Genomic DNA, 71,651 nt, shown 5'->3' with positions numbered 1-71,651 from the left:
TGTGGTCAAGGCATAAGGTGAGTAGTGATCAGGAATAGAGGGCAACTTCCTTAGCCCGATACAATCCGTCTTGGAAAACCCCACAGCTAACATTATATTTAATGGTAAAAGACGGGTAAAATTTTACTCCTAAGACCAGGAACAAAGTAAAGGTGTCTACTCTCACACTTTCATTCAACCTTTTACTGGAGGTTCTAGCTGGGCAACTAGGCAAGAAAATGGAAATATAAGGCATCCAGATTGAGAAGGAAGAGGTAATATATATGGGCATGATCCTATATATAAAAAAATCCTCAAAGAATCTACAAAAAAATTGCTAGCTAATGGCTGAATTCAGCAGTTATAAGAAATAAATTCAAGGGCCTCTCCTGGTGGCGCAGCGGTTGAACACTGGGCTGCGAAGCTGCCCGCAGCCTCTGCAGCGCCAGTTCGATCCCCGGCCACCGGGTGAGGGTTCCACATGGCGTGCAGACCTCTCCTGCTGCCCGCTGCTCCCCTCAGCAGTGTACTTCGTCAGTCTGCCTGTTCTGCTCTCCGCTCTGTCTCTGGTGAATCCTCTCACCCTCCCATGCTTCTGACTGTACCCAGTGCTTGTATAAATAAATAAATCTTTAAAAAAAAAATGAGTTAAAAAAAGAAATTCAAAACACAAAAACCAGCTTTATTTCTATATACTATAAATGAATAATTCAAAAATGAAATTAAGAAAATACTAAAATTAAAAAAAGGAATACATTTAACAAAAAAGTGCAAGACTTGAACACTGAAAATGACAAACAGCGTTGAAGACACTAAAGACCTAAACGAAAAGACCTCCCATGTTCATGAGCTGGAAGGATTATTGTTGCTAAGAGGGCAATAGTCCTGAAAGCAGTCACTACCAGGGTGAACGGTGAGGAGTGAAAGGAAATGAAGATGGAGACAGGCTGTTGTGAAACTGTGCAAGGCCTTATATGAAACACCAAGGAGTCTGGTATTTGTACTATAGATAATATAAGGGGGCAATAAAGCTTTTAAAGTAGGAGAGGAATATCATCAGCCATTTTAAAGACAGTAGCTCTGTGAGCATTATAAGAGATGGTTTGAAGGGGGAGTGACTGTGAAGGTCTAGGAAAGAGGTGATGACGGTCTGCCTGGGGCCTCAGAACAAAGGCCAGATTTGAGAGAGATTACTGAAGTCAAATCAAGAGCTGTGAACAGAAGGGTGGGGTGAGGGAGAAGCTGAGGATATCTTCAGAGTTTTTAGCTAGGAAAATAAATGGATTGTGTAGGGTAAGTATCAGGCTTTTCTGCCCTCCCACCATTAGGATTGATGATAGATCCTTGTGGTCCTGAATGCATGCTTGATGGCAGGCACCTGGAGTGGGGTGTGGGCATGCGTAAGTGGGTACACCTGGGCTGAGATACTGAGCTTATAAGGGCGGCATCATGGGGACGCCAGCAGAAGCACAACCATGAGAGAAGCAGAGACCACCAGAAAGCCCAGATAGAGTGAAGGCTTGCTGGGGGCTGGGAAGCCTGCCAGCCTCCTGGCCCCCCAGCATTCCTGCCTGCTGTGTACCTGATAAATCCCAATAAAAGCCTGAAAAGCCACAGAGGGCTCCAGGACTTCTCTTTACCCCGTCTGCTGGAATCATAGAAAACCTCCCCTGTGCCATTCCTGCCGCTACAACTGAATTCGGTAAATTGTCCCGGGGAAGACAAAGGTGGGTTTAGGTTTGCTTGTGTTAAGGTGGAAACGTTGCAGGATATGGAGGCAGATTTGTCTGGAAAGGATTTTGAAACATAGGCCTGAGTTTTTGCTTACTTGTTGACATTACGTTTCAGGGTCTCTAGCTGCTGGCGTTCAGGGGCTGTGATCATCTCCTCTATTTCTTGCAGCTGTGCCTCTTCCGCACCGGTGGCCTGCATAGATGCGATGATGGCCTCTACCCTCTGAGACTTTTCTAGCAGACGCCTGTCAGAAACACACGATTCTGAGGCATGCTCCTAGCCGAGGAGATCCTCTTACCCGTTAGCCTGAGGCCAGACTCCCTCTTTTACAGTTTCTAGTCAAAATGTGGATGATGTCACTCTTTAAGGATGCTTTTTACAATCTATATTTTTTTCCATTTCTATCGGAAATTTCCCCTCAAGTTTTTGACCTTGAAAGATGTAATTATTCATCTGAAAATACTCACTTGTTCTCTTTGGTTTCAAATTGTCTCCTTTCTATCAAGTTGGCTATGCTCTGAGGGGAGAGAAGAAAAATAGGAAATGCACACAATTCTATTTAACTCAGGTAAAATGGCTAAAGAGGACATGGGTGTGAGATCTGTCTGTGGGCAATGGGGAGACGGTCTAGAAGTTACCTTGTAGCACCTGTGCAGCAACATGCGGGCAGCTGCCAAGATGTTCACAGTATATAAATAGAAGGTCCTGGATGGGGCATGGTCTGGTGTTTTGGGAATTTCCTACTTGTCCATAGAAAGAGAAAGAAAAGAAATTATACTGATCTTCACAACTGGCAAGGCGCACACCTGTCCCATCGGGGCTACTCAGCCCTCTCTCATATGGTCACTCGCATCTGTGTTTATGGCATAGTCACCACACGGAGAGCTGGGCTGAGCGGCTCTCAGGTGCCAGGTAGGTTGTACTTGGTCTTTACGGAGAGCCATGTTATTCTTTCACCTTTACAACAAACCATCCATCACCGTTTCAAAGACAGAAAAATGGGTAAGTTGCTCAATGTCACTGTGTTAAGAAGCAGAGTTGTGATTCTGACTCCAAACCCTGTGTCCTGTTTTCTCCTGGGGTCTGTACTACGTGGCTCTGCGGAGTGAGACCCCAACAGATGTTTTGATGGGCTTACTCTATAGTCAGCCTAAGGCTTGAGGAAAGGACGAATCACAGGGGGGAAAAAAGGACAGGGTGATTTCTTGGCCATGCCTCTTTTTAAAAGGTCAGTTAAGGGCCTCCCTGGTGGCACAGGTGTTTGAGCGCCTCAGTGAGGCTGTCTGTAGCCTCTGCAGCGCAGGTTTGATCCTGGCGGGCCAGTGAGAATCCCACATGGCGCAGCAGACCTCTCCTGTCTTGCCTGCTGCTTCCCTCAGCAGTATATTTCAGTCAATCTGCCTGTTCTTTCCCCACTCTGTCTCCAGTGAATCCTCTTACCCCCCGCACATCTGGCCTGTACCCCGGTTCTTGTATAAAAAAATAAATAAATCTTTAAAAAAAAAAAGGTCAGTTAAAGCTCCACAATCATCTTTCAAGTGCTTGTTATGTCTTTGTTACAATCACTTTTTTGCTTCAGAGCTAGATATAGAGTTTGCTTGGGGTTCAGGACATCTGCCTTGGGAGTTTCTCCACCCTAGGCCAGTCTGCTGGCTGGTGATTATCACACCATTGGTTACCTGGAGTGATATAAAATTTTCTGAGAGCATCTTATAAAGCATATCCTTTGCCTCCTTTGCTGGAATCATTGCAAAGTCTTCCACCTGTTTCTGCTCCAGGTGCTTCTTTTGCAAAACTAGACGGAATATTCTGGCACAGCGAGACCCAAATCTGGAAAGGAAGGAAGAAAGTAAATGCACACCAACATGGACTACCTTGAACTCCTAGTCCTAGATGGTGGTGGCTCTATTTCTGGGGGAGGAGCTAGCACCAGAGAGGAGCAGTGATGTGCGAATTTCTATGGCTCCATAGAGTGATGGTGGCACCACCGATCGCTCGCCAGGCAGTCCCCAACCTTGACCCACCTGAGCGCCTCAGTTCCTACATTTGTGAGCAAAGACTTTACAAAGGGTAGTTAATTGGCATCACTGAGAGTCATGCAGTAGGGTATTCAGGGTTAAGAGTAAGGGACCCATAGCCATTCAGTGGAAAAATGAGGCAAGATATGCCATTACTTGTTGCTTAATGATCAAATTACTTGTTCAAATAAGGTATGGAAAGGAAGTATTTGACCCCCAGACAAGTCAGGGTGCCCCCCTTACCTCTCCTGTACGACAGACTCCAATGCGGCTGTGGCTAGGGACGTTAAAGCTTTGTGCAGGTCTTTGTGTAGAGGGTTAAGGTCACACAGTCTGTGTTTTGGCCTGGCCACTGTGACTTAGTTTTATTTAAAGCCTATAATTTGTAATTAAAATTTAAATGCTATTTTGTTTTGCACATTGGTTTCATTTGTGGTATTTCAAAACCTTACTTAACTAGGGTGGTTAAATAAGGGTTTTGCTTAACTAAAATTTGGCTAAAAGTCCTTTTTACTTCTTTATCGATGTATTTGTGAAATTTTCTAACTTATTCAACACACTGAATATTACCCAATCTTTTCTTTCACTAGTCGACATTGTGTTCTAGAGTTCTGACTGCCTGACTGTAAGGAAATAACTGGCAAGGATACTGATGACATACATTCCTCCACCGCTGTCGCCAGACTTTCCAACAAACTCTAGCTATTAAAAGAAGAGAGAGAGTGTTAACTGAATGGAAAGTCCTGTGATTTTATTCCCAAGGGAGCAAATCTGGTCAAGTGTCTATAGCAGGTAGCTCTTCCTATCAGATGATGGTGGGGAAATTGTTTCATCTGGCTGGGTAGAGAATGAGGCCACAGGAGAATGATGCCAGGTACCACTGGCAGAAATGAATTGTAAATAGAGCAGAAATAAGAAAAAAAAACACACTTACTGGATCATCTGCGAGCAGAGTGAGATACTGATCAAGGATTTGTTTAGAGATATTATAGCCAACAGGCAGGGATCTGAAGATCTATGGAGCAAAAAGAGAAACTGAAAATGTCAAAATTGCTGATATTACTAAAATAAAGAAGTTTTAATTTTAGATATCATAAGCATAAAAATGTCCAAAAATATTCACAGCAGTATTGTTTCTAAGAGTAAAAAACTAGAAACAATCCAAATGTGCAATAATAGGGAATTAATTAAAATAAAGCACAGCATGGCTATTAAGTAGAATCTGACATGGCCATTAAAAAGAATGAGACAGAACTATAAACATCGACATGAAAAGGTTTCATATACTGTCATATGAAAAAAGCATATTAGAACAGTATGTAGTATATAATCCCATTTTAGGGGTTAAGAATATAGCTATAAAGCTATATATATTAGACTATACCTGGAATAAAAGATCTGAGTAAAGATATACACTAAATTATAAATAAAGATCTCTGCAGCTGGGGTTATGTAAAGCTATATAAATATTTTGAGTTGAAATACATGTTATATACAATAAGCAGCACAGATCTTAATGGTTGAGTATGATGAGTGCCGACAATTGTACACACCCATGTAGCCACCTCCCACAACAAGACACAGAACATGTCCACCATTCCTGAAAGTACGGGGAATTCTAACTTTTTAAAAATTGTTAATTTCTCTGCTGCTTGAATATAGGTCATGTGATTACTCTGTCACACAAAAAAGCTTTTATTTGAAATTTTTTAGTAAGTTAAAAAAATTTTAAATAATATGAAATAAAAAGAGTAACTATATTTCATATGGATAAATATTATAAAAGTAATAAAAATAAGCATTTAATATATTAAATATTAGTATGTTAAGAAGACAATCTATTAAAAACAATTTTAAGGGGCCTCCCCAGTGGCGCAGTGGTTGAGCGCTGGGTTGCGAAGCTGCCTGCAGCCTCTGCAACGCTAGTTCGATTCCCGGCTGCTCCCCGGCCACTGGAGGAGGGTCCCACATGGCGCGCAGACCTCTCCTGCTGCCCGCTGCTCCCCTCAGCAGTGTCCTTCGGTCCTTCTGCCTGCTCTGCTCCCCGCTCTGGCTCTGGTGAATTCTCTCACCCTCCCGCGCTTCTGACTGTACCCAGTGCTTGTATAAATAAATAAGTAAATCTTTAAAAAAAAAACAAATTTAAGATATACAAAATTAATACACTGAAAAGAACCAAATGTAAGGGGTTAGATAGTGGATTCTCTGAACAATTATGAATACCTTACTCTTAGACCAAGAGAATGTACAGGCTTTTATAGGTTGTACTGACTCCCTGAAGCCAATCCCTATTCCACTTTGAACAACAAATATTCTTTCTTCCAAGACTCAGACCTCAACCTAATCCCAGGCTCCACATGTAATAATTACAATATCCAAGAGTCTATCAGAAAACTCGCAGCAGGAGCTGCAGCTCACCTCATTGGAAGCCAGCGGCTGGGTGAAGGGGGCACTAGAGGGCGTGGTGATCTCACTCATGCGGAGCATTGTTCGCACAATCTCGCTGCTGGTCTGGGTTTGAAAAGTGAACTGGAATTCAGAATTTATGCAATTGTGCTGGCTCTGGCTACATGCCAATGGTCATATCTGACAAATAAGTGACTGTCCCTGGTGGCCACTGACTCAGCCATTTAGATATCACCTGGTCCATCCTGTTGGCAACAGCGCTGACAATGGCTTGGTCCCGGAAGTGCTGGTGGAACCTGTCAAGGTTAGCCTGCCAATAAATCCCATCATCTGGAATGGGCTGAGGAAAAAAACGGTTAGAAAAAACATTTAGATAGAGTGAAGAGTTTTCTGAAGAGAAGCCTGGATTTAACTATTACTACTTCTTTTCCTAGCCAGTAGCAACTATGTTGGCAGGCAGAAAATCATATTGTGTTGATTAGTGTCTTCACAGTAACAAATCCACTGGCCCCAACTTGAAACAACTTCTCTAAGCTCACTGCCAACTTTCTATTTTAAATCTTTTCCATTATCCTCTAATCTCACATTTTCCCCTCCTTTCACACTCTTAGCAGATGACCTTGCTCTTCTTTCACAGAGAAAATAGAAACCATTTAGGCCAGAAGTCACACAAGTGTGTCCATACATCTGGCCCTTATTTAGAGAAGAATGCTGGTAGATCATTTAGGAGGGTATTGGCATAGTACTGACAAGAGAATGGCTTGGGCTAGGATGGTAGCAATGGAAGTGGTGAGAAATTGTTGGATTTTAGGTCATTTTGGTAACTAGGCTAACAGATTTTACTGTGAGACTGGATGGTTCCTAGGATTTCAGTCAAGGCAAATGGTGTACTAGGTGGTTGTCTTGGGGGTGGTGACCTTTACTAAGACGAGAAAGCTTAGGAGGGAGCCAATCCTTGGGAGTGGGATACTTAATTTTTGTCCTGGCATACTTATTTTGAGATGCTTAATAGACATAGGGGTGATGAGGAAGAATCTGAATGTAAGAGATAGGCCTATATATCTTTCAGCAGATTATTGAAGCTGATTTCTTTTTTCCTTTTTTTTAAGATTTATTTATTTTTATACAATAACTGTGGTACAGGCCAGAGGCGTGGGAGGGTGAGAGACAGAGTGGGGAGTGAACAGACAGATGGACCAAATACACTGCTGAGGGGAGCAGCGGGTGAGACAGGAGAGGTCTGCCTCGCCATGTGGGAATCTCCCTGGCTGGTTGGGGATCGAACAGCGCTGCAGAGGCTGCGGACAGCTTCACAGCGCTGCGCTCAAACCGCTGCGCCACTGGGGATTTCTTATCACTGGCCCACACGGGTCTGGATCTTTCTTTTCCAGCCATACCAAACAACAGGTATGAACAACAGACCTCTTTTTGCATAACCTGTTTATCTCTGTTCAATGACTGAAATAAGTTAAGTCTCAGAAGGGAGAATGCAGTAGAATTCACTCTTTGTTAGACTCTCCTGGCCGACATTTAACGAAATTCAAAACTGTGCTGCTCCTCAGCCCAGGAACCTTTACGCTCTCCCGGGGCTTATTATCTTGGGGCGCATCTGGCTTGAGTCAGGGTGAGGATTCCTAATCAAGAAGCCCCATTACCTCTTTGTTATCTGGAGTATGTTTTGGTCTCTTGGCCTTGGGCTCCCCAGCAGCATCTTCGTCAGAAGATCTCCTCCTTTTACCTTTCCCTGCCAAATAAAAACAGTGAACAGTTGGCTACATCTCATGTGATGCCAAGAAATGACCCAACACAAGAGCATGTATCTCTCTACCCTGAAGGCATCTGTAGCTACCTCTAGGTTACAGTTGCTGAGGAGACTGAAGTGCAATAGACTACATTTAAGCGTGAAGTTATCCCCAACTCAATATGATCAAAAGGAAACTTGTGATCTCTCCCCCTCAGACTGCTCTGCTCCAATGCTTCCTTTCACTGGAGCACCGTCATGCTCCTATACGTGCAAGTCAGGTGTACTGATGTCGATCTCTTTCTCATCTCCGCGATAATCTAAATTTTCACTGGTTTGTCTCCATTAAATTTTACCCCATTCTTTCTGCAGACAGGGAAATCTCTAAAATGCAAATCAGGTCATGCCACTTTCCTGCTTAAAATCTTTTAGTGATTTTCCTCTGCTCTTCTATTAAAAAAAGATGCTTTATAAGGTCTTACGTGATCTAGCCCCTGCCTCTCTCTCTAATCTTATCTCATGGCTCTCTTTCCTTTGTTTACTGGGCTTTGAACTATACTGACCATCTTTTACACTAGTCCCTTGGCAAAATGCTTATCCTTTGTACCCCTTCATACCTTTTCTTACTGGTTGGCTGCTACTTCAGCTGTAAGTCTTAGCTCAAATGCTACTTTCTCGAAGAAGCATGTGCCCTAAACTACCAGATAAATCAAGTCCCCTGTTATATATTTTCGTAACACCTTATACTTTTCTTTCACAGTATTTATCACAGTTTGTTATATACCTATGTGGTTGATTAATGTAAGACTCCTATACTAATGTCCCATAAGGCAGGGACATGACAGTTTTTCATCATTTTACCATAGAATCTCGCACATAATAAAGCCTTGGTATCTGCTCAATTGATTCATTTTTAAAACAATTCATTGAAAAAGAAGCCACAGTCAGGGCAATTCCTGGAACTCCAGGGATCAAAAGTCCTTACCTATTAAGCTTAGTTTAGGAACCAGGTACATATCCTTTTCATTGGTGACAAGAGTGGGGGCAGGTGGTGGTGGCCCAGGGTCTGCATTCTCAGTAGCAGGCACCAGCGGGCAGCGCTGCACAAAGTGTGTGTCTGCTAGTCGCACAAATGTGTTTGAGACCTCAGCATAGTCCATGGTTTTGCCATCTGTACAACAGGAGGAGAGAGGAAGGTGAGATGGGCTATGATAGCTGAGGGTCCACGCGCCGTGTCTGTGACAGTTGTGGATGTAGTACTGACCCTCCATGGTCTCTGTGAGCCGGTCTGCCACTTTCTTCACAACAGCTGACATTGTCATCTTGCCATTCAAGAGCAGCTCCTCAACAATCAGCTCCCCCGTGTCACTGTACAGTGTCTTGGCAGTATATATGTACCGGGGGTACCGAAGCATTCGCAGCACCCGGCTGCACTGGGCCTCATACTCTACCACGCCACGTTTGTGCACTTGATAGAGCACCAGATTATGTTGGATGAGGACACAAAGGGCTTTCTTCACCTAGAAAGGATCCAAAAGAAAGAGGGAAGAGCTGAGGATCTAACACATTACTGCTGGCAATTTTTGGCCAACCGTTTACTAAGCTTCAGGATCTCTGGGCACAAATCTGTGCTGCTTTCCTCCGTCTACTGGAGAGGCTAATGAAAATCACATGTTAGTGGAAGACATCAGGAAGATGCCTTGCTATGCTTTGATGGTCAACTGATTCTTACCTGCCACAGCATAACTTACTTCCCTTCTAATATTCTCATTCCTTACAGGTTACACTGGATGAGTGGACCGGAGTAAGTGAGGAGCGGCAGAGGATGAGCAAAGACTTGCTGAAGAGGCAAGAATGAGCTAAGAACACTTTGAGAAGCAAAACTTTGGGGCTTACGTCTCATCTTCTTTCCTCCCTCTATGTAACACTGTTGTGATACAGGGGCAGGCTTTCTCCCCTTTCCATTTGGGGAGTAACCATATTTAAGGTGGGCAAAAGGAACTGATGAAAGGAAAGCAAATTAATGTCATCCAAACATACCTGATCCAGGGATGTTCCTGTGTCATGGGCAATTACTCTCAGTGGCTGGCTGCCTGTTCTGATTAGGTGGACTCCAATTTTCTCTACAATCTCTCCAAAATGTTCTTGCAGCAACAAAGAACACAGCTTAATTTCTGCTTGAGTCATTGTACTGGGGAATCTCAGAGCTAGAAAATAAAAAGGCTTTACAATAGAAAGTTTTTCTTTTATAGTAGGAATAGACGTGTTGAGTGTAAATTCATGTACATTCTGGAGGACAATTTAACATTACATATCAAAAGCCTTAAAATATGCATGCCTTTGACCTAACAATTATGTTCCATCTAACAATAAGGGATTAATTTGATAAGTTATGACATACCCACATAATGGAATACCATGCCAAGATTTAAAATGATTAAGTATAATCTGCATTAACATAGAAAATGAAAGAATGGAATCGACAAATGTTGGAGAAATTGTAGTAAAAAAGGAACTATCACCCAGTATTGGTGGGAATGCAAGTTGGCGCAGTCCCTGTGGAAAATGGTATGGAGGTTTCTTAAGAAAATAAAAATGAAAATTCCCTATGATCCTGGAATACCTCTACTAGGTATTTATCCAAATAACATGAAAATTCTAATACAAAAAAGTTTATGTCAATGTACATAGCAGCACTGTCCACAATTACCAAGTCATGGAACCAGCCTCAATGCTCTTCAACAGACAAATGGATAAAGAAATTACGGGATATGTATGCAATGGAATACAACACAGCTGTGCAAAAGATGAAATAGTGGCAGTTGGGGCAAAATGGATGGAACTCAAGGTGATTATGTTAAGTGTCAAGTGAAAAAGTGAAAGGCAGATATTGGATGGTTTCAATCATGTGTGGAATCATAAGTAATCAGAAAGCATACGCAGGCAAAATGTAGCAGAAATAAATCTTGAACTCAGTAAAAGAAAAAAAAATGTTTATGTTGTATTAAGTGAAAGAGGAAGGTTATAGGGCCTCCCCGGTGGTGCAGCCATTGAGCGCTGGGTTGCGAAGCTGCCCGTGGCCTCTGCGGTGCAGGTTCGATCCCCGGCTGCTCCCCGGCCACTGGAGGAGGGTCCCCCATGGCGCGCAGACCTCTCCGGTCGCCTGCTGCTCCCCTCAGCAGTATAACTCGGTCTTTCTGCCTGCTCTGCTCCCCGCTCTGGCTCCCGCGCTTCTGACTGTACCCAGTGCTTGTATAAATAAATAAATCTTAAAAAAAAAAAAAAGACTAAAGACTAAATTCCATTAAAAAAAAAGAGGGAGGTTATAAAGCAAAATGTAGAGTAAAATTTAATATTTGTCAAAAAAAGTGCATACAAAAAAACCCCATCACTGTTAGAACGTACATCCAATTTATCTTTATGGGATTATTTGTGATTCTAATTTTCTTTAAAGATTAGGGGTAGATGGTTTTGCGATCTGTCACAGAACGAGATTTTATACTTCATTGGAAAAATCAAGGTTACTGTTCACTGGGAGTGAACAGGCAGTGTCTCTCCAAGCCCATAAAGGAAATGCCAACTTGGAAAGATAAATTTAGAGTAAATGGAGAGCTTCTCAACCGGGTGCTTCAAACAGGAGATGAAGTATGTCGATTGCAGGGTGGTTTAATTCTGAAATTCCTATTTTTTTTTAAAAAAGATTTGATTTCTTTATGCATACAAGAACTGGAGTGCAGGCCAGTGGTGGTGTTAGGGGGGAAAAGGCTGTCCCAAAGCTAATTCCATACAGGCTTTGTGGACTCCACCCCCACCCCAGGTCAAAGCCAAAGACACTGGGAACTCCAAATCCCATCCCCACCAAAGGGAAGGTGGCTGGGACCTGAGGGTGGGGTTAAGCAGCCAGGTTGGTATAAAGCCAGACACGTGGGCTTTGGAGGGGTCCTCCATTTTTGGCTCTCCGCCAGCTCGCAGCAACCGGCCAGCTGGAGAGTGCCTTTGGGTTTCCAGGTCGGCGGATGGGGTAGGTGGCATTAAAGACTTTATTTCCCTATTTTCTCCCTGAGTTGTACATTTTCCTTATTTCCTTTTCTCTTGTAAATAAACCTTTTATTAACCTTTTGTGTGTGTCTGTAGTAGAGTATTCATAAGTCCCTTTAAAGCGCGCGGGTGAGGACCCACAGCCAGGAACCCGTTTAATATCGGGGTTGCTCTATAACAGTGGGGGTGTGTGTGAGAGGAGTCTCCAGAGACAGAGTGGGGACCCCAACAGGCGGATCCTCTGAAACACACTGCTGCGGGGGGCAGCGGGGAGCCAGGCGAGGTCTGCCGCGCCATGTGGGTAGCTCCCTGACCCTCGCGCAGCAGCGGCTGGCGACTTAACCCCTGCGCCCCCAGGGAGGCCCCTGAAATGCCTATTTCTTGACAAAGTAGACATAAACAAAACAGACTGTTTCTTATGATCACAAACCGCTGCCCAAAACTGCTTTGTCCACTTACTCTCCCGAGTCCTCAGAAGCCGCCCCGGCCGCTCAGCCCCCGTCCCCCCACTCCCGCGGTGAAGCACCCCAGACCCTCCGCCGTCCCCGGAAGGCCTCCCCCAGACGCGAGGCCCCTCGCAGGCCCCGCTCCCGAGCCGGCCCCTCGGCCGGGCCCAGAGCCCCCTGGGCCCGCGCCGCCCACTGACCTCAGCCGACGCGGCCGCAGGCTCGCGGCGCAGGCGACGGGGCCCGCGAAGGACCCGGCCGGGACGCGCGCGCCGCTCTACCCCGCGCGTCGGTGGTTTCCGGGGACGCTCTGGCCGCGCTCTCGCTGGCAGGCTGGAGGACCGGCGGGGGCCGCGGCGACGGGCGCTGCTTCCTGCGCGGCTCAGGGGCCGGGGCGGGCCGGGGTCACCGTCCGCGTCGCCGCGGCTCCGGCCGGCGCCTCACGTGACCGACGCGGTTCCGGCGCGGCCGGCGCAGCGAGGAGGCGGCGGGCGGGCGGGGGCGGCGACCGCAGCCGGGAGGGAGCGGCCTGGCGGGGACGGGAGCGCTGCCCTCTCGGACGCCGCGGCGGCGCAGGAAGATGGCGGAGGCCTCGGCGGCCGGGGCGGGCGCGGGCGCGGCGATGGCGGCGCACCGCTTCTTCTGCCACTTCTGCAAGGGCGAGGTCAGCCCCAAACTACCGGTAAGCGCCGCGTCCTCTGCGCGCGGGTCGGCGCCGCCCTCGCCCCGGGGGCCGGGAGGGACCTGGGGGTCCCCCGCCCCCGAGGCCCCGGACACGGCCCCCCGCGGTCCCGCGGGCTGTGCCGGCCCCGAGCCCCGCGCGTCGGCGGGCCCGGGCTCCGACCCCCCGGCCCCGCGGAGGCCGCCGCCCGCCCTCGGCCCCCGGCCCCCCGCACCCCGGCCCGCGGGCCCCGCGGGGTGCTGTCCCCCTCTGCGAGTGCCCGACGGCTCGCCCCGGTTTGCTCGCGCCCGCCCCACCTCGCCCCTTCCGCGGGCGACCTCGCCTCCCCCCTGCGGCTCCTCGCCTTCCTGTTCCTCGTCCGCCCGCAGCGCACCCCTTCCCCGCCCGGGGACGCGGAATAGCGGGGCGCCGCGGGCCCCCCCTCGCGAGTGTCCGGGGACGGGCGCCGGAGGCCCGGAGAGGGAGGCCAGGGAGGGGATGGCGGGGAGACGGTCGCCCCGGCCGCCCCGGCGCCGGGGAAGGTGAGGGCGCGGGCGCTGGAGCATGACTTGCACGGCCTGCGGCCCCGGCGCTGGGGGAAGGCTTCGGGGGGACGCGGGGCGGCCTTTCAGCCGGGTGGATTCTGGTGGTCCTGCTGCCGGTGTCGTCAGCACCACCCCCGAGCGCCCCGGCCCCATTTCGCCCACTTCATCAAAAGATCCAGGACAGAAAATTGGTTGTGGCGGTGCCTGTCGGTTTGTGCGCCCCGGAGGCAGCCGAGAGCTGTCCCTGCAGCGTGTCGCCCGCTCCCCTGTGCCGGGCTGGGGTTCTGACTGCCGCAGGGTGAGTGGCCATCCGCCTCTTTTGAGAAGTACTTGTGGGTGTTCTTTTTCTTTCGAGTAGCCAGGTCCAGCCTTAGACAGCGCGGCTCCATAACAACTTATATAATTTATAGGGTCTCAGATAGCGTCCCTGAGAAAGCCTGCTGGAGAAAGTCTGTGTGTCTTAGTTTCGAGAAGCACAAATGGAGTTCAGTAAGTAAAAGCCTAAAGGGTATTTTAGCTTTTTCACCCCCAAGTTGTGCTTTGCAGCCTGTGGGGGTGTTTTCCTTTCTCCCTGTTTTTTTTTTTTTTTTTTTTAAGCTTTGCTTTCTGATTTAGCTGTGTGTGTGTTCCTGCTTCTTGCCATATTCCTGTGCTGGGAAGGGCAGATGCCTTCTTTTTTGTTATTGGACATCAGAGCCTCCAGAACAATCTTACCGCAGCGAGGGAGTCTGGAATTCAGCCAATGCATGTGACCGTGTTGAATGTGAACTCTTTTAACTCTTCGAATCTTTATACTGCTGCTCACTATTTGCCTTTAAGAGTGAGAAGCGTCTAACTTTCTATAACTTCTATCTTCTTACCTCCCCACATCATTTATTTCAAAGTGCTTTTTGAAAAGGTATACTTTTGAAAGACTTTTAAGGTGTTTTTCTAAACCTTAGTTTGGCCCAGAGAAGTTATTGATCTTTAGTTTGATTCATAATCTGTGTATAATTTGGGGTCCAACACAATTAAAATGTGTGCTATTCTTTCTGAACACCTGAGGCAGAGTATTGTTTGACATTAGCTTTTTTTAATGTTCATGCTTATTTTTAACTGAAGTGTGACATATATACAGCATGCAGATTCTAAGTGTCCAGCTCAATTCATTTTTTATATATATACCATGCCCTCAAATCTCTCATCAGAGGTTTTACATTAGCTTTGAGTGAGCTACTGCTAGGTATTTTTCTTCACCAGTCAGGGGGAAGGCTGCTTCACAGCCATCTCATCTCTTGCCATTTTATTCACTACACAGGAGTTATAATTGTGTTCAGAGGGACAAGATTGGAAGTTTTTTGACTCTTTATTTTTCTCCCTCTCCCAAACTCAAGGAAATAAGACTCCTTGATACATTTGGAATTATGTGTAGTCAATAGCAATAGCGTACCCCATGTTTGGCCCTGTAATTATCCTTAGGTTATTTTTAATATTTATTTATTTTTCAGTTCTACTACTCTGGAAGATCTTGGGCAAAGCTAACTTTAACGTCTATATTGAAATAAATATTTTTGGTTGTAACTTCTGAGAGAGATTGGAGTCTGCATAATGTCTTTACTACTAGTACTGATCTATCCATGTTAACTTTTGTTTCTTTGGTTTGGATCCTCCCTTTCATTTAGAAAGAAGGTATTAGGAAATGAGGGGAGGTCATGAAGGCAATATTACAATGAAAATATATTCATTACTGTTACAGGTTTCAAAAAAGAGTCATCATTTAAAGGTGAACATTGAGGGCCTCCCTCGGTGGTGCAGCGGTTGAGCGCTGGGTTGCGAGGCTGCCTGCAGCCTCTGCAGCGCTGGTTTTGTAACAGGGTGGTCCCCAGGAAAGGGGGAGGTTCCCTGTCCTATAACAGTTTGATCCCCGGCCACCAGCGAGGGCCCCACCAAAAAAAAAAAAAAAAAAAAAAAGTGAACATTGATAGGATTTCCTCTTATTAAGAGTGTTTTCCTTTTTAAAGTGAAAATAATTTTGGTAAAACTACTATTTGGGGGGCCTCCCCAGTGGCGCAGCGGTTGAGCGCTGGGTTGCGAAGCTGCCCGCAGCCTCCGCGGCGCCGGTTCGATCCCCGGCTGCTCCCCGGCCACTGGAGGAGGGTCCCACATGGCGCGCAGACCTCTCCTGCCGTCCGTTGCTCCCCTCAGCAGTGTACTTCGGTCCTTCTGCCTGCTCTGCTCCCCGCTCTGGCTCTGGTGAATTCTCTCACCCTCCCGCGCTTCTGACTGTACCCAGTGCATGTATAAAACAAACAAACAAACAAACAAATAAATAATAAATAAAAAACATGCCTCTTTAAAAAAAAAAAACTACTATTTGGTTTTAAAAATAAGAGATTTTTGGTAATATGGTTTGAATCCCTAGGGTTTCATGTTTATATATGATTGGGTAAAGTGACATTATATAATTTTTGGTCATCAAATGCTAGAAGAAATAATTAACTTAAAATTATTTTCAAACACAGCAGAAGCTTCCACCTGACCTATCCTATTAAGAGACAGTGTGAAACCAAGACAGTGGAGCTACTGCGCTAGGTAGAAGGATGACTGGCTAGTACAGCACAGGGCTGTGTCATGGAGTGTAAAGGTGTCACTCTGTCTGCACGCTGCCCTCCCTTCCTTTTAAGTAAAAGTCAGGGAATATTACCTTTTGAGGTTGAAAGGTTCGGCGCGGTAAAGAAAAGGAGAGCCAGGCTACATTTCTCAAAGGGAGGGAAAGTTTATTGCGCCCCGGGCAGACCTCACAGACCCAAGGCGGGGGTCAGTGAAGCCGCGCACGTTGTTAGGGGGAAGCAGGGTTTTATAGGGCGAGGAGAGGTCAGGTGGGTAGTTGGGCTCGTATGGCGGGAAAAGTTTGTAGGGCAGGTAGAGGTTCTTTGTCTGAGATGAGACTCGTAGGGGGAGGGGGGAGGCTCATTGTCTGAGTCCTCCAGGCAGGTATCCGCATTCCTGCCCCCCAGGTGGGCTTCCTGGTTGGCTCCTGCATTCTGGCTTCCTGCATGGACCTTTCATAGGCTAAATCTGGTAGAGTCATTAAACAGGATAAGGTAAATCATATTAGGAGTGAACTCTGTTGGTACTGATGAGACTAGGATGGGTCTTCAGTGCTATTGTTATAGGACAGGGAGAGGGGCAGCTCAAACCCCGCAAACCTGCCTATTCTAAATGGGTTCTGCCATCCGCCGCATCAACACAAAACACATGAGACTTTAATGGGAAGGAACTTTAATAAAACTAGGAAACAATACAGGTAAGGCAAAGAGTCTAGTTTCTAAATGAAGCACCCAAAGTTACCCGTCCCCTCGTGGGTAAAACTCCATCCATATGGGATCGGCCCAGAACAAGGCCCCAAAGCCTGCTACAAGTCTAAAGCATCTTCCAGTGGGGACCCACAGAAAAGGGTCACAAACAACCGGACAAGCCCGGAAGGAAAAGAGCAAAATCAACATCAAGATAAAAGCTGCCATTGTCACCTCCCCACGGGTCTCACCCACATCTGTGTCACCCAGTCCACGACCAAAAGACAAGCACAGTTTCTTTACGTGTCTCTAGGCTCCATGCGCCTCCTCCAGGTCTCCTTCTGGCTCCATCCTGCTCCTTCCTTCCTCAGTCTCTTCTTCAGCTTCTCTTCTTCCTGCTCAGCTCCACCCTCCCTTGGGTGGGGCAGGGAACCTCCCCCTTTCCTGGGGACCACCCTGTTATACTATGGAGATTGGGGCATCCAAATCCGGACAAGACACCAGCCTAAGTAAGGACTTCTGGTGAGCCGCTCCTCTCTGAGGCTCTTCCTGAAGGACTGTGGGTCTGCTAGACTTAAGTGGCCTGCTTAGCCACCTTTATGGTTACCTGCAGTTCTGCATTCCTATAGAAAGGTCCTGCCGCGGACCAGCACAGCAGTAGACGATGTGGCCACCTCAGGGTTGAGAGAAGCGTGCAGGGTGGTCAGGGCGTCGGTGAAAGAAATGACAAACAGACACACTTCAAGAGTGAAAATCTGAGTGTAATTTTTTTTTGAGTTTGTGACCAATATATATATATGTTTTCCAAAAGCACAGGGACAATGAATATCAATGAAATCAGCTTGCTCATGGGCTCAGCCTATCACCATCAGGGAGGTGATCTACATAACAAGCAATGACTTTTATAGAAGAAAGAAGGAAGTTTAGAAAGACAAATAAGGGATTAAAGTTTGTAGTTCTAGAAAGACGGGATAAGATTTTTAGCATTTTTGTGGTGGTTCCTGGTGGTCGTTATCTTTTGATAGCTTCTGTCTTTTCAGGGAACTTCCACTGTACTTCCTATGTTTCAGGGTGTTATGCTGTTCTCTCCCTGTGCGCCCAGCCGGACCTAGGGACCGTGGCGAAAGCCATTCCTAAAGGTCACTGCAGGGGGAGGTGCAGCAGGTATGTAGGGTTTTGCTGTTCTCCCCCTGCGCGCTGGTTGCCCAGCCGGACCTAGGGACGGTTAACCCTAAAGGTCACTTCCGGGGGAGGTGCAGCAAGGTCCGAACTGTCCAGTCACAGTCATATGAGCCAAACCTTTCAAGGTGCCTTTCACATCAATCAAGAGCAGAAAGCTTGATCACTCTGGGAAGGGTATGCATCAAGAGGTATGACCCGGAATGCCCAGGGGGCTGAGGACGGATGCATGAACTCACTGCCGACTCATACATCATGAGGTATGACCGGCAACACCTGGGGGGCTGAGGACTGATGTATGACAAGGGACCCCAGAAGCTGATCAGTGGAATGCCTTATTGATAAGATTAGGACCGTGGCCAGGGGTCTGGGGTCTAGTTTCGATGACAACACTTGGTCATCAAGCTGATACATGGCCAGCAGACTCGTGTCCCCAAGCCCTCGATAACATTCCTGAGTTTCACCATCCTTTTCTCCTTGTCCTCCTAACGCACGTAGCTGATGCTCTATGATTATTTTGTCAATAAAAGCGGCCAGGATCTTGCTCTCAGCAGCATCCTGCCTTGTGCAGCCTGCTCCACGTGTCTTTGTCAGTGTGGTGTTGCCTGACACAATAGAGGACCTTCTCTCCCTCTCACATCACCTTCTTTGATCTAATGAAGGCCATTGTAATCACTAAGTAACCTTACCTAAAGCTGTACAAGTCATTATCACTGTGTTCCACTTGTGGTGACTCCAACACAGGAACACTCCCTACCACATCGTAATAAGAGTAGCTAAAAAGTAGATTTCTTGAAGACTTTGTGACTCCTAAAAATTTAAGTTCACTGATCTTGCTTTTTAAGTTGCATGATTCTTAGAAAGATCGCAGGCAGTCTAAGTAATGTTAGTAGTGCAGTTGAAGCATATGAAGGAATTTAGTGACTTGGACTAGGTTTGAGGGTTTTTCATAATTAGATGTCTTAAATTATGCTATTGGTGACTTACTAGTTAACAAAGCTGCCTGACTAGTATCTAGTCTGGTGTTACATAACCTTTGCATAGTTAATATTTCTTTTTTTTTTTTAAAGATTTATTTATTTATGCATACAAGAACTGGGGTACAGGCCAGAGGTGCAGGGGGGGAGCAGAACAGGTGGATTGACCGAAACACACTGCTGAGGGGAGTAGTGGGCGAGACAGGAGAGGTCTGCTGCGCCATGTGGGCCACCTCTCTGGCGGGTATCAATTTTGTGCTGCAGTGGCTTCGGATTGCTTCATAGCGCTGCGACTTAACCCTTTGTGCCACCAGGGAGGCCCCAAATATTTCTTGACATAAATGAATAAATGATCTGATGAGTTGAAAACTCAATGGTTGTGAGATCTTTATCTAAAAGGCTTCAGTGTAGAAAATGCAGGTGCAACCATGCGAAGTTGGAACATACATTGTCAGTAACTAATCTCTGCAGGCACCTAGAGACAAGATGCAGTTATCTATATGGGGAGAAAGCTGCTTTAGTCTTGAAATTCTAATGAGTAGATGCATATTTGGGGAACTCTGGGGGACTTTTTCAGTATGAGGAAGAACAAAGATCATAGAATTTAACTCACTGCAGAGAAATTCCCTGTGCTTTTGGTGAGGTACTGATTGCTGTTGGCGCTTTGTGTTTCTTTATGCTTACTTGTATTTTATGGCCTTTGCTGATGCTCAGGGAGGGAGTGCTGATGTCTTCCCGATGGCCATCTTACTAAAGGGGGAAAAAAGGTGTGGATTGGTTCCCCCCACCCCAAAGATTTATTTATTTATACAAGCACTGGGTACAGTTAGAAGCGCAGGAGGGTGAGAGAATTCACCAGAGCCAGAGCGGGGAGTAGAGCAGGCAGAAGGACCGAAGTACACTGCTGAGGGGAGCAGCGGGCGGGCGGCAGGAGAGGTCTGTGGGCCATGTGGGACCCTCACCCACGGCAGGAGATCGAACCGGCGCTGCAGAGGCTGCGGGCAGCTTCACAACCCAGCGCTCAACCGCTGAGCCACCAGGGAGGCCCTGGATTGGTTTTTAATCTCTGCATTCAAATTAGAGGGGGGTCTAAGAGTATGAAGTCTGGGGGCCCTGGCTGCTTTGCATCTCTCCGCAGCCCGACCAGGAGCAGTGAAGGACATGGCGTAGTACTTGCTCTACGGGGGTGACGGGGGTGTGCTTGCTCGAGGGAGGGCACCTGATGATGTCCATTGGACATTTTTCATTGTCACAAGTGTGGGAGGGGGAAGGATTTTTGGCATTTGGTGGATCGAGGCTCGGGGTGCTACTAAACATGAAACGGCGCACAGCAAAGAATTATTGGGCCCAAAACGTTAAGTGTGCTGAGGTAGAGGAAGCCTGGGGTAAGGGATCGAGGGCCAACATTTATCCTCTTGTATCAGTGAGCTGAAGGTTTTGCTTTGATAGAACTTTAATTCCTAATTTTGGGATCCAGATGGGAATTTTCAGTAAGATAGTTGGGACCATAATAGAATTTTTGCCAAAGCCCTGATAGACGGGACTGTCTTGGGTGGCAGCTAGTGGCTGCCATTCCTGTTATAGCCTCTGTTGGGGCCACTTTCCCTCCTGTAAGACCAGAGGAACTGGATCCCCTCTCTCAAGTTACCCACTCTAGATTAGAAGTTACAGTTTAGGAGTTAGAAGTTACAACTTCTAAGTGAAAAGTATCCAAATTTTTGTCAGCTGGAACTGACAAAGGCCTGACAAATGAAGGCTGCAACACTACATGTAACTTAGTAAGAGAGCTGGCTGTTCCGGTTTAAAAACAAAAATAGACAGCAAGCCTAACTTTTAGTTTTTCTATAGCTCATCATAGCGTTAGTCACATTTTACTTTCTCTTATAGCTCTTAGACATTTCATGAGCATAGGCGATTTTGTGCTTAAGCTTTTAATTTCTTTAAACTGTGGTGGAGAAGAGAAATTGAAGTTATTGTTACTTTTTCTATTGCTAATTCTTTATGAGACTGGAGCTGAATCATCTGACCCTCTCAGTTTACCTCAATATATCCTGCCGTAAAATGATACTGAGCTGCATCTCTTGGAAGCTTGACTGAGCATTCAGAGAAATGGAACTATGTGATCTTTGATTGAAAGGCAGGTAGAATGAACAATCCTTATTTTAGAGGAATAGGATCTGTGCCATATAGAAACAGCTTAGGTTTCCTTACAGTTTCACATACAGGCATTTAGATTAGATTTTAAGTTCAAGTGTTAGCAGGTCCTTAGAGGTCTCCAAATGCCTGTGGATCAAATAGAGGTGAGTTGGCTCTGGTGATCTTAAACCAGGCCCACTTTTCATGTATGTTAAGTAGACTGTCCAGTCTCTTCCCAGGTTAGTTTTGTTTTACATAAAGATGTGTTAAGATAGCTGGCCCCTCTTGTTTTCAACAGGTTTCATAGGAAACTTCTCAGAGAAGGTATCCTATATTCTCCCCCTTGCCATTCACTCTGACATGCAAATTTGAATAGACCTTAAACATGGAGAATGTTCTTCCAGTACAGGCTTCAGTATGTTTACTTTTCTTCCTTATTCTGAATTTGTTTTCTGGAAAGTAAGAAAAAACCCCCATGGTTACGTGCCCTTTTCTGCCTTTTTCTGGATTAACCTGCAGGTATTCTATAATGATGTTGACCTTCTCGCCAGGTGAATCACAAGCCCATCAGACCTAGTGCCCTCTTATTATAATTTTTTGAAGTATTCCTTTTAATGAAATGATTTTTATAGGTAATACAACTTTCCTGTATATGCAGCTTTTTTAAAATTTATTTTTATTTTTAAAGATTTATTTTATTTATACAAGAGCCGAGGTACAGTCCAGATGCATGGGAGGGTGAGAGGACTCACCAGAGACAGAGCGGGGAACAGAACAGGCAGACTGACTGAAATGCACTGCTGAGGGGGGCAGCGGGCAAGACAGGAGAGGTCTGCTCGCCATATGGGTTGCTCCACGGCCGGTGAGGTTTGAACCAGCACTGCAGAGGTTGCAGACAGCTTCATAGCGCTGCACTCAACTGCCCGTGCCACCAGGGAGGCCCCTACAGCTTTTTTAAAAAATGATTCTCTATAAAATAAAGAAGTAAAAATAAAATAATCCATGATAAAATTATATACATTCAATCTCTAAAGAATTGGTTGCCCATAATAGGAAGATACTGGTAGATATTGGGGCCAAATGTCAACAAAACATCTACCGAAGTGGACTGTTAGAAATGAATTTGCAACCTCAATACCATGAGAGGCAACCACCAGAATGGTGCACAATACTTGGTGAAGGTTAAAATAAAGTACAGTTGTCTTTGCCTTTTTCCAGTAATTGCTTTTTGGGACACTTAGTGTACATTAAAATTATTCAAAAAGACTTGGTATTTATATGTAGAATGGAGTTATGTCCTCAGCTTGATAATTACAATATAAAGATTTTTTTTCAAAATCTGGAGGGGCCTCCCTGGTCGCACAAACAGTTAACGTCAGCACTGTGAAGCTATCTGTAGCTACTGCAGCACGTGTTCCATCCCTGGCCAGGGAAGTGACCCACATGGCGCAGCAGACCTGTCCTGTCTCCCGGCAGCTCCCCTCAGCAGTGTATTTCAGTCAGTCTGCCTGTTCTGCTCCTCACTCTGTCTCTGGTGAATCCTCTTACTCCGCACCTCTGGCCTGTACCCCAGTTCTTGTATGCACAAATAAATCTTTAAAAAAAATAAATAGCTATCCACATGCAGTTTGAGAATAGAGACATTTCTTTGTGCTGGCTTTCTTTTTTTAAAAAAAAGATTTTTTTTTTAATTTTCAATGAAATGCCATTATTTTACATCCTTGCTAATTTTTGGACAGTTTAGGATTTCTCCTCTAGTCACGTGGCTCCCCTATCACCGAAGCACCCACAGTCCTCCACCGGAGCCCACTGTGCTCACCTCCCCCTTCTTCCACCTCTTCTCTCATGGCTGCCTCAGGTCTGTGATCAGCTTTCCAGGGTTGTTTTAAAGTTGGTCTTTGTCTGACCCTTTGTTTGGTTTCTCTATATTCCACCTCTAAGTGAAACCATCTGGTATTTATCTTTCTCCTCGGACTTATTTCACACACCATAATCCCTTCCAGCTCCATCCAAGTTGTCACAGATGGCATGCGTTTGTCTTGATCGCTGAGTGGTGTTCCATTGTGTGTACAGACCCCATCTTCTTGTTCCACTTATCTGTTTTTGGACATTTAGGTTGTTTCCATATCTTGGCAATTGTAAATAATGCTGCAGTAAACACAGGAGTGCAGATTTCCTTTTGAATTAGTGTTTTTGTGTCCTTTGGATAGATACCTAGGAGTGGAATTGCAGGTCATATGGCAGATCTATTTTTAGTCTTTTGAGAAACCTCCACGTTTCTTTCCATAGAGGCTGGACCAGTCTGCATTCCCATCAGCAGTGTAAAGGGTTCCTTTTTCTCTTTCTTGTGCTTTCCTGGCTCTGCCCATTAAATGTCTGTGACATTTCTTAATTATTGTGACAACCAAAAATCACTTCCATGGTTGTCCAGAATGTCCCTTCAGTGAGCAAGTTGTCCTCCTTGAGAGAGCCATGTTATCATTTACTTTCTCTTGCTTGCTGTTCAGTACTTAAGGGTAGTACTTTTCACATATTGCAAGATTGTTTTTGTCCTTTATGCTTGATTTAATTGTCCTTTAGGCAATTCCTCTGATATGCCTTTAAATTTCTCATTTACTCACCACTCTTATTATTGCTACTTCCTTTTTCACTAGTGATTAGAACAGTGCCTGGTATTGATTCAGTATTTGTTGCATGAAGGAATTGTAATTGAAAGCTATTTTCTTGCCAGTTTCTGATTTTTATACATGTTGAATATCATGGTAGTACTACTAGTGTTCATAAAATCACCTTAAAACAAAGCACCAACCTGCAGATTAATGAGTAAACAGTTGGCTCAGAGCAGTGGACTGATGAACCACTTGTCATTAGTAAGTGACACGTGGAGTTGAGCCTCGTTTTGAGTATGGCTTTGTTTCTGCCTATGTGTGTTGTAAAGCAGGAGGCTTCCCCTAGTTACCTGCCCTCCAGGCGGACATCTGATTGGCTTTTTTTTTTTTAATAGAGGCATGTTTTATTTTTTGTTTGTTTGTTTGTTTTGTTTATACAAGCACTGGGTATCAGAAGCGCGGAGGGTGAGAGAATTCACCAGAGCCAGAGCGGGGAGCAGAGCAGGCAGACCGACGAAGTACACTGCTGAGGGGAGCAGCGGGTGGCAGGAGAGGTCTGAGCACCATGTGGGACCCTCAGGTGGCCGGGAGCAGCCGGGGATCAAACCGGCGCTGCAGAGGCTGCGGGCAGCTTCGCAACCCAGCACTCAACCGCTGAGCCACCCGGGAGGCCCCTAAAGCAGAGTTGTCTTAATAATCATTTGCAGCTGAAATTGTCAAATGGAAATTAGCTGCTTATAGATTTTCGATAAATTAGGTGATTGTGTGAGGCGCTTTATTGTCAGACAAGCTTACTAGGTTGTTGGTTCCTTGATTTTAATTTATGGTGCTAGATATTACATCCTGGTCTGCATTATAGTCTCTGTTGGTTGTTTAGAGGCCTTAGTGCTAACTAGTTAAGACAGGTTGAAAGTAGTAATAACAAGTGAGAATTTCTTTAAATTTTTTCAACCATGTACTAATTACTAACATTACTGGCTTATTATTCTATGTCAAGTGTATATGCCTTGAAGGAAATTTGCTTTAATATCATACTAACATTAAATTTTAAGATAGATCAGTATAAATGCGCAGAGATGGCGGGCACCTGGAGTGGGGTGTGGGCATGCGTAAGTGGATACACCTGGGCTGAGAGACTGAGCTTATAAGGGCGGCGTCACGGAGACGCCAGCAGGAGTAGAAGCAGAACCGCGAGAGAACACCGGAGAGCCCAGAAAGAGTGAGGACTTGCTGGGGGCTGGGAGGCCTGCCAGCCTCCCGGCGGCCCTCCCCCCCCAACCCCCCCCCAACCTCCCCCCCCCCCCCCCCCCCGCACCCCTGCCTGCTGTGTACCTCGTAAATTCCAATAAAAGCCTGAAAAGCCACTGCGGGCTCCAGGACTCACTCCTTCACTTGTCTGCTCGGGTCATAGAAAAGCTGCACTGTACGCATTCCTGCCCTTACACAGACTTCTCAAGGTTTTTAAGCTTAGCGATAGAACATAGGTCTGTCTCATCTTATAGCTCTAGTGCTGTAAAAGGTACCAGAAGTCTACCTGTTGTTTTTTTTAAAGATTTATTTATTTATGCATACAAGAGCTGGGGTATAGGCTAGAGGTGTGGGGGTGGGGGGTGAGAGGATTCAGGAGAGTCAGAATGGGAGCAGAAGAACAGGCGGACTTGACTGAAACACACTGCTGAGGGGAGCAGCAGGCAAGACAGGAGAGGTCTGCTGGCTGCGCCCTTTGGGTCAGCTCCTAGGTTGGGGATCGAACTCATGCTGCAGTGACTGCTGATAGCTTCACAGTGCTGAGACTTAATCCCTTGCACCATCAGGGACATGCCAAGTCTACCTGTTTCTATTTCCGAGTATTTTCTTTAAGGAGACACACAGATATTCTGTATTTGTAAAGTATAGCACTTTGATTTGTTTGATAGTAACATTAAAATAATAGGTACTAGATCATGCAGTAATAACAGCAGTTCATTTGCTTTTGTTCAATCACTATTGGTGCTTATTCTATTCCAAGAGCTGTTTTAGTCCTTGAGCTAGTACCTTTTGGGGAAGGGAAGAGATCAAATGTATTGGGAAAAATGAGTAGTGGAATTAGGATTTAAATACTTCCCCTACTTTTGATTTTGTGTTTGAACATCCCCCGCTGCTCCCCGGCCACCGGAGGAGGGTCCCCCATGGCGCACAGACCTCTCCTGCCACCCGCTGCTCCCCTCAGCAGTGTACTTCGGTCCTTCTGCCTGCTCTGCTCCCCGCTCTGGCTCTGGTGAATTCTCTCACCTTCCCGCGCTTCTGACTGTACCCAGTGCTTGTGTAAATAAATAAATAAAATCTTTAAAAAAAAAAATAAAATAGTGTAATTATTTTAAGATTAGAGCAAATGCCTCTTTGCCCACTTTAGGGCTGAGATATGTTTACAAATGGTAGGAAAGGCCTTTCAGAATAAGCAAACTGACTGCTAATTATAGAACTAATTATTAACTCTTATAAATGTTACTAGCTCTTTCTGTAGTTGATTTTATTTGTTTTAATTATTACATATAAATAGTGTTATAGAACTGTAGGGAAAAAAGCTTAACCTTTAAACAAATTATTGAACCTTCTGTAAAAGGAGGCATTTGTGTTTATTCCAATCTATAGTGACTTGAGCTCCTGGATATTTTTGGATCTTGAATTTTGTTCTGTTTGACATACAGTGAAATTAATCTTACTGGTTTGACATACAGTGAAAGATTGTTTGACTTGCAGTGAAATTAATCTTACTGGTATTTAAATTTTACCTTTGAAGTGAAGAATCTACTTAGTAAATTACAAGCTATATTGTCTCATATTAAAATAATGAACAATCTTAAAAATGTTAGGATTAAGGACATTATAATGCAAAGCAGTGCCAAGATTCTGTTAAGTCAAACAAAACTATTCATTCGTAATGCTGATAACGTTGACTGAATAACTGGAAAGCTTTTTTCTTGAGGTCTTGGGATTCAGTGACAGGTAAATTTGACTTGGGATAATTTCTTTTCAGGACTACTTTATTCCTTCTGAAAGTTCTATTCAGTTAACTCATTTTGTAATGGTCAGTGACTGCTTTTATCAGCCAGTTTGTATGTGATCTTGCTGACCTGGAGGTCCTTGCTGTGAGGTGAATTAAGTCATACTTAGGTTCTATTAGCTCATTGATGGAAAGCCACTACTAGAGTTTCAAATATTATTAGTATTTTGATGAGAAGGTGTACCTCAGAGGGCCTGGATGGCTCTGTGGGCACAAGACAAGGAGCACGGTGCTAAATTACTTTATTTAAAAGTTATTAAAGTTCTGATTTTTGGTGTTAAGTTGACACTTAGATTTTTTTTTTTGAGTATAGAGCTTAAAATATATTTGACGAGTGAATGATGTTGTCAGTTTATGTAAGAATAGAGTCTGTCAGTCTACACTGATCCTGTCAGTGTAAGAAGTACATTTGTCCTCCAAACTGTGGTGGAACACATCAGAGTTAAACATGACTTTTTGGATCTTTTGCCATGTTATATGTATACTGCTGTGTTGTTTCCCTTCTTGCTACCATTGGTGTGGGCATGTAAACAACTCTATAACTAAATCTTTTCTGGCTAGATGGTGTTATATTCACTTAACTTTTTCTCTGATGATTCTTATAGTCAGTCTGGTTTTTCCTTAGAAAATTTGGCTTCTTGTCCATCCGATCAAGCTTATATCAAGTAACGCTTTGTCTTATGACCTGATATTCTGCCTTGTCACAGAATGAGCTAAAGAAGGTTGGTTGATTGTATGCACTGTTCGGCGTTCTCGATAATGTCAGAACTCAGCCATGGCCTAGATGAAGGAACAAAACGCTGAGGCTGTGGATGTTGCTGTTCTTAGGGAGTGAGACCGTAAGTCAGGCCAGATTTACTGGCCTGGAATGGAATCAGCTTTTCAGGCAGTATTTGAGTTGTGTAGGTGTGTGTGAGCCTAAAACTGTGACCTGATTTTTTTTTTTTTTTTTTTTGTAAACTGGTTTTCTTTCTGACTAATCACTAGGATAGTAATTCCTTAAGATTTCTTGACATCAGAGAACTAATTTCAGAATGTTCAAACTGTAACTTTTCATTTTAAATGAGTAGTTGGTGACATGAATGGGCCAAGACAACCTCCTTGCTTTCCTGAAAGAGTTAGGGGAGACAGGTAAAGAGAACAGCATTTGTCTTCTAATTTTGCAGATGGTAAAACAGGTCTTCACAAAGATCTTGAAAGTTATGATGGAACTGGGAACAGAACCTCAGAAATTCTATTGTCTTTATTTTGGGGTTCACTTGATGCTTTTTGAAAAGACATAATCATAGGGGATTATGGGAAAAGTTTCTTAAAGCAATATCTTTGACCTAAAGATGTGAGTTGGCATGAAATTCAGGGTGTGGCAGGTTCTGATCTAGGAGCTGTGATGTATTTCAAACAGCCTGTGTTCCTAATCCTCCTAACTAGGAGTTTCTGACCAGCTTTGTCATGTAATATACAAAAAGAATGTGAACAGGAGACTGTGACTAATTTAATGCAGTGATCTTAGACTTTGGCTCTTAGATGAGACAGAAATAGGCTCATTCTTTTTCAGACAAAATTAAAAAAAAAAGACACTTTGACATTGATAGTGAAGATATAGAAATAAAAGCTGTGGAAATGGGAAATAAATAGTAAGCCTATATCCTGCATTTCCTACGTTGAATAAAGGTGGATACAAATTTGTATAAAAGCTCAATGGTATATAAATTTCACATTATGGCACTTACTATAAATCAATCCTGGCTTGACTGTCCTGCCAACGCATCATATTTTGTGATAAATGATCCCTTGAAATATAAAAAGGAAAAGAAAAGAGTGCATTAATCTCACCCTTTGCCTTTCTTTCCTGTATTCCAAGTGTTTTGTGTTTTCTTGTGCTAAGTGGCTAGGCCTCAGGGCTATGCTAAGCTAGGGTGCTGTTCCTGATTCAGACTATTAATGGTAAAAGAGATTTCTTTGAGTGTTTTTAGGTGAAACAGGTGGTGGCACAGCTGAAGCAGTTCACTCAGGTGTACCTGCTGTGGCGCATCTTCACCGTTGTTGTGTGCAATCACCATTCAGATCCTGGGGAGAAAGCAGCTTAGTTTGGTGGAAACTACTGGGTTCCTGTTTATAATGATTCAATGTTAGTAACTTGGGTTTGTTATGCTTCTCTTTTACAATGGGATGATAGCAGTGACTTAAAGAATTTTTAATAGACTGGCTGTGGGACTATAGTCTTGGGGGGGTTGGTTTGAAAACTTGACATATTAATATTTAAGCAGAAGAGAGATTTCCATAGTGCCAGATATATAACAGGCCTCTAGTTCATTATTGTTTGTCCATCCCCACCCCCCACGCCAGTATAAATCCCTTATGCTTAAAATTCAAAACTCTACTAAGGCCAAGGTCTGGGTGTGGTTGGAGTGTGGAGGCAGAGAAGAGCGTGTTTGGTTTCTGTTTCACCCCTTTATAAATTTTCCTTAATTCATAAAATTTCCCCCAAATTGATTATCTTTGAAAAAATAGGTAAAATTAAAATGTAAACAGCTCATTTTTACATTTTAGAAATAATCTATGTGTTAAAGAAGTAAGGGGAAGGGCACTTAAATTTATTAAACACCTATGATGTGCTTGTCACTGTGCTAGTCCTCTTAACCATTCTGTAAAAGTGAATATTGTTATTTCTGTTTTACAGATAAGTTGTTTGTGGTAGGTTTGATTTTCCGAAGATGGCCCCAACAAGAGAGATAAACACTTAAAATCCAATTTGTTTGTGATCGCAGTGTAGAGCATGGCTACACTGTGATGGTAACTAAGAAAATATAGCCAAGTAATTGTATTATATTCTATCAGGAGAAAGAATGTTTCAGAAGAGAGCGTGGGATTATGGTCACAGTGAAAGAAGAGATACAAACTGTGCTCCTCCTGGTGCTTCCTGGAGGAGCCAGATGTCAGGTCCTTGAGTTGGAGAATTTGGTTTATGTTCACGTGGGGATGGGTCTAGTAGGCTATCTGTGTGATGATGTGAGCTGTATATCATTGTGGTCTTTCTTAGATTCTCTGCTTATTGAGCAAGTGATTATAATCTGGGATAACTATATTTATCAGATGTCTGCTAGTTAGGTAGTTAAGAATTTTGCAGCATCTCAAGTCTTGACAATAAAACATCAGTGAAGCAAGCATTTCCATTTGACAGACGAGGAAATTGAATTCCAGAAAGGAAATGTGACTTCCCTAAGGTCTTGCATCTAATAAGTGGAAATCTGAGGAATTAATTCAGGTCTCTGGTTCAAAACTTATATTTTCTAGGTAGATTTGCTATTGAGAAAGACTGGGCTGAGTAGTGAAAGTTAGAGTGTCACTTGGTGACTCCTTTTAATTGTAATTAAGTAAGTTGGCATTCTGGGACACACACACACACACAATTTGGTTTTATGTGAATCTTCCCTTTTGAGACAGGACTTCTCTTGGTCTGCCAAATTAGGTCTTTGGACTTGCAAACTGAAGATTTCTTTTCTGGGTTGTATGCTCTTCAGGGTACTTCTCCCCCTGTAAGGGAGAAGAGGCTGCTGAATTTTCCAGGGCCTCTTTTGGTCTTGTCACAGATCTCACAATCTTCAGCAAATAATAGTTCCTGTCCCATTCTCTAAAAAGTTATTTTCAATCAATGCGGTATGATAAAAAGAATATGGAATTTCACATTCAAGAAAGACTGATTTCAAGACTTTTACATCTGATGGATGTAAAATTATTCTGATTTTCTATCAGTGACTAACAAATCATCCAAAATTTAGTGGCCTAAGCCAATAGCTTATTATTTCTTGTGTTTTTGCTGATTTCCACATTCAGCTGCTTAGTTCTTGCTTTCCAGATAGTGTCTGGAAAGGAACCATCGGAAGGAAGCCTCTACGGGGCTTGACCTCCAGGATGGTTTCCCCCGTCTGTGTCTGAGTGCCCTCCATGTGGCCTTTCTGTCCTGACACTTGTCAGATTCAGGAAGCATAAACTGCCAGGCAGTTAAGGGCCTTGCCTGGAACTGGCTCAGTTATCTGTCAGTGAAAGGAGTCACAGGATCTGCCTTCCAGAGTCTAAGGCGGTGGAGTAGAAGGTCACATTGCAGAAGAGCATGTGGGTTGTGAAACTTTGTTGGGGCCATCTTTGGAAAATCAAACCTACCACAAACAACTTATCTGTAAAACAGAAATAACAATATTCACTTTTACAGAATGGTTAAGAGGACTAGCACAGTGACAAGCACATCATAGGTGTTTAATAAATTTAAGTGCCCTTCCCCTTACTTCTTTAACACATAGATTATTTCTAATCTTCTGCTTTTACTTTGGGTCTCAGTTTGTTCAGTATGTGGTTTGGTTAACATTTTCCAATGTGACATCTCAGATTGATGTAAGTAAAAACCAAAACTGTTTATCATGAAAATTTTCAAATGTATCAAAAGTAGAGAGAATAAGAAATCCAAATGTACTTGGCTTTAATAATTACCAACCCATAACCAGACTAATTTCATCTCTACCCTCACTCAACATCTTGCCCCTGGATTAGTTCGAAGCAATGATGTAGTTTTTGAGTCTTTTGGAGTTAAAGGGTGCACCCTTGGCGTCGTTGGGCATCAAAGCAGTGACTAGGGTGACTCGAGGGGAGAAGTGCTGGTAGCGAGTGGTGTGCTGTCAGGCCTTATAAAAGAGCACCTAGAGACTGGAACTGTAACAGAATATTATTTTGAATATTATTTTGGGGTTTGCAGGCTTCCAAGAAAATGGAAATGAGATGGTTTTATGAGACCAGACATTTGTTCTGGGATCAGACTGTTGAAGTATGAAAGGAACAAGTGCATTTTTTCCTTTGATAACTAGAAAATGGCACACTTGTGAGTTCTAAAAACTTCTCTTGTATTTCCTGTAATCTTGATTGATGGAGAGATATTCCACAGCAGACAGGTTTGTTTATTTTATAATTAGCTGCTTTTGTCAAGAATAATTCACTAGAATGTTTGGAAAGAATTTGGGTTCTCTCCCCTGTAAGCAAAATAGAATTAATAGAAAGGTTTGGGGGTTGCAAATGGAAGGAGTACCAAGTGACCGGGAGGAAGCAGGGGATGCGTCTGCATTTCGGTTTCTCCCTCTGAAACGTCTTATTCTTGTGAAGGCGCCACTGAGGCTAAGCCTGATTCCGAGAGCCATGCCTGGGATCCTGAAGAGAGGAATTGCATATTTCTCTTCTCTAAATAAGTGTGATTCTTGCTTCAGTGTCTTCTTTGTCTTCCCAATTGTGATGCCTACCTTTTGAAATCGATTTCTCTCCTCCATAACTTCAAACAGCATTTTGGAAGATCAGTTTCAAGGTAGATGACCCTTTAACTCCAGGACTTTCACCCCTGCTGGACTTTAGCTCTCTACTCCCAAAGCCATATCTTGGATCTTGTGATCAGCCAGAACAAACATTCTACCTCTGAGGTCTCAGGCGCCACTCCCCACGATCAGGCTGCAACTGAAGTTTCTGGCTCTTTTCATACTTTCCTTCCCCTCTGCCCATTTGCTGACTATAGCAGATTCATCTGGTGTCACTCCACCTTGTTCAATTACTCAGTAAATATTTGTTGAATACTTGTCTTTCTTAGGCACAAAGCAGTAAATAGAATTGATATGGACCCTGCCGTTTGCAACAAAGCTTACTCAGTGAAGATATTTAAAAAAAACTTTCAACATAGAACCACAAATTCTGATAAGTGTTACACGGGATCAGGAGAGTGCTGTAGAAGGAAATAATAAGAAAGTGACAAAAGGAGGTTTTTCTAACCTGGCTAGAGACCTAAAAGATTGGCAGTGTCTTGCCATGTGAGAAAGTTAGGGGGATACAGTGTTAGTTACAGGAGTATTATGTGTGGAAGCTTAGAGTCTGGGATGAGCTTGAAAGCAGGCCCTTGTGGCTGGGATGCCCTGAGGGAGGGAAAGGGCAGGCTGTCGGGAGTGTGGCAAGGCGAACAGAGACCTGTGGAATCTGGGCCTGTAAGATGTGTTTAAGACTTTGATTTTATTCTAAGTATTTTGGGGAATATTGAAAAGATTTTAAATCGGGAAATGGCAGGGTCTGTTTTATGTTGTTTTTTTTTTTTTAAAAGTTGTCCTGACTTCAATAATGCAGGACGACACTTAGAGGGAAGATGGTCACGTCTAGAGCCAGTGCTGACATGGATGGCGATGGAGCAAAGAATAGATTCGAGAAATGTGCCAGAATTTTAGTATATGTGCTGCCGAAGCGAGCACGAAATGTGCCAGAATTTGATGTTTGGATGTGGAAGAAAATAGAGAGGTGTCAGGAGTAACTCAGGTTTCCACTATGAGCAAACAGGTATGTCCCCTCTTGAGGGGGTGTGTGCTCCTTAGGAGGAAAGAGAGCACCGAGAGGGAACGGACGTGAAGAGAACTGGAAGAGGAGTTTAGAAGCGTGGCCTGGGTGGGAGCTGTTGCAATGAAGGAGACGCAGAGGGAAGAAAGCAGAAGGCCCAGCACTGTGATTGTGATGAATTAGATTTTTTAGTTGGTTCTTTTTTTTCTTTTTAACCACAGACATTAGAATTAATTTGAAGTTAGCTTGCTAGAAACAATCTCCATTCAGCTCAACTGTCTTCGTGGGAGAGAAAGTGATGGGGTTCCTGTGGCTCAGGGGAGGTGGCGGTAGGGTAAAAGGAAGGAGTCAGGGATTTATATGGTCTCCAGATGATTTTATTTCTGGAGTAGTTCACAGTATGGTAAGTATCGCTCATCCTTCATTCATTTAGTTTAGGAAAAAAGATCGAGAAGGTAAAGATCAGGTAATCCTAAATTTACCTGATTGTGGTCATCATACCACACTCCTCTTCAATCTCCATGCAGACTATATTCTGTGGTGATGATCCTTAACCCATAATTTCCTTTTTCATTACGCAAACACACTCATATTTTAGGTCTGCATTTTAGACAAAGCCTTTCCTCATTCCCTCAGGCAAACTTGGGATTTGTTTATTTATGTCCCCAAAATATATTTATTATAGCAATTACTTAAAATTTTACTGTTTCTTAGATTGACTGTCTCCTCACCAAACTAGTCTTGGGAGAAGGAGATTTTTCCTTGACAGATGTCTTTTTTTTTTTTCCTTTGTGTCTCTTTTAGAAGAAAGCATTTGAATATTTGTGTTACCATTCTGTGTTTGAGTAGACAAATACAACTTAAATCTTTTTTTGATAAACAAAATCTAGACAGTACAGATTTAGAAAGTATAGGGAACAAGGAAATAATTGAAAGTGTTCCTCATATCTATTGTAATAGATAGTTAAAAATAATACCTTTCAAAGCTATGATAAGGCTGTCTCTCAATTGTAGTCTTATCAGCCCCAAAGCTTGATATTTTTTATCTAAGAGGAAGCGCATTTACCTTAATACAATTGTTTTGTTTATTTGAATCAATATTTCTATAGAATACCTGAGAATATTGTTTTATTTGGAACCATTGCTAATCAAAAAATAGGTTAGAAATATTATAAAACTTCACGGTAAATTACTAGTCTGCAAATTGACTTACACTGTGTGATTCAGTTTATTTCTTCTCGGTGTGGTCAAAAAAATAGTTTCTGTACCCTTTAGTACTATGGTCTTTTGTTCCTCTGATATATCTAGTAGCGCTTCCCCACTATCTTTAGAGAGAAAAGTAGATCGTGGATTCGTCCCTGTTTGAAAAAAATCAAAGCAAATTAAAATGAAAAGAATCTTTAACATTCTCCTATTTGATTCTTGTTGGGGTCACGTGTGAATCTGCCCTGCAAACGTGGGAGTCCTTATTTGCCAGAGTGTAGTGGGACGCCGTGCGGGGAGTCAGCAAGCACGCACGGTGTCCGCTTGTGTGCTGCATGTGTTCTGAAACTGCATGCTTAACTTCCTCATGGCTTTTTTCCCTTCTTTTCTTTTATAGGAATATATTTGTCCCAGATGTGAATCAGGCTTCATTGAAGAAGTGACGGATGATTCCAGGTATCGTGCAAGCGTGTGAATAAATCAGGCATTTCATTATCAGAGTCCTTTTCTCTTAGCATCGATGGAGTAGATAGAAAGGAATTTATTCCTGAGAGAAAGATTGCGAGAGAGTGAAAAAGAGAATGAACGAGGGAAGTGAAAAGTGGCAGGTGGGAGGGGCAGAAAAGTGGGGCTTTTGGACAGTGGCGCGGTCGTGGCTGTGAGGAGATTGTTGCTTCTGATTGTGTGTGGCAATTCCCGAGAACCTGTGTTTCCTAAGAATCTGGTAAATTTTCATTTATTTTCTGAGACTTGGGAATTTTCTTAGATTATTGGTTGGTTTTTAGTGACTCCTCTGCTCCCTGAAGATAAATTTCTGTTATACCTAAAAAAGTAAAGTCTGTTCTAGTCAAAGAAGTCAAAGAAACTAGGTTAGTACTCTACTTTGGGGAAGCCTCAGGACCCCCGTCCTTATCAGGATTATTGCTGTCAAACTTATGCCATTTGCCTCTAATGTTAATACTTGGGTTTGTAATGCTTGAAATAGGCACTCATTCGTCTTAGTAAGGTATAAAACCTATAAAAAAGGGAACTGTTTCTAGAAATGAAAGTATTATAGATTACTTTTTCGCTAATATGAATAAAACTATAATAGATAAAAGAAGATTAGCGTTGATAGGATGGTGTTTTTTGGCCAAACAATGATGGCCTGTTTGTTCTTTTGTGGCTCTCTGGGTAAAGTTGGTTGGGTGATTGAAGTACTGTCTGTAAACTGAAGCTTTTATTCTTGGAGTGACTTTGGGGATTTTGATGACAGTAATTCCTTTACTGTTGCTGTTGGCAGAATCTAAAGTTGAAGGTCCTTCCACAACCAAGAAAAACTACACATTTTACAGTATGTACTGTTAGTTTAACTTTATTAAGGACTGGTGAGTATATGTGTACATGAGCTGGAGCTTCTAGGGCAGTTAGATGGCATGGGATCTAGTTTGGTCCAAACACTTAAATGTTGATCTAATAATCTTTGTTTGAAATAACCCAGTACCGGCTCTAAGCCTGTAAATTAGCATGACATCCAAATTAGCAGTTTTGTGTGGATGACCTACTAACTTGGAATAGCTTTTATTTGTGCTATAATAATTGCATCAAATACTTATTTCAGGCATGTATGCATGTATTTAATAAAAGGTATATTGGTTGTTGGGGGGGCAATAAGTAGACTTATTTTTTTCTAAGTTTCTGAATAGTAATCCTGATTTCTTTAGGCCTGTGTACAAAGTATGATTATAAGTGAGGTAGTGATTAATCGCAGGGTGAGTCTTTTCTAGCAGGGAACTGTGTACTCTGTGGATCCTGCTCTCACTTGACTTGACAGTTCTTTTACCTTGTGCCTTTGCAGCTCAAAGATTGTCCTGTACAGGTGCTATTGGTGGAAAATACTCAAATGCAAAGATAATGTGTTTTTTTTTTTTTTAAAGATTTATTTATTTATGCATACAAGAGCTGGGGTGCAGGCCAGAGATGTGGTGGGTGAGAGGATTCTCCAGAGACAGAGTGGGGAGCAGAACAGGCAGATGTACTGAAATACACTGCTGAGGGGAGCAGTGGGTGAGACAGGAGAGGTCTGCTGCACCATGTGGGTCACTTCCCTGGCCAGGGATCGAACTCATGCTGCAGTGGCTGTGGATAGTTTCATAGTGCTGCATCTTAACCCCTTGCGCCACCAGGAAGGCCCCAAAGATAATGTCTTTGGAAGAAATCTTTTCTTAGAATCAGTGTCTTAGAGGCAGCACTTCTATAAAGTTCATAAACATTTCCTGATTTGAATTCTTAGCAATTAACAGTGGTAAGTAGGGGATAGTAAAAATTAATGAGAGGAAGTCCTTGCATGTAAATGCTTGATAATGTGCCCCATTTTGCTACCTGATATGCATGGAGAGGGGCACTTTGTAAGTTTTCTTAAGCTTTTTTATATTTCTTAGAATAATGTGGTGATTTTTATTTTCGCTTGTCTGTAGTTAGCCTTACCACTCTTAAAATACAAAGGAATTTTAAGGAAAGGAAATGCTAAGGGAATTTCAAGGGGAACAAACCCCAAAAGATAGATTGCCAAGGATGTCCGGATATGAGGAGCCATGCAGTAAAGGCAGGGTCGAGCCCTGAAAGCCTGTGGAGGTTTGAGCAATGAAGTGGGGATGCAACCACGCTACCTTTTTGTGTGTTTGTTTAAATAGTGTGTTAACATAGGTATATTGGTACTTCTGGACTTGCTCTACATTTGAAGTGTTTTTAACAAAAGTGTTTTTAACTTCTGAGACAATCAATATAGGTGTTCTTCATTTCTCATATGAGAATAAGGCTTGAGAATGATTCCATAAAGAATGGCCTTGGTTTTGCTTGCTCAGTTGTGGCTTCAGACTAACCACTGTGTTACCTCAGTGAGCTCAGCACAGTGCCTGGGTTAGTGTTGCAGTTCTGAAAATGAAAGCTACTTGTCGTTGTTTGTAGACTGGATATCATTGGTGTGAATGTTTGCGTACATGTTTGTGTGCTTGTATATGTCTCATAAAGTGTTCCGGCAGTTCTTGAGATTCTTTCCATCCCCCCAAAATATTTCCTCTCTTTATAAATTTCATGGGGACAGTGGGATCTAATAATTGTCCTTGCTCTTTGGGAATAGGTATATATTGTTTATAGTTGTGATATTAATTCAACAACCTTTATTTTTGATTTATCAATATAGGCTATAGCATTGCGGGGCTTTTAGAGGTGATAAGTGCTCTGTATGGCGGATGACACATACTTTACGTATATTTGTGGAATTATTAAAATAGTCTTTGCCCTCTGAAGTTATGTTTATGAGAGCAGGGAAAGGAGTGATGAGATGGGTGAGACAAATCCTAGACATTACAGTAGGTAGAATCCAAAATCAAGAACGCGGCGGGGCATGACCTAGTCTTCGTTTCATTCGTGAGTTCAGAAAAAAGCTTAATAGAGGAGATAGCATTTGAGGTCAAGGATGGTAGGATAGTCAAAGAATAGGTAGGATAAACTATCCGAAGAAAAAATATTTATTGAGCCCTTTTATAATGTGCTTAATCTAGTACCAGACTCTTTTCAGTACTCATTTAGTCTTCCCCGAGAAATGTTAACCAGTTAGTCTTAGAAGCTGTCTTCATCTGTTTTTTTAATGAGGCATTTATCTTGGGGATTTTGTTTGTTACAGTCTCTGTAAGAATAACAGTTTTTCTTCTTTTGCTAGGTCAAATTTGACTTGGTTGCTGGCTTATGGGTCCTCCTTCCTTCCCTGCGGTGGTCCCTCGGCCCCATTTTTCACTTGATTTATTCTTGATTTTGTAGTTTGTTATATGACTTTTTCATAGATTAATCCCCATGCCAGTTCTTCAACATTTGCTTTGGAGGTGTCATGTTGGGATGAGTTATTTTTCCATATTGGGCTTTGCTCTCACTGTGCCATTCTATATTTAGCTTCTGGGAGGAAAGCTAGTTCCTGGGAATAGAATCACTACTCATTCCTATTTCTCTTCAGTTTTTTAGGTGGTGGAGGCACTCGGATAGACAGTAGCACATCAACACATTTTGCAGAGGTAAGTTTTCCTCTGGCTGTAGGGATTCTTCAGGTAGTGGATGGGTGTTAAAGATTATGACAGATTTTTACTGCCCGGTGCAGCAAGACATCAGAATGTATAAGAAGAACCTGGGCAAGCGTAGCCCTTAGAAAGATTTGTGTGTTATACCTGGGGGCCGTGGCTTGTTTTGGTGAAACCTTGGTTGGGAGAGAGTGAGAACCTCAAGCCGTGCGCCTTTAAACCTGGTGATGTTTTCAGCTTCTCTGTTGTGTTTATTATGTCTGAATAAAAAGCTTGTGTTGTTTTTGAAAAGTGGCGTGATGGTCAAGGGAAGAGCAGACCAGGATGAGTTGTTAGAAGAGTTAAAATGAGGCACAGTCTTCATCTGGATGCAACCTTATACCACTGGTTTTTAGAGATTACCTCTACCAAGCCTGGTAGTTTGGTATAATTGGAACCAGGGGCCCACGTTAAGGATAAGAAATTTACTTGCCTTCCAGATCTCAAGATAGGACCTATAATTAATGTCCAGTTGCTTGTGTAATGGCAGCATCCATATATTTTGGGAGAAAATGTTAATGTCTTAACTATGATTTCGAAATAAGATACTAGTTGAGTCCTTAAAAATTGTTTTCTATTAAATTTGGATTAATTTTCTTTTTTCACTTTCTGCATTGACTTAAAATATCGTTTAGTTTATCTGAAATAACATTTTGACCATTTTAAATGAATGATTCAGTGGCATAACTCTTTGTTTTTAATTATTTAGAGACTATACCCATCTATAAGGGATAAATTAGCCAGCCTACAAAAAACACTGGTTTGCATTTTATACAACTTGCTTGGTTTTAGAAAGCTTACAGATGAGTTAAATCCCATAGTCAAAATTTCTTTGTGTTTCAGGATTATATTAGTGCAAGTGCCTAGAGAGCTAGCGGATTTTTCTTGGCATTCATTTGTGTGTAAATTAAAGCTGTTTTAGCAATATATTTGAAGAATGGTGTTCAGTAAGAAGCCCATAAAACTCTAGGCCTCTTTTATCCTTTGAAAATTATCTTAAGAACTGTAGGCCCCTAGATACTGTGTTGTTAGTTTGTAGTCAGGAAAACTTGATGAAATGTTTGGGTAATAAATCTTTTTAATTAAGGATATTTTCTTTTACATAAGGTCTGTGGTACTTCTTAATAACCAGTATTAAGTTTTTGGGTAAATTCTGAACTACCTTGGCTCATGGGTTTATTAAAGTGAGATTCAAATAGATCATGTCTTTGAACTTCCATTTTTATTTTCTCATTTTAATGGATTGAAAACATTATTTAAAATTTATTCTGCTTGCTATGCCTGGAAGCGCTTCTGATTTTAGTATGTTTTTTTTCTCCTGTGTGTGCTATTCCTGATAACACAGCTTGGCACTTGCCGATTAGCATATGAAGAAGAAACATCATCTGATTTCCCTTAAGTGTTCTCTTAGGAAATAGAAATAACGTTGACCTGTCAGTTTTATAGATATGACTCAACAGAAGGAGATGCATTAAGAAGAAAAATAAACATATGTAGTCAGTTTCCTACTTTAGTAATGCTAAACCCCACGCTGCTGGGCTGGGCAGTCCTTAGGTGATAAAGCAATTTTGCTGAGTCATAGCCTGTGACTTCATGTTCATTAGGGCTATAAAGGGCATGAGTATGCCCATTTTCCTTCCTTATAATCCCCTTTCTCCATGTCTGAATATTTCCGTGTTTGTTTTTTTTTTTAATGAACTTTACATTTAAAAAAATAGAAAAAACATCTGACTATAGCATTTCAAAAGTTGCCAGGGATTTTTAAAAATCAGTAAGTATATGTTGAATTATATATTGAGTGCTTTTATGCACAGCCCTCTGGCAGAAGGAGGGGCAAGAAACTTGTGTACAAGAAACTTTAGTTGGGAAACAAGTGGCAACCCATGAAGCAGGAAAGCAAGGAAGAGTATGCAGAGAATAGACTGAACGCGGGGAGTGTCACAAACACAGTGGAAGGGAGAGCTTGGACGGACTCTTTGTGTCTTTGGGAAAACAAGTCTGTAGGAAGAAAGGTCGTGGGGCGTAGTGAGTGATGTATGCTTTATTGTAGTGATTCTGAAGACTTCAAGTGCTGAAACCTTGAAGGGCAGGTGGACTGTAGATAGGCAAAGAGGTGGGAAAAAACTCTCTTAAGACAGTGGTCCTAGGCTATAATGTTGTACATCCACGTCCCTGGAGGAAAAATTAGAAAATTATGTTGTTATTTTTCTTTTTCACGTTTTAGTTGCTAACTTCGGTAGAGACATGCTCAGTTTTGCTCTGTTTTTCTTCAGCCAGAGCTGCTTGTGCAATGAAGAGGTTACAGGAGTCCCCGCTTACACACAGTTGCAGTCACCTTTTGCCAACCATGGTCCAAAAACACTATGTACAATAAGATATTTTAAGAGTGACAGAGACCACAGTCACATAACTTACAGTGTAGTATAGTGTTATAATTGTTCTATATTTAGTTTCTGTTAGCCTCTTACTGTGTCTAATTATAAGTGAAATTTTGTCATGGGTATGTGTCCATATAGGAAAAAACAGTATATGGTTCAGTATGCACTATCCGTCATTTCAGGCATTCACCGGGGGTCTGTATCCCCCTTGGATGAAGAGGGGACCACTGTGTTTTCTATAATTACCATCTACTAATAGCTGAATTCTTAAAATTCAAATATATTAGATATATCAAGAGGCTTGGTCTAAGCAAAATTTCTAACAAAATCAATATTGATTTTTCTTTTTAAACAAGGATCTGGGGTGTGGAAGTAGAGCAGATGAGGATGGGGTGAGGGTGGGAGGAGAGTTGCTGGTTATTTGAGAACCGTGTGTGAGGAATGTGTGCGGGCTAGTGGAGAGTGAATCAAATATGTTAGCGGCTAGTCCGGAGCGAGTGCGTTGCCATACCGATGTCCCTGGTGACTTGGGGACTTGAGTCTGCGACTACCTGAGGGTTTCACTGATTACTTGACAGCTTCTGACCGTGACCCTGGTGCCAGTAAGTCATCTGATCTGAGAGTCTCAGCTTACCTGAGTGGATCACTTCAGTGTAAGAGGGGCTGTGGCTGCCACCTCAGATTAGCAGGAAATAGGTGGCTTTCTGAAAACAAGCACAAAATTAAAAACAAAACTCCAGGGTATGCACAAGAGGACAGGGTGTTCTGAGACAACTGACTTGTATCTGTTTTAATGAAGTTTGGTGCATATGCCACATTTCTTCTTTAAGATTCATTTATTTTAAACCCCAAAACCAGTAGAAGAAAAGAAATAATAAAAACCAAAGCAGAAATAAATGAAATTGAAACTAAAAAAACAATCCAAAAGATCAATGAAACCAAGAGCTGGTTCTTTGAAAAAATCAATAAAATAGACAAACCCCTAGCCAGGCTCACAAAGGAAAAAAGGGAGAAAGCACAAATAAACAGGATCATCAATGAAAGAGGAGAAATCACAACGGACACAGCAGAAATCAAAAGAATAATCAGTAACTACTATGAACAGTTATATGGAAACAAGTTTAACAATCTAGAGGAGATGGACAAATTCCTACAACTTTACAATCACCCAAAGCTAGATAAAGAAGAAATAGAACACCTAAACAGACCAATTACAATTAGCGAAATTGAAATGGTAATCAAAAACCTCCCCAAAAACAAAAGCCCAGGACCTGATGGATTTACAAATGAATTCTACCAAACATTCAGAGACGAATTAGTGCCTATCCTTCACAAACTCTTCCAAAAAATTGAGAAGGAAGGGACAATACCAAACACGTTCTATGAAGCCAACATTACACTAATACCAAAACCGAACAAGGACAACACAAAAAAGGAAAACTACAGGCCAATCTCCCTAATGAACACTGATGCAAAAATCCTCAATAAAATTTTAGCCATCAGAATCCAACAATGTATCCATAAGATAATTCACCACGACCAAGTTGGATTCATTCCAGGGGCACAAGGATGGTTTAACATCCGAAAATCAATCAACGTTATCCAACACATCAACAAAAAGAAATATAAAAACCATATGATAATATCAATAGAAGCTGAGAAAGCTTTCGACAAAGTGCAACACCCATTCATGATAAAAGCCCTTGAAATTCTTGGGATACAAGGAACATACCTCAACATCATAAAGGCCATCTATGACAAGCCAACAGCCAGTATCATTCTCAATGGTGAAAAGCTGAAAGCAATTCCATTAAGATCTGGAACAAGACAAGGATGTCCACTCTCACCACTGCTTTTCAATATAATACTGGAAGTCCTAGCCAGGGCAATAAGACAAGAGAAAGACATCCAAGGAATCCAAATAGGAAAAGAAGAAGTCAAACTATCACTATTTGCAGACGATATGATATTATACATAGAGAACCCCAAAAACTCCACAGAAAAGCTAATTCAACTCATCAATCAGTTCAGTAAAGTGGCAGGATACAAAATCAACACGCAAAAGTCAGTAGCCTTCCTATACACAAACAATAAATCTGAAGAAGAAGAAATCAAAAAAACCATCCCTTTTGTTATTGAAACAAAAAAAATCAAATATTTGGGAATAAATCTAACAAAAGAGGTAAAGGACCTATACAAAGAAAACTATAAAACACTGTTAAAAGAAATAGAAGAAGACACAAAGAAATGGAGAGACATCCCCTGCTCGTGGATTGGAAGAATAAAAATTATTAAAATGGCCATCCTTCCAAAAGCAATATACAGATTCAATGCTATTCCAATCAAAATTTCAATGTCATTCTTCAAAGAAATAGAACAATTATTGATGAAATTCATATGGAATCACAAAAAACCCCGAATATCCAAAGCTCTCCTGAAAAAAAAAGAAGGGAATGGAGGCATTACACTCCCAGACTTCAAACTATACTACAAAGCCATAATCATCAAAACTGCATGGTATTGGAACAAGAACAGACATACAGACCAATGGAATCGAATAGAAAATCCAGAAATAAACCCACAGATTTATGGTCAACTAATCTTTGACAAAGGAGCAAAGACTATGCATTGGAGCAAAGAAAGTTTGTTCAATAAATGGTGCTGGGAAAACTGGGTCGCTACATGCAAAAGAATGAAGCTTGACCACTACCTCACACCATACACAAAAATCAACTCAAAATGGATTAAAGAACTAGACATAAGACCTGAAACCATAAAATATATAGAAGGAAATATAGGCGAAACACTACGTGATTTGCACATCAAAGACATCTTTACAAACACATCACCCAAAGCAGTGATAGTGAAGGCAAAGATAAACAGCTGGGACTACATCAAATTAAAGAGCTTCTGCACAGCAAAAGAGACAATAACAAAAACAAAGAGAAACCCCCCCAACTGGGAGAACATTTTTGCACCCAACACTAATGATAAAGGACTGATCACAAAAATCTGCAAAGAGCTGATGAGACTCAACAACAACAAAGAAAATAATCCAGTCAAAAAATGGGCAGAAGAGCTAAAAAGAAACTTCTCTGAAGAGGAAATGCAAATGGCCAACAGGCATATGAAAAAATGTTCAACATCACTTGCCATCAGGGAAATGCAAATCAAAACTACCATGAGATACCATCTCACACCAGTGAGAATGGCACATATTAAAAAAACTAGCAACAACAAATGCTGGCGAGGGTGTGGAGAAAAAGGAACTCTTCTACACTGTTGGTGGGAGTGCAAACTGGTCCAACCACTGTGGAGAGCTGTGTGGAGATTTCTGGACCTACTAAACATAGAGCTTCCATATGATCCAGCAATTCCACTCCTAGGTATTTACCCAAAGGACACAGAAACATCAATTCCAAAGAACACCTGCACCCCTATGTTTATAGCAGCACTGTTTACAATAGCTAAGCTTTGGAAACAACCCAAATGCCCAAAAATAGATGACTGGATCAAGAAGATGTGGTCCATAGATACCATGGAATATTACTCAGCATTCAAAAAAGATAAACACATGCAATTTGCAGCAACATGGATGGCGCTGGAAGGGATCATGCTCAGCGAAATAAGCCAGAAAGAAAAAGAAAAATACCGGATGGTCTCACTCATAGCAGGAATCTAGAAAACTTAAATAAGGGACCAGGAAAATGAATAACTATAAGAAAGTGAAAATCAAAATCAACAAAAAACTATGAACCAGAGACACTTTTAGGGGGGCGGGGGCGGGAGGGGAGGGATTGGGGTCAGAATGGGGGGGCTGCAATTGTATGGGGAATATAACAATAAAATTTATTATTAAAAAAAAAGATTCATTTATTTTAAAGATTTATTTATGTATACAAGAGCTGGGGTGTAGACCAGAGGTACAGGGGGTGAGAGGATCCACCAGAGACCAAGTGGGGAGCAGACACGTAGACTGAAACTCACTGCTGAGGGGAGCAGTGGGTAAGACAGGAGAGGTCTGCTGTGCCATGTGGTATGGAACTCATGCTGCAGTGGCTGCTGGTAGCTTCATAGTGCTGCGATTTAACCCCTTGCACCACCAGGGAGTCCCCAGATGCTGCAGTGTAATAATAATGAAAGGATATTAAAATAATCTTGAGTCCCACTATTCTGAGAGTTCCCCTTCTTTCTATAGTTTCTTTCAGGTTTTGTCCTGAGGCATAGATACTGAAAGATAACTATAACAACTTTGTAAAGATTTTTAAAAAAGGAAAAATCTTCCATATTTTCATTGCCCTTTTTTAAAGCTTTATTTTTTGGCATAACATTTCATTTCTCATAAGCATGCTTTATAACTGCCTTCAGTTGCAATCTAGAGTATACTTATTATATTTCTGCTTAAAATTTGCTTAGTGTCATAAATCTTTCATTTAATATAGTTTTTTCAAGGTTCACTCATGTAGTATGTGTCAGTATTTTTAGTCCTTTTTTATGACGTTGTGGCATTCTATTGTGTGGGTTCGCCACATACTATTTATCTACTTGTTCCTATATGGACATTTGGGTTGTTTACACATTTTAACTATTATGACTAATGACATGCTGTGACTGTCCCTTGTTGCTCTATTGAGTACAAATTTTGGTGTGAACATGTTTTCACTTCTCTTAGGCATAGAACTAGAAGTAAAATTGCTGGATCATCTAGTAACTTTTTGAGTAACAGACCATAATATTTTAAGAGGTGCTAATTGACCATGGTTAGTTTATAGTAAGTTTTGCTAAGTGAAAGACACTGTCTGTTTTTATTGTCTTTTTTATGTTGAAATATGTAAATATGTCAGCCCACATTTTCACAAGTTTTGCTTTTCACCTCTATTCCAAGTAATGTTGAGTTTTTCAATACAAAATTTATCAAATAAACTGTCTCTGTGAGTGATTCTTTTGTATTCTCTATAAATAGTGTGCTCTATTAGTTTTCACTTATGTAAGCCGTGTCCTGAATACCCAGTTTTGTTGTATGCGCTGTTTTTCTCCCATGCTTGGCTAAGTCTACTCAGAGGCAAATGACCTGAAATTTTTCCTGTTTTTAGTGTCAATTGGGTATAAATTTGTGTGCTGTGCTTTTTTATCCTATGGTCAATGGGTAGAATGCACCATTATTTTTTTTATTGCTTAAAATTTTATTTTCTTAAATTGTTGTTCATTTTTGTACAATGCTTGATTTCTCCTCTCAGGTGTAGCCCCCGCAGATCTCCTATCACCACATTACTGGTGAGCCATCACCGTCATCCCTAATGATCCTCCCTCCCGTTTTGACCCCTCTCCCTCTCCCTTTCTTTCCCCTGCTCTATGCCTCAGATCTATAGTTTGCCTGCAAGTTTTGTCTTTTTTTTTTTTTCTGACTCTTTGTTTTCCCCATATTCCTACTGTAAGTGAAACTATCCTTTATTTTTCTTTTTCCTTTCTGACTTATTTCACTGAGCGTAACTCCTTCCAGCTCCATCCATGTTGCTGTGAATGGCATGAATTTTATCTTTTTGATTGCCGAATAGTATTCCATCGTGTATATAGACCACATTTTCTTGATTTACTCATCTGTTTTTGGGTATTTAGGTTGTTTCCATATGTTAGGAATTCACTATTATTTTGAGAAAATACATTGACTTAAGTCACTATTTGTTTGCACTAATTTGCAGTTTTCAAGCAAGTAGAAAAATGCCTCATGCTGATGTTGAAGCTGCATTCCTTCAGAATTTTGACATATGGTGGCGATAACAATTTATAATCATCTAGTGTATGTCATCACTAATACAGATTCACGATATTATGAGCATGGTGCTTGATTTTTCTTCTAGTCAAAGTCCAAAAACATTCAGTTTTTATGTTATTTATAATAGCAATAATGATTGCTTGAAGACTTCTGTAAGCAAAGGTGGAACACTTGACTCATGTAGTGAAGGAATGGGAGAATTCGTTCTGTGGTTTATACAGGAGAGGCAGATGGTTGAGAACATGGAGTGGGGCTGTTCATGTGTTTTTACTTATTGAAGAGCAAGTACAGTTTTGGACTTTTAAATATTGCATTTATTTTAGAATTTCAGGTCAAAAAAAACCTTGCATTGTTTACCAGTTTTCAGACTAGAAATTAGTGTTCTTTGAAAGATGGAGACTGTCACTAGGAAGCAAAGGAAAAGAAATCTAAGTACTAATGGTGGTTAAAAATGAAAAAGGGTGTTTTACTTCATTAATATTTAGAGAAATATTGATTTTTTTTTAGTGTGCATATTATTGTTTACTCCAGATTCGATATTAGAATTAAAAAAATTTTAAGCAATGTTGGCAAGAGTGTGAGAGAATGTAAACTTTATATTCTGGAGGAGTATATATTAGTTTATGTTCTATTGATAGGAAAAAAATTAACACATTGTCTCTGAGGAAGTACGGATCTTAGACTTAATAGACAAAGGTAATTTTGTAAAATTTCGTTATTTTATATTGAGGTAACATTGGTTTACAGAACTGTATATGATTCAGGGATCTTTGTTCATACCTCTTCTGATGTATGTTACCATACCACACCACACCACACAAGCACCCACAATCCTCCACCATAGTCCTCTGGGCTCCCCTCCCCTTTCCTCTATACCCTCCCACCCTGTCTCTCTGGTGGCCTCATTTTACAGTCAGATTTCTAGGGTTTGTTTTGATTTAGGCAAAGACTTTAAATCAAGTTTCTCAAATGTTTTCAAAGAGCTAAGGAAACTGAGAGAATTTCTCAACCAACAAAGACTATCAATAGAGGTAGAAGTTTTAAAAAGGAACCAAATAGACATTTTCCTCCATTGACCGGGACAAAGTGTTCACTTACTGCACCCTTCTGTGGCTCATTTTAAGAAGCGAGGCCAGGTTGGCTTCACGAGACACTGATTTTACGTATCAAATAATTGTTCCTTTCAAGACCCCAGCCAGCCCCACCATGTTGATCATTCCTTTATTCATTCATGCTTTCATTTAGAAACAGTTATGGATATTGATATTTCCAAATTAAAAAATCCAATCCTTGTGTTTTTTAATACAAAGGGTTGGAAAACAAAATGGAAAATTCTAGAGGAGTTCAGCACATTTAAGCATATGGACGAAAGATCCAGCAAGCTTGAAGATAATGTCAATTGAAATTGTTCAGCTTGAGAAGCAGAAAGAAAAAATGGGCAGAACCTAAGAAATTTTTGGGACACCATCAGAACATATCATGGAGCGGAGAGGGAGAGAGGTATAGAAAAAATATTTGAAGAAAGAATTGACAAAGCCATTAAGAAATTTAACAAAGGACACGGTCCTATATATCCAAGAAACTCAACAAATTCCAAATAGAATAAATGCAAAGAGATCTACACTTCTTTAAACTGTTTAAAGATTACGAGAGCGGGGCCTTCCCGGTGGCACAGCGGTTGAGCGCTGGGTTGTGAAGCTGCCGGCGACCTCTGCGGCGCCGGTTCGATCCCCGGTTGCTCCCTGGCCACCGGAGGAGGGTCCCACATGGTGCGCAGACCTCTCCTGCCGCCCGCTGCTCCCCTCAGCAGTGTATTTCATCAGTCTGCCTGCTCTGCTCCCCGCTCTGGCTCTGGTGAATTCTCTCACCCTCCCGTGCTTCTGACTGTACCCAGTGCTTGTATAAACAAAACAAACAAACAAATAAATAAATAAATAAAGATTACGAGAGAACTTGAAAGTAAGGAGAAAAGTGAATTTTAATATACAAGGGATTTCAGTAAGATTTATAGTTGACTTCTCAAGAGAAGGTGATGGAGGCTAGAAGGCAGTGGAATGACATAAAGTGTTGAAAGAAAAATATTTGCCAACCAAGAATTCTAAGTCTGGCAATTCTGTCCTTCAAGAGTGAAGAAATTAAGCCATTCCTAGATAAACAGTAGCTGAAGGAATTTATTACAAACAGACAGACCTTCTTTATAGGACAGGTTAAAGGGAGCCCTTAAGGTTCACTGAAGATTGAACTTATTTTCTGGAGTAAAGAATATGGATTTTAAATAAACCCTGTTGATTCTTATACACCAGAGCAAAAAGCAAAAAATCAAAAGCCTCACAAGGAGATGTCTTTTTCTATTCTGCAGATTGATAAAAAAGTGAAAAATTAAAATTCAAAAGGGTATATAATAACAAGTGCTTTCCAGAATTTTATACAATGGAAAGTCTTCATCACTCGGTGGATGTGTAAATTAGTACAACGACTTTGGAAAACAACTTGGTATTATCTAGTAAAGTTAAAGGTATGTAGACCAATATAATAGTTGTACAGAGTAACCCCTGTACCTCTATAGCAGAAGACATATACAAAAATACTCATACTGGCTGTTTGTCATAGAAAAAAACTGGAAACAACCCAGATGTTTATTGAGAAGAGAAAAGATCTTAAAATGTGTGGCATAAAGTGTGTGGGAAACCGAATGGGTCACAGCTCCATGCATCAGCACGTGGAGCCAAGAAAAGCCAGCACTGCCATAGACACTGTAATCAGGCACGTCTTATTTGGATGTATATGTCTGTAGTAAAACTTGAAGGAAAGCAGGCAATGAAAACAAATTTAGGGTAGCGGTTTCCTTTGGAGATTGAGAGAGTGAGGGACACAGGATTGGCTTTGGTGATATAGGTTATGAGATGGTTGCAGGCATATTTTTTATTTTCATTATGGTATGATACTTTGCATGTATCTTAACTCTATGTTAAGATAAAAATGTTAAGTACGGTGTAAAAAAAAGTCTATGCTTTGGTATTAAAAAAGAATGATTCAACTGTGTGTTCTGAGTCAATATAAACATTTTTTTTTATTCCACGGCATTTGGCCCTATTTAACATATCCTACAGTTTCTTTTTCCTTTTATTTGGAGCGTGGGAGGGGGTCTGTCTCTTCCCACTTGAAATGAAATCCATTAGGACAGACAGTTTTGTTTTGTTTTGTTTTGGTTTGGTTTGGTTTGTTTTGCTTCAGTGTTTTTTCCGCTGGTTTATCCTAACACTTCCCAGGAAATGATTGGGGCTTTGTATATGCTCAGCAAGTATTTGGGTATGAATGAACATGTGTGTGTGTTTACTTGTGTGTGTTTTAAAGCCCAGTGTATGTGTAGACGTGTACACACAGGTGATTAAAGATACGGAATTCTCCACACTTGCGGTAGGGAAGTATAGCTGGGGGGAGGTGTTGGTGAGGGCTGAGTGAATGAAGACTCTGTTGTACTCTTTTATATGTTCTGCATCTGCACTTTATCATAATTTGTTTCAACTTAAAAGGGAGGAAACATCTTTGAAAGTAAGTTGTAAACTAGAAAAAATGAGTAAAAGAATAGCATTTTTGGCAAACCTAAACTAACTTTGAAAATTGATTTGACAACTGTTGGGGATAGTAGGTTGAGACTAGAACAGGGTCTGGAATCAGCTCACCTTAATGTGCCAGGGGGCTGCTAGCCCTCTTGCTGGGAGTTTCTGGAGGATTCTGTTCTTAGTATGGGCCTCTGAAAGAAAGGATAGTCTGGGAATGGAGGGGCTGTGAGGATTAGAAGGCCTGTTTATAAACTGAGCAGTTATGTGTCCCTGTTATTATAGATGCAGCAAATAAGTTTTTGCCTGTTGTGAAACATGACAAAAACCAGGTTATGAACAAGGTACATATATGGTTGGATAGAGTGAAATAAGGCATATTTGATGGAACTCTTGAAATATCTGGTGTACAGATACATAAAATTTAATTTTTTTAGAGGTGATTTGTTTTTTCCATTCACTCATTGCTTGGTGATCCCATGACTAAACCCAGCCAACAGCCAAAGATGCTTTTGCCCCCCGACCCCCACCCCTTTTGTGATAAAAGCAGGTTCTAGTCTAGTGGATGGTTTTAGTCATATTCCTGCACTGTTTTGCAGGGGTCTGTAGCCCCCTGTCTCCACTTGGTGGTAATGATGCTGTTTTACGAGTGCGTAAATGCATCCACTTAATTTAAATCTTAGATTTTTCTAAGTGTGAATGTAAATGTCGTTTGTTATATTATTGATCTAAATGATTATGCTGAGGAAAGCTGTTCATGATCACACTTGCCCCGTGTTTTTATTTCGGAAGGGTTAGCTGGCCACAGGCATGTGGACTTGAGCTCAGTGTTAAGTCGTCAGCCATTGGCTTGTCCCTGTGAAGAAAATTAAGTTTTCAATATGTTTTTCACCTTTTATGCATGCACTTGAGAGACTTCTCTTTTTTTCCTCCATGAAAATGGGGGGTGAGGGTAAGGACGTTTCTTTTGTTGGGGGCTACTGAATCTTGAACTGTCAAAAGTTATTCTCTTTTACCACTATTTCTTTTCCCCTCTCGCCCCTGTTAAATCAATAACATGGTTGATTTCTGGTTTTTATTAGCTCTGGGACCATTTGGACCATACGATGCTTTTTCAGGATTTGAGACCATTTCTAAGTAGTAATCCACTGGACCAAGACAATAGAGCCAATGAGAGGGGTCATCAACCTCACACTGACCTCTGGGGACCAAGTCGACCGCCACGACTGCCTATGTCTCGGAGATACAGGTCACGCGGAAGTACTCGTCCCGAGAGATCCCCAGCCATTGAAGGGTGAGTGCTGAGTTGTTTTTAAGCTCTCTTTAAAGACAGTTTCCGTGAAGGGTATGTTAGTACAGTCTTTATGAGATTCTAATGCTTGTTACCTTAGTGGGCAGGATGGAGATACAAGGACCGGAACATGAGGTTAAATTGAATGTCAGTATTTAACTAGTATGGGTTAAAGGGTCATTGAAAACTAAGGTCATTAAACACTATGCTAAATGCCTCTGGTTAACGTTTTTATTATTGTCTCAGATTAATACATAGATGATGTGTTTATTAAAATTTCAGAAAGTACTAAAAGGGGTATCAAATATGTTGGATAATGTTAGGGCTTAGGAAGACTTGGGAGATTGGAACAGTGGACTTGCTGTGACATTGCATAGGCATAAACACAGAATTTGTGACTACCAAAAAAATTCATAAAACAAATGTTTGTTGAGTGTTTTATGCCAGGACTCAGTCCTGGATGCTGGGGATGTAACGCTGACCAGGACAGATGGTGGTCCTTGACCTCTTGGACCCTATTTAGTAGGAATAATAAGCAATATTTTTCCCCCTGAGATTTGATTTAAGCATGTGGGGGGCGCTGTCCTTCTTGACAGCTACCTTCCTTGTGGCAGCCAGGACGTTACCCAGCTCCCCTCTCTTCCCCACCCTTCTCTTGATGTTCTTGAGGGCCCGCTTGTTCTTGGCCACCAGGAAGCTCCATGGTGTGCTCCCGTGGGGCCAGAGCCGCACATCTCCTGGTCGTGCTCTGCGTGAACTTGGGTGTGCAGGGGGAGGTGGCTGTGTCTTGGCTTGCGCGTATCCTTGGTCACCTCGTGGTGCTCACTGAGGCCTTGGCCATGGGGTAGCACAGAGCCATGGCTGCTGCTCTTCAGTGGCTGCTGAGGTAGAAGGGAACAAGCATTCATTTTAAAGATATATTTGCCATACACATAGGATTGTGCTTCATGCTTCTTCTGCATGTCTTATTCAGTCCACTTGCGTTAGTGTGCACTATAGCTGTTCTCATTTATGAGAATATGGGGCCTCCCTGGTGGCACAGGGGTTAAATCTCAGTGCTCTCAGGCTAGTGCCAGCCACTGCAGCACAAGTTCGATCCCTGGCCAGGGAGATGACCCACATGGTGCAGCAGACCTCTCCTGTCTCCCCCGCTGCTCCCCTCAGCAGCATGTTTCAGTAGGTCTGCCTGTTCTGCTCCCCACTCTGTCTCTGGTGAATCCTCTCACCCCCACCCCCACCCCATGCCACACCTCACACCTCTGGCCTAGCTGATCTTGTATGCATAAATAAATAAAATAAATCTTTAAAAAAAAAAAACAAAACTGAGACTCAGAAATCAAGTAACCTGGATCAGGTATATAAGACTCCTGTGCTATATTATCTGATATGGTCGCCACCCACCATTTGTGGTTCTAGCGATTTCAATTATTTCAAAGCCAGTAACCACCCTCCCCCACACTCCCTGGACTATGTCAAAAGCCCTTCCTTTGTGCTTCCCTGAAGCACCTACATTCTAACCCTTTGTCATGAGCATATGCAGAAAAACAATGAAAGTTGACTGGGGCCCACGTTTGCATATTTAATCCAGTATTCCACTTATTTTTTTTTTTTTAAAGATTTATTTATTTTTATACAAGAGCTGGGGTACAGGCCAGGGGCGTGAGAGGGTAAGAGGATTCACCAGAGACAGAGCGGGTTGTAGAACAGGCAGAAGGACCAAAATACACTGCTGTGGGAGCAGTGGGTGCGACAGGAGAGGTTTGCTGCGCCATGTGGGATTCTCGCCTGCTGGCCGGGATCGAACCCACACTGCACAGGCTGTGGACAGCTTCACAGCACTGTGCTCAACCCGCTACGCCACCAGGGAGGCCCAGTATGCCACTTATTTAACTGCTGCTTCTGCAAGGAGAAACTTTTAACAGAATATCATTACTCTTAGGAGAAGTGAGTAAATTTGGCAAGAAGGTTCTCTTGCAAGTGAAACAAATTCTGGTTAACCTAAACAAAATGGCCTCAGTCTCCACCATAGCATTGGAATTCACCTCAAAAGCTTGGGTTCCTGATTTGGTCAATGCCTCCAGGGTGCCTGTAGAAGCCTGAATTGCACTTGGGCAGTGCTGGTATTTTTTCTGGTATCTATCGAAACTGTTGGGAACTGAACATTAGGTAATGAGGAAGTTTGTAGACTGGTGATCAGTGCTGGGGTTGGGAAGCTGATAGCTGTCAAATAGGTTTTTCAAGAGTGTGAAAACGGAAATTTAAAGTTGGCTTTGATAAACAATTTAAACACTTTATCTGTAATGCTAATTTGTGACCATCTTGAATCCTATAGCCAAATTAGGTGGAAAATATGGTTGACTTTTATTTAAAAGTACATCTTTGCTGAGTTCAGTCTTACAAGTCATCTTGGGTCAACTTTATCCGTAAGGCTACTGGGAAAAGTCATAAAGTTGGTGTCAATACAAGTTCATGGTTTCCAGTCCAGTCTTATGTATTTACAGTTACTATTGTCATCCCTAAGAAGGAATGAATTTGGGAGAGAAGATTTGAGTTCAGTTGTGGACATAACTTTGAGGTGCTTAAGCATATCTAAGTGGTATTGGGTAGAATTCTTGACTGGAGAGAAAATGAAGAATTTGTGGCTTTTGTATGATATTTAAAATTATAAAACTGCATAATTGCCAGAAGAATGAAGGCAGAAAAGAGAAGAGCTCAGAGGATTGAGCCCTGCGCTCATTGATTAGAGGTTTGGAAGATAAAGAAGCGGAGGAAAGGACAGACAGAGAAGCAGGAGGGAAGCCCCAAGAGAGTGCAGTTCTGGAAATCAGGTGAAGACTCTTATGTGATCTTAGTGTGTCTTTTCCTCTCCAGACTCTGTGGATTCATATAGACACCCCCCCTTCCATTTTAGCTACCTTGTGTCTTAAGAGGAGAGGTTATGTTTTTAACAAAACAACAAAAGTCAATGGAGATGACTATAGGTGTCATCAGTTGAAGAGTGTGTCCTGACAACAGCACGGACACTCACTGGTAGTTCTATTACTGCTGTAATGACCTGGAACCAATACTCAACTGCCACAGAGTGAGCAGCCAAGAGAGAACAATCAGCAGCTGATCAGATGAGATGTCCCTGGCAGCTCCAAGCTACAGGAAACAAAGCTTTCTCTCGAACTTGATTACCACTAACTTACTGCTCTATTCAAGGATGTGATGATTTGCTCTTCTAGTTACTAGAAAGCAGGGAGGTATACTTGTTATTTCTGCATAACATAATACCCCAGAATTTAGAAACTTGTTGCAACAAGTTTCTGAGGGTCAGGGATTTAAAAGAATTTTATGAGGTTAGAATGAAAATGTCAACTGTGGCTCCGCTTTCATCTGAAAACTTAGCTGGGGCTGGAGGATGCACTTCCAGGATGGTTCACTCATGGCTGTTGGCAGGAGGACTCTCAGTTCCTCCTCCCATGGGCCTGTCCATTGAGCGCCTTCAGTGTCCCCGTAACTTCACGGATGGCTTTCCCCAGAGTAAGTGATCCAATGGAGAGAAAGGGAGAAGGAAAGAAGCCATAATGCCTTTTACATTCTGACCTTGAAAGCCACACACTGTCGTTTCTGGAATATTTTACCTGTAAGAAATACCACATTCAAGGGGAGGAGAATTAAGCTCCACCTTTTCAAGGAGTGAGTATTAAAAAATTTGTGGACATTTTAAACTATCTCAGTTTACCCTCTGTCTACCACAGATTACTTATATTTCTCCCATGTGCAAAATTCATTTCCTCCCAAGACCTACCCAAAGTTTTGTCCCACCACAACATCAGGTTGAAATCTAGATTTTCATTTAGTTATGTCCGAGTGTGGATGAGGTTCCTTGGGCATCAGGTAAAAAGAGCAGCCTCATGGACTGGAGAGACCTGTGACTTAGATGAGGGTAGTGAAAAGAGATTCGATGCTAGTACCAGACGCCTCTTGTTAAAGAGGTGTGAACCCCTTTCATCCTCTCCTCCTGTTGCTGTTGGGGACCCAGGAAGATAGTTTGAAAAACTATACCATATAGTCAGATCCCTGCACAGTCTAATTCACAAAAAAAACCTATGAATTCCCAAGAAAGCAGCACTCAGGTGGGTAGCCATAATAGCATACTAGTTTCTGGTGCTGTCAACTGGATGCTGGTCAGTGAAAGGCCACTGTGGTTTAGGGCAGGAGTTGGTGATTGGTCAGCCATGGCTATCTGCAGAATACTTTCGTTATCCTGTTGGCTTACCTGATTTTTTTCTCCTCCAACAGAATAATTCAACAGATTTTTGCAGGATTCTTTGCAAATTCTGCAATTCCTGGATCCTCACATCCCTTTTCCTGGTAAGTAATTAATGCCTCCTGTCTTAATCTGCGGGACTAGCGTCATTTTAGGTACTGTTGTTTCTCTGCCATAGTGAGAAAGAGCTGCATAGGTGAGTATATAGATGTGCTTGGCAGGCTGTTTAGACTGCTGATTTTATCTGCTGAGCCCAAACTTAATCAGAACTTATTCCTTATTCAGACTCCAGAGCCATCCTGGCTGCCCAGATGTCTGGGTGTTGGATGTGTCTCGTTCCGCTCATATTCTGGTCTGAGGGTTGTGTCGAGGCCAGGAGTGAGATGGTCCCTGCTAGGTTTGGTATCCGATTTGTGGATTTTCTCCTTTCGAGCATATGGGAAGATTTTATTCCTTAGGAATTTCAGAAATTGAAAACATACTGCTTACCTTCCTTTTTTCTAAGTGGGTTTTTCAGAAGAAGCAAAAGGCTGGCCATATTAGAGTGACACTTGTGTGTGGTGGGGGCTAGAGAGGAAGTTCCTTCTTGTCTGGACAATTACTTAGCACTTCTGACTCTGCCCCAGGAGGCGTCTTTGCTCCGAGTGACCTCAGTCCTTCCAAATGCATTTACCCTACTTTCCAACCTCTAGTTTCTCTAAACACATTCCAGCCAAAGACTGGATACCCATCGTCCAGGGTGGTCATGCACCCGCAGCTCCGCAAACAGGTGCTGCCAAGGCCCTTTTGTAATTGTTCTGAGTTGTGATTTAAAGACGGCGACTGCTGCTTCACTACTTGAAGCTCCAGATTACCCACCACTGCAGGCAGCCTGCTAGAATCAGAGAAGTCTGTAGATGTTAGCCAATCACGATGGGAAAACTCTCCTTAAAAAGCAGCTCCATCCATGTTTAATATCAGTGGATGCAAAGAAGACAAACTTCTTAACCAACAGTCAAAGAGTCACGCTTTTTGCTCTGGCATGTCAGGTGGTGTTCCGATAGCATCACATTTTGTGTTCCATTCAGTCAAGTAAGAATCCCTAGAGAATGAGACACTGTCTCTGGGTAATCTATTGAAAATATTCAGAAGTTCTTTGCCACTCAATTCTAGATGACCAGTTACTTTCCAGCTCTGAGAGAGAACAGGATCCCTCTGCCAGTTTTTTCTGTGGTGTAAGGCAGAGCCTGGTCACTCCATCTAATGCTGTCTGTCTCATCTCACGTATAGGAGCGGGATGCTGCACTCCAACCCTGGGGACTATGCCTGGGGTCAGACAGGGCTTGATGCCATTGTAACCCAGGTGAGGAGCTGCCTTTTGAGGGTGTCTGTTCAGTGTGTCTCATGGTTCCACAGGCTTCCTGCTTTCCTTCTGCTACTTTCTAAAATAGCAGTCACTCTGCTTTCCCTAATATTTTGAGCTTATGGATCTCTATTTTACTAAAGGGTTAATGGTTTATGGGTTTAGCTCAGCATTCATGTACGTTCTGGGTCCTAGGAACTTTCTCGAAGGTAACTACTTCCACAGGAAGAAATGACTTCTATAACAAACAGTATTTTGTATTTCGGGCTCTTGTTCAGTCGTATGAGGATCCTGTTATATGCACTTTACAAAAAGGAGGGTCTGCTTACATGTTGAAGCAGGGAACTCTGCTAGATGGAGCAAAGTAGGGGAAGGAAGCAGAGAAAAAGGTATTCCCATGCCATGTGTAAGTGCTTCCACTTGTTTGTTTTATTTTAATTTAATTGGATTTCATTTCCCTTGTGGACTGCTGAGAATAGAAAGCATGTCATTTATATTCAAGTCTTGTAGGCAGTAATTTACCTGTTTCTTGGCTTACCTTACGCTACTTTCCATACGCTCAATCCTTTTCTTCCTTCCGGCAGAACGAGATTTTTGGACCAACTAAATACCACTTTCTGTTAAACTGTAGTTTTACTCATGACATCACAGCCCTTTTGCTGCCTCTGAAGTTGTTTAATGTCTAGTAATGGGCCTTGCAGTGATGGGTCTGTCTGGAGACTTACAGTAATGTCACTCCGCAATTGTAAAGCACCCGAGTGTTCTGGCAGCAAGAAAGGGAAACCCAGCAAGCCTCTCAGTCTTGCAGAAGTAAGAGCAACCAACATCTCTAATACTGTCACTGTTTGTTCTCAGCTGGAGCAGCTCCCACCCCAGGGATTGGGAGGTGTCTGCACTTCTTCATTTTCTTTTTCTTTTTTTGTAGCTTTTAGGACAACTGGAAAACACAGGGCCTCCCCCAGCTGACCAGGAAAAGATCACGTCTCTTCCCACAGTGGCGGTAACGCAGGGACAAGTCGGTAGGTTCATTTTCATACTTTGTACTGTTTGTCATCAACTCCTACCACCTTTCTTCTTAAGGACCTTGGAGTGAAGCTGTCGCTCTCCTCAGACAGCAAGCCATCTATTCCCTCAATAGGGCGAGTCAGCAGGTACTTCCTGAGCATTAATGTGTCCCTTTCCTAGATGCAATACAGGAAATAAAACAGTACAAAGATATGTAACGTTATAAAACGTTATAGAAAATAGCGTTGACAGATGGTCCTAGCTTGGGGAAAGAGGAGGTGATGAGCAGGAGGCTGGAGTCTGTATCACACCTGCCCCGCGCTGGGGACTTGAGACATCAGCATTGTGGTGTTTACAAGCACTGAAGGAATGTAGTGATAAGGAACATTATTTGGCCTGGAGTTTCTTTTCCCAAAAATTCTAGTTTTATAGAGTCAGAGAAGATTTTAAAGACAGGGTGAACCCTTGGGGAGAAGCCATTCTGTTTGAAGGAGAACATAAACCAGCACAAGAATGTCAGCATGGACTGATGTCTGAAGCTAAGAGCAACCTTATTAACCCTGAAATAGAATCCAATTTGGGGAACAGTGTGAGGTGTAACTGCTTAGAAGAGTGGGGCTTCGTGGGTTTCTTTTTTCTTTTCTTTTACCCTCTCCCTCCCCGAAGTGGGACTTTGTTAAGGCCCTGAAACTGGCAGAGTAGTTAGGGCTAGATGTTTTAGGTAGTAGGTAAGTTTTGTGGGTCCCCAAATGGAAGAATGAGAGAATTTAAGTAGTCGTTAGGGGAGGCTGGTTTAATGCTGTTTAAAATAGTGTTTAAAATAGCTTGCAAGGGGGAGAAAGCAGAAACAGTATCTAGCATTCAGGTGGGGTCCATGTGATGGTGTCAAAGGTGGAAAGAACAGACTCAGAAGGTCATTTTGAAAACAGGTCTTCAGCACTGGCTGCATGACGGTCTGAAGGAGGAGGGACGGTCAAGGGCAATGTCAGGATTTTGCAACTTTGTAGCAGCAGAGATATGCTGCTTCAGCAGGGATGGGCATTTGTGGCAGGCCCTGGTTTGAACAGGGAGGTAATGTGATGTTTTCACTTTTGAATGTGTTGATTTTGGGGTGGCAGCTAAAAATTCAAGTGAAGGTGAGCTGGAGAGTGCCGTGAAGCTGGCCTTGGGAACATTAGCTGGTCGCAGTGTGTAGGAGATATAGTGGGAGGGTTGAAGCCCTGGTGTCTGGGTACTATCGGGGAAGCTATTGCAGTAGAGGAGGTGTAAGAAGTAAACACTAGAATTACGGGCCAAGGTGGTGGGAGTGGATTGAACCCATTAAGTGGTAGACTCAGGGCAATGCTGTGAGCGTTGTGGGGCATAAGCGCTAGAGAGAGAAACTTCCTGGTGGTGGTAGTCACAGTTGGGAAGCTCAAAAGTTTTTACTTGGTGCTGCCACTGTTAGTTTGCAGCCCTGGCCTCTCTGAGAAGAGGGGTTCCTGTTGTGAACTTGGAACCTGAGCTGCACTTGGGCTTTGTCATCCTGCAGCACCACCTGCTGGTGCAGCTTGAATGGAGGGCTTCTTGGGAATCCCCCTGAAAGAGGCTGTGTGGTGTGGAAACAGTGAAGCGAAAGTGACTGACTCTAGTTTATAGAGTCAGAGGAGGACAGGATGAACCAGAGACTGGAAGCCTGCTGGGACGAGTCCCTTGGATGTGATGGACAGGACACCAGTGTTTCTTAAGTGGAAACTATCAGAAGGATATTACCCACTTGTAAATTTTTTTTTTTTTTTCTGTTTTACTTAATAGATCATTTAAGCCCTGGTTTTATTTCTTCAAATTCTTCTCATTGAAAAGTAGGCCTTACAGAGTTCTTGTCCAGGGCTTATCAGACAGGCCATTTTTCAGTCCTTTTCACGTCCCTGCCAACTGCCACCTCTACCCCATTTTGAAGTACAAAGCCGGCTTCTCGCCTGCCTCACCGTGGGTGCACTTTGTGCATCCTTGGGCTGTTACAGACATTGGCCTGTTTTTTCTTCTTTCTTTTGGCTTATTTACCTTAAAAGGCATTTCCTCTTCCAACAGATATGGGTTTAGAGTGTCCAGTGTGCAAAGAAGATTATACAGTTGAAGAGAAAGTCCGGCAGTTACCCTGCAACCACTTCTTTCACAGCAGTTGTATTGTGCCGTGGTTGGAACTGGTAAGAGCCGTCGACTGTGATGGGAAGCCTGCGCCAGTCACGTCTCCTGTGGGGTGGGTGTTCGGAGTGAGGCTGTGATCAGATCTTAGTGCCTGGCTAGTTCCCAGTAGCACCATGACTGTTTTTTTTTTTTTTTTTTTTTTTTTTTAAGATTTATATATGTATGCATACAAGAACTGGGGTACAGGCCAGAGGTGTGGGGGTGAGAGGCTTCCCCAGAGACAGAGTGGGGAGCAGAACAGGCAGATCTACTGAAATACACTGCTGAGGGGAGCAGCAGGGAGACAGGAGAGCTCTGCTGCACCATGTAGGTAGCTCCTGGCTGGGGATTGAACTTCTGCTGCAGTGACTGTGAATTGCTTCATAGTGCTGCCTCTTAAACTGTTGCGCCACCAGGGAGGCCCCCATTACTGTTTTTTTTTTTGAGATCACTGTCAGGTTGGAACTTCTCTGACCAGGTGTTAGCAAACTGCAGTCCACAAGTCACCATGGCCTGCTGCCTGTTCTTGTAAATGATGTTTTATTGGGACACAGCTATGCTCGTTTGTTTGCAAATTGTCTTTGGCTACTTTTGTGCTACATCAACTGAGTGGAGTAGTTGTGACCCAGGAGGTTTGAAACCTAGAACATGCACTACCTGTCCCTTGACAGAGTTTGCTGACCCTGCTCTCAACCACGGGGGAGTATTGTTATCCCAGAATTCCTTAAATTCTTTCTAAAGTTTTCTTTGGGAGATATCTGGTCATGTTACACCTTGGAATCTAGTGTGCAATTTTTAATTTTTCTACTTGCTGATTCTCTCAGGTTTCTTGAGGGTTTAGTCCCTGGCATCTCAGCTGGGCTGCTTACCCGGGCTGTTCACTTTCCGTTGCAGCACGACACCTGCCCCGTGTGTAGGAAGAGCTTAAACGGTGAGGACTCTACTCGGCAAACCCAGAGCTCTGAGGCCTCTGCAAGCAACAGATTTAGCAGTGACAGCCAGCTACACGATCGATGGACTTTCTGAAAACTATAGACCGTGTCTGAGTTAGGACCATGGAAGTTGTCTTGCCACAGCTGTAAATTATATCAAAACAAAAAAAAGTAGATGGATTTAGGAATCACATAAGAAACCCCAACCCATAATATAATGCAATGAGTGTTTTCTTCTCTAAAGTTAGTATCTACGCCTGGAATTGTATCTACAACCAAATGCCTCTTATATGGGAATTCAGAGTGGTAATTTTATAAGTGTGAAGTTTAATTATGTGGGTTCCCCCTGCCAGAGTAGCATCAGTCCCCAATAGCTAGGGTCCTGCTCTTCGTCCTGTCACCTTGTAATGGGTGTTCCCACTTCCTTCTCCGCCCTCTACCCTCCCATTAGTGTATTTTACAGTAAATACAGTGGAACCAGGCCCTAAAGTCCTGCTGACATAAAGTCCTTTTGTTTTAACTGTGTAGAAGTGTTTACTCCTGGCCACATGAGCCATGAGGTAAGGTCAGGATCACTCAGGAATCTGAGACTAATGATTTTCTTTTGTCTTGGATCCTCAGAGAGCAAATCAAAGAAAAAGTACAGTGGGCAGGAGAAAGTAACTTATCATTGTACTCTGTGGTTTTCTCATTTTAATTTTCACAGATACTTCACAAGATGCAGTTTCCCCAGAAACCAACGTGACATGCCTTAGGAGTGTCATGTTGGTAGGAATCTGATTTTATTCCTTTTTGGGAATGAGTCGGACAGCATGCTGGCAGAGGACAACAGATGTTTCTTATCTGTGATGCTAAGATTTTTTTTAATGACCCCCCCAAACTCATGGTTTGCTGTCTTTTATTCTGAGAACCATAATTTGCTACGTGGAAAGAGAATTACTTTGTTACTGCTACTACAGCTAGCTCACTGTTTTTAGAAATTCACTGGTCTTCAGGAATTGTAATTTTACATTGTCTCATGAATATTTTAAACCCCGTTTTCATCTCTGCAACTTCTCTGTTCTGCCTCATTCTGGCTATACTTGGCGTCAAATCGATTGTTGTGATCATGCCCAAAACAACTTGACTAGGAGAACTAGCCTTATTTTTTCAGTCTGACCGTGTCCCATGCACGTGCACATGCTTCTTGGAGCATGTAAATGTTTAAAGTTGAATAAATGAAGACGAACCAGAATGGTGTTGGAACTTCACCGTCTCAAAAGGAACTGCAGGGAAGAGGTAGCTGCTGGCGTGCCGAAAAGGCAGCTGATGGACACCGTTTATGTGGCAGGTCAGGCCTTCCTAGTTTTGGAGCGATCAGAGCCAGAAGGCCACTCTTCAGGGAGTCTCTTCTCGGCTAGGAGTCTCTACCCAAAATTTGTTGGCTGTCATATGCTGATGTGGGAGGTTGCATGTGATGTGAGGGTTAGAGATATCTTTGTCTCTACTTTGGTACAAGATGAAGGAGTAGAGGACAGAAGAGAAAGTGGGAGAGTGCCTTGCTGAATTAAGAGCCTGCATCTAATGTGGCCATAAGGTATAATTCAGGCTGGGCCCAGAGGGAATAACAGATGTTTTCTCTTCATTGTGCCTCTCACGTCACACATACCTTCTTTGCAGAAGATGAGCTATTTATTATAGCTTTTGACACATAGCCTGAAATTCTATATTGGTTTTGAAGGGAGGATGGGTCGGAGGCCTGGGGGGAGGGGAGAGGTATATGAGGAATATTTCATGACCACTACTTAGATGGAGGAAAGCTGTTCTGAAGTGGGAGCACATTGCAGCTTTCAAGTACAATAATACCGGCTGTCTCAGAAAAATTAGGATGGTCTGGAAATTTTTGTCTGCCTATTCGTGTGTGTAGATGCCAGTGCAGGCAATTGTGATTTTACTTATAACTAGAGAGCTAGTAGGATCTGAGTAGCTTCACAAAGGGAGGGAAATTAAAGTGCTGGTAGGTTGGGATTTATTTACCTATTCAACACAAATAGCAAACAGTATCAGTCTGAGTTACCGGAAATTTTCTTCACTTATTTTGCTCTGACAGAGGATATAAGGTCATTTTTGTTTCCTTGACCCCTCCCAGTTAATGACTTGGTAGTATTTCTTCCTAGAATAAGAGGCATTGCAAACTTCCAGGTAAATTTAGGCTGAGGGAGTACAGTTCAGGTTCAAAGGCAGGAAAAAACTAATGTCCCAGGGCCTCCCCTGGTGGCGCAGCGGTTGAGCACTGGGCTGCAAGGCTGCCCGCATCCTCTGCAGCGCCGGTTCATTCCCCAGCAGCCTGTGAGTGTCCCCCCCCCCAAAAAAAAAAAAAAACCCCAATATCCCAACTGAAGCAGTTGGGCAAGAGGCATCCCCCTTGCTAGCAGTAGTGTTGCCTTTTTGTTCTAATCAGGCCTTCAACTGATTGGCTAAAGCCCACCCACGTAGTGGGGCAGCCTCCTTATCTGCTGGTCCAGATGTTATCTTATTCAAAAATACCCTCAGAAACACACCCAGGATAACATTTTTATTAAATATCTGAGTGACGCATGGCCTGTCCATTGACATGTAAAATTTACCATTACAAAGAAGAAAAACAGAAATCGTGCCCACAGCAGTGATCCTCATCCCACTTAAAGTTTTACCAAGTAAACACTGTGTCCTGTGAGAAACCTCTGCCTTGCCTGGAGCCCAGTGGGTGTGCTGTGCACCAGAGGAAGTGTCCAGCCCCCACCAGGTATCATCCTGTTTTCGTCTTCAATCTAAATTAGCCTGAAAGGCCACACATTCTGGGAAGAAACTTGCAGATTCATTAGTCTAACATGAGACATAGTTGGGGTTGGGGACTTATTTCTAGGAATGCTTTGCATTCAACTCTGTGTTTCAGGCATCATTTAGATAGAGTGCCCATGGCAGAGGGCGGATCACCTGCATTTTTCAGGTATTCGTTTCTTTACAACTGGAGGGCTGACAGACTTGGGCTTCTGGAGCCTTTGCTAGCGTCAAGGGAGAGATGATTCGCCCTTCCACGACAGTCAAAGAGAAGGCAAATCTTACTAGTTCCGTTCTGCTCTTTGACTTGAAGTCTTTACACTCACATTCCATGGCCTACCCTTTGAGTTTTGTGCAGAACTGAGCGGGTTGATTTCTTATTCATGAATGTCTTTTCTGTAGCTCCCTCTTATGAATTATAATTTGAAATAAGAGAAAGGAAAGAGTTTTTTGTCTCAAAATGACTGCTGTTTTTCTGGTAGTTTCCAGGTAGCCCAACTCATGTTCAGTAAGTTAGTTCTGGCTGGACAGAACCACGGCAGTTAGATGGGAGGGGCATTTATTTAGCTGATATCTTTAACATCTTTAAAGTTTCTAACCTGTTGAGTTGGGAGCAGGGAGCAGGACAAATTCTGGTAGTAAACATTGTCTCTCAGTGCTCCTGTTGCCCATTCTCTGTCTGAAGAGTTCAGAAACAGGGAGAATCCAGAATGATACCTTGCCCTTATTGCTACAGCTCCTTGACTCTTTCCTTACAATAATGTTTCAGTTTACCAGAAAAAGAAATCACTCTAGGTAGAAGATGTGGAAGTGGCTACCTTAGCTTATAGAACCTGTGAGTCAGTCATGGACATTTGCCGGATTGCCGTTGGACACGTGCCTGGTAGGTCTGTCCCTGAGCAGTGCTCTTTTATCCAGGAGTGGTTCTCAAGTTAGAAGGAAGATTTGGGGAAAAGAATTTTTTCCCCCCAAGTCGCCCTCTAATTAAATAGCGATTAGAAAGATTCCTTGTTTATGTCTTTGTATTGTACATTTGGGATGTGTGTGTGTGTGTGAGAGAGAGAGAGAGTGTGTGTGTGTGTGTGTGTGTTCACAGAGACACATAGATGCACATTTCACACTAGAGGAAGAAAGATTATGGGGGGTACCAGAGTGCCGGAGCCTCACAGTCTGATCTCTTGTCTTCCATGCATCAGGCCTTTGTGGTTCCATCATTCCATTTGGGGGTGCTGTTGGTTTTGGCAGGTACCCTGTTACATGGTGTGTGGTAAAAGGTAGGTAAAAGTGCTTTTACCACTGCAGGCAAAAGCCTAGTCACTTTTAAGGTTGAGAGTAAATGGCTCTGAGGAGAGGGCATTGGCCATCCATTACGTCTGTATTCTAATTAGTTTAACTCTAACACAGTTACCTGTTCAAAAATTTTTTTCTTGATAAATAATTGACACCAAATTGAATTTTCTCATGGCCTTTTGCATGCTTCCCTTTCCTTCTCTTTGGTGTCCTGTTTGTCCTATTTCCTCAAGGAATGCAAGTTAAACATAACACTCAACACAAGCCAATCAGGAGGGACATGTCGTCTGTTGTAAACAGTATCAGAATGGCCTCTTGGAGGTACAGGGCCCTTCAGAGTCTGGTGTTAACTGCTGACCCTGGCAGACCGCTGACCTCTGTGCAGCATGAAGATCGTAGGAGGAGAAGGCGCATGGCTGGGAGTAGGTGGTTGCCAGGGAGCTGCCCTCTGTGGGTGCAGGTGGGTAGGTAGAGTGTGGTTACGAGAATTACCAGGGAAGAATTGGGAGTTTGGGAGACTTATGGGAGTGAACAGTTTCCAGAATGCATCTCACATAAGCTGTGATGAGGGGACTAGGGAGAAGATTTGATAGGGTGAACATAGCACATGTGGCTTTCCTGTTTGGAGAACTCTTCGCTTGCCAGTGGTGTCAGCATCTCGGCCCTCAGCCGGGGAACCACAGGGCTGGGTGAATACAGCGTGTGCAAAGGCCATGCTTCCTAGGTCAACACAGAGCCCTTGCATGACCCAGAGGGCATTAGGAGGTTCTGATCTGTCCTGCCTGCCTGACAGGTAGAATTCTAGGCATTCAACTCTAAGATTTTGTAAGTATAAACTTCATGTTTTGCTGCCAAATTACACTTAGAGGTGTCCACACAAGTGGAATCTATACACAGCCTTTCCTCTTTCACCTCAGACACCTTTATCTGTGAGTCCTGGCATGGAGGCTGGGAGCTGTTAACGTTTTCTAATAAGCTGTGCCCTTTTTAAGGTCTGAAAGTTATTAGCCCCCTTCCCAACAGGATGATAGTTGTAATTTTAAGTATCTTTTCATGAAAAAAAAAACATAAAAAGTTGCTATTTCAATAATGCTTTTTTAAGAAGTCAATTTGTCTTTTTTGTTATACCAAAACCTATATCCAGTTGACGTACACTATGTACACACTTGTAAGATAGATTATTCAGACTGAAATAATGCAAATGCAGATTCTTAGCAATAATTCCAGGTCTCTTCCACAGGTTCAAAATCCAAGGGTTGTAAATCAGTAGTAAAGATTGGGGCAAAGATGTGTGTCCGGAAAACTAACTGCTTGTGTATGAAAACTCAGTCTTGTGTGGAATCAGTGGTATCAAACCCCTTTTAAAAACCGAGGTCTGAGCATTTCAAATTCTGTTTAACCAAGTCTTGAGATAAGCAGAATAAATAAGTTATTTAGAAGTGGGACTTTGACTTACAGTTGCTTTGTTTATTCTGCTTAGTTCAAGCCGGGAGGGGTGGCCCACGCTGTGAGGCCTCAGTGAACAGCAGCCAGCACGCATCTTCTCGCAGAATGTTCCATGGACTGTTAACTCGCGCCGCACAGAGGAGCTGGGTGGATTTCTCTGTGAGGCTGCCAGTGATTGTATCAAGTTAAATAGTCTCAGAAGATTATTTTAATAATAAAAAGCAAAAACTCCCATGTGAACATAAAGTTTAGTTAGAAACAAAACTAACATAGGCCAGGGAGAGAGGTGACAATGAATATAACACAGTGGAGAAAACTTGGGAGATTTTGGAGGCAGAATTCAAGAGGTGCTGGATTTAAAATTCAGAATCTCATTGGATCCTGCGAACAGTGCTGGAGAGGCCAGTCGGCGTAGGCGACGGCCCGTTTCACAGAGGAGCAAACGGAAATCACGCCTGGAGTCTTCACGTGCCGAGACACGGCTGCGTCATTGTGGAGCCAGAATCAGGAGCCCTTCTCTGGCTTTTTCACAAAAACTTAGGGTTACGTTTCACTCCTCGTGTGTGCACGTGCTTCACCGAGTCCCTCTTTTCACTTCACAGCCGGTCTCTTCACCTCCGTGAGACACAAAGTCCTAAATCCTTAGTTTGAGTGTGACCATCACTCATAAGGGTGTCTCCTCTCTCTCAGCTTTCTCTCTCTCTCTCTTCCCCAAACCTGAGCTCCCGCATTTGGCAGGTGCTGACGGAGGATGACACAGGTAAGATCTGTTTCCTCATGTAGCTCCGCCCGCAGGGGCGGGCCTCTCCCCTCAGCTCACCTGCGACAAGAAGTCCCTTGTCCAGAGGGCGACAAGGGGCTTGTGAGTTTAGAAGAAGAGGGAAGGCTCCAGATACTGCTGTGGACTTTGATTTACCAAGAGCGAGAAGTGACCCGAGAGGCTGACGAGGCCTTAGTTGAAGCGAGACAGTTGTGATCTCTGGCGTGTGCCCGGTTTGCACACCTTCCTCTTCCTCCAGCGGTGCTGACACCGCGGTCTTTCGCTGCCCATTTTCATGCCGAGTCAGTCCCTGGCTCTCGCCTTCTTTGCTCTCCCACGCACCTTTGCATGTCCTCTCTTCGCTGGGCAGTGGTAAATATTCTCCCCCTCCAGAATCGGTGTTCTCACCTTCGTTTGCCTTGCGTGTTTGTTTTGCTGTGTTGGAGGGGAGGGAGGGGCAGCTCCTTTGGGGTGCAAAACACATGTATTCACCAGTGTTTGAGAACGCCACACCGGTGGCCTTTGTGAAAGGTGCTCTTCCAGTTGGCGACGGGGTGGGAGAGCGGTGGGGCTGCTCTGCCGAGAGCAGGGAGTGCAGGAATGCAATTTTTTTGCCTCATGCTGCCAGCTATTTAGTATCTTTTCCCATGTCCAGTTTTTTCCTTCTCTGTGCATACATTGTAGTGTGAAAGGTACCAGGCTAAAGAGAGGCAGATTTATCAGGTTGTCACTTATTTTGAAAGTTTCTTCTGGCACAAGGCTTACAAAACTGTAAAAGAGAGAAAGTTTTCATTACTGCCGCGCAGTTTAGCAGACGGCCGGTTGTAATTCGTGCTGGGATGAGTATTCAATGGGCTCTTCTGACTAGAGAGGACATGGAAAAGGGAAAAAGAAATGTGTCCTATTGCTAAAGTTGCAGTTGTGAGCTTTAGTGTCTAACATCCTGGTGACAGTGGGTGCAGGAGCCAGGCCTTGACCTTCCCTTGCTGGAAGGGGGGGCAATCAAGGAACAGACAGATGCCACTTGAGGCGGAGGCCGGTCTTCCACACGCGGCACTGACCAGTTGTCTGGTGGTGGGACGGCCATCCTCGGGAACGTGTGTGATCTGAGAAGATCAGTAACTCTAAGAGAGTTAGGAGTGTTAGATCTTGTTTCTGGAAATGGGTGGGAGGCACAGGGTGAGGAAGGCCGTTAAGGAGTTGAGAGAGATGGTGCTTTGCGTACAGTAGCTTGTTACTGACAGCACAGGGTTTATATTAATTCCTGTGAATCGAGGCAACGTGTTTGTGTTCCAGTGAGGAATTGGGGCGTTCGCCTGGGTGGTTGTGTGGAGTTAGCGTCACAAAAGCCTAACCCATCATCGACCTCCTTTTGACAAAGGTAATAAAATCCTTCCATGCGCCTGGTGCTGTCTTTTTGTTGGGGCGGACAAGACAGTTTCTAGAGCTTGTGTGCTAGTGGTGGTCAGACAGCGATGGTTCCTGCTTTGAGGAAAGCCTGGCTAACATGGAAGCAGGAATACCCAGGGCAGGCAAGAACCCGACTATGCAAAACATGTAATGACATCACTACAGCTCCAATGTCTGTTATCTGACAAACACTCTGACTCATACTGGCAAGCGACACACAGGCCTCAGCCACTACATGTGTTTGATGGACTCATTCTGGCCACCAACCCTTGCTGAGGAGGTGCATTGCCCAAAAGCCACCCGCAGACCAAATGCGTCTCAGGTCTTGTTCATCTTCACACAGTAGCCAAATTCTGTTATTTCAACTCATAGCCTTGGTCGTTCCAGTGAGCAGAGGTAGCTCATTTACTTGCTTCTCCCGTAAGCTTTCTTTCCTAAGAGGCCTGACCTCTTCCCCAAAGGCACGTCTGATTCATCCATATCCCCTAGTCAGTATGGAGTCTCTAGTCCCTGAGGACCAATTTTGCCCTCCTCCTTGTTTGATATTTTCCTGTGGACAACCAGGGTCGAGGGGCGTGTCCCTCCCCCTCTGGACTTCCGTTCCACGCTTCTCCTCCTGGAGAGTGACTAAGGTGTCGAGGGCCTGCACCCTCGTTGCTGGGATGCCGAAGGGCTGTGTGAGCATACCTTGCAGGGCCAGCAGGCTGGTGACCAGCACCACCCAGGTCTGTTCTTGCAGGAAGCCTGAGCTGAGCGCACTTCTGTTATGACTGAAATTGAGGTGTCTTATTAGCTTCACTCCGTCCACTGTGTAGTTCCCTGTTCCTGGTTCAGAAGATAATCATGGACAGAGGAGGGTTTTAGAAATCACTTAAAATTACTTTTGCATCATCTCTGAACATCTTTTTTATGGTCTCCAAGGATACCTCTCAGCTTATTCATTGCCCGAGTAAGTATTTTTTAACATTTGTGGGTGATGATGTACTTAAGCAGCAATAAATAAATATAGAATCTGCTGTGTATCACATTGGGTATGCAAGTACGCCTACCTAGAAGTCTTGCCAGAGAGCTGGAATAGTTTAGTCACTTTGGAATTGGGTATTCCCAAATCGTATTGAAAACCATCTTCCGGAGTGGCCCAAACAGCGTAACTTAGATTAAAATCTTGAACTTTGGAATAGATCTGGATTTTTAGGCACCAATTAGAGTGGAGTGAACTCACACAGATGGATTAAATGAAATACTCATATAACTTAGCATAACAGCTGGCACACCAAAACCAGGTAATAAATGGTAGATATTGTTTATGATACATTAATCCCTCTGTGTCCTATTAGTTTCACCTTCCAAAAGCAACTCTATATTTGGTACATTCAAATGTGCTGACCCTGATACTTTAATAGACCGAGAGCATGAGATAGGTATGCTAACTTAGGGAGACCATCTCAAGTAGAGCTATCTAGGGCATATTAGGAGAACATAAATACTTGGTTGTAAGGAGCATTTTATTCTCCAACACGTAGCACTGCCTGAGATATACAATAAATATGTTAGAGGAAAAGCAAAATAGAGGAGTTCCCTCTAGTGAGATTAACTGGGACAGAATATTCACATAAATAATAGAATTTTGTAGCCTTCACTGCTGGGCTAAAGTAATCCAGACTTTGTCCCATAGAGAAAGTCATTAACACTCCTCAGGGGTGTGGCATATACAAATTAGCATGTTAGATAAGTCTGGTGGTGGTAGAAAATGGACTGGAGGCAGAAACTATTTAGAGTCCATGAATCATTTATTAGCAGCACAGTGACAGGCCCCCAGTTAGGTGTGGGAGATTGAGATGCATATGACACAGCAGTTAGGAGACCATTGGAATATTTTAAGTGTGAGATGATGCAGACTTGGAAAATACCTTTGGGGGAAAAAAAATGAATGTGGGAAAGACCTAACAATACTTAGTAACTGACATAAAGGGGAAGAGAAAAAAGGAAGAACCAAAGTCTTGACTGTAAATCACAGAAACAGGGTGGAAGGTGGTTTGAGTCTGAGTTTGAGGACATGATAGGGTCTTCCAGAGCTAGGAGTTGTCAGTGGAAATGTTGAAACTTAGGAAAGAGATTAGAACTGGAGAAGGTGATTTGCAGGTGAATTGCAAGGAGGTGCAGGATTAAAATCATGAGGGTGGAGGAGAATGTAGGAAAGACAAAAGAGACTGAAGGGTTGAAGCGAATGAGTATGTCTGAGAGATGGGAGAAGGAAGTGGAGGCCAAGAAAAGAACTGCCAGAAAGGTAGAAAAACCAGAGGAGCTATGGATTATAGAGCCCACTGGAGAAGAGAGTTCGATGAGGGAGAGAATGAAAGTGCTGACGGCCCTGGCTCCGTCAGATGGGAAGACACCAGGAAGCAAGGAGGTAAGTAGAAATCAAACTAGACTGAGGTAGGAAATCTGAATTCACTACTACTAAGCACAGATGATGAGAACATTTGTTGAAAGGCGCTGGGCTAGCGTTTTACTTGGGGACAGGGTGATTGGGTTAAAAAGTAAGATATTAATATTTGAAAGTTCATAAGGAATACTAGTAATGTCCTTTCATGCTCCTAGGCTCTTTCTCCAGAGACACTACCATCAACTCCTTGAGATGTTTCATCATATTTCTAAATATAAACAATTTAGTCATGTTATACTTCTTGATAAAGTTTAGACATTATGGGCTTTCTGATACAGAAGATAAAGGTATGGTTCTCTTCAACCTCTGCCTACTTCTCTCTGTCTTTCAGAAATTACTATATCACATTTCAGTTAATATTTACATAATTTG

The 71,651-nt window shown here is 42.9% G+C and overlaps 2 protein-coding genes across 2 annotated transcripts in view; one reads left to right on the top strand and one right to left on the bottom strand.

Annotated features, from left to right (window-relative positions):
- POLR3C (RNA polymerase III subunit C) overlaps positions 1-10,065 on the bottom strand; it is a gene marked incomplete at both ends in the record, with an annotated part of 10,758 nt that extends 693 nt beyond the window's left edge. Inside the window, 13 exons of the mRNA XM_084242479.1 lie at positions 1,808-1,957; positions 2,181-2,230; positions 2,352-2,453; positions 3,393-3,543; positions 3,975-4,035; positions 4,382-4,433; positions 4,666-4,746; positions 6,150-6,242; positions 6,373-6,477; positions 7,793-7,881; positions 8,864-9,049; positions 9,143-9,398; positions 9,919-10,065. Of these exons, the coding sequence (XP_084098605.1) occupies positions 1,808-1,957; positions 2,181-2,230; positions 2,352-2,453; positions 3,393-3,543; positions 3,975-4,035; positions 4,382-4,433; positions 4,666-4,746; positions 6,150-6,242; positions 6,373-6,477; positions 7,793-7,881; positions 8,864-9,049; positions 9,143-9,398; positions 9,919-10,065 (1,523 nt within the window). The remainder of the gene's footprint in view (positions 1-1,807; positions 1,958-2,180; positions 2,231-2,351; positions 2,454-3,392; positions 3,544-3,974; positions 4,036-4,381; positions 4,434-4,665; positions 4,747-6,149; positions 6,243-6,372; positions 6,478-7,792; positions 7,882-8,863; positions 9,050-9,142; positions 9,399-9,918) is intronic.
- Positions 10,066-12,942: 2,877 nt separating this feature from the next.
- Positions 12,943-61,222, top strand: RNF115 (ring finger protein 115; the record flags this gene model as incomplete). The annotated part of the gene is made up of 9 exons (XM_084243374.1): positions 12,943-13,044; positions 34,736-34,794; positions 38,327-38,384; positions 51,220-51,431; positions 55,716-55,787; positions 56,953-57,025; positions 57,951-58,044; positions 60,101-60,216; positions 61,091-61,222. 9 exons carry the CDS (start codon positions 12,943-12,945, stop codon positions 61,220-61,222), a joined length of 918 nt encoding a protein of 305 aa, XP_084099500.1.
- Positions 61,223-71,651: the final 10,429 nt, after the last annotated feature.

This window comes from Talpa europaea (assembly GCF_964194135.1).
Source record: "Talpa europaea genome assembly, chromosome: 9".
Lineage (NCBI taxonomy): Eukaryota > Metazoa > Chordata > Mammalia > Eulipotyphla > Talpidae > Talpa > Talpa europaea.
The sequence above is the reverse complement of the archived record's forward strand: the minus strand, read 5'-3'. Positions and strand labels throughout refer to the sequence as shown.